This window comes from Larus michahellis, chromosome 11, assembly GCF_964199755.1.
Source record: "Larus michahellis chromosome 11, bLarMic1.1, whole genome shotgun sequence".
Lineage (NCBI taxonomy): Eukaryota > Metazoa > Chordata > Aves > Charadriiformes > Laridae > Larus > Larus michahellis.
In genome coordinates this window covers 19,639,079-19,700,281 of record NC_133906.1, presented here as the reverse complement: position 1 = coordinate 19,700,281, position 61,203 = coordinate 19,639,079, and the positions used below count along the sequence as shown (strand labels likewise).

The window sequence follows — 61,203 nt, the reverse complement described above, 5'->3', positions numbered from 1 at the left end:
AGTCTCTAGGTCGGGGGGCCAAGAGCCCAGTGCGCCCCAGGGTGCAGGAAGCCAGCAAGCCTCCCCGGTCCAGCTCCACCATAAGGCAACTTTTTTTTTTGTGGGTTTTTTTTGTTTCTTTGTTTTTTTGTTTGTTTTTTTTTTTTTATCTTCAATAATATTTCCAAGGAAGAAAGCAAAGGGAGATGTGTCTTTTTAAAGAGTTTTTTTGTTGTTGTTGTTGGTTTAGAGGGGTTTGTGGGGTTGTTTTTCTGTTGTTGTCGTTTCATTTATCCAAGGGAAAAGGAAGAGAAAACCTCCTTCAGCAAAGTCCTGTCTTTGCATGCGATGGTAATTCCTGGGGCAGCGGGTGCACTGTCCGCACAGGCTCGAGTCCAGGTGCCTGCTGGCCTCCCACCAGCCGTCCTCACAGGAAGGAGTCAGAACAAGCCTATCCTTGGCAAAGGTCCTTTGGTTGACTTCCAAATTGTCCGTGATGGAAGGGAGAGAGAGGCGGGCGAAGGGAGAGCCAGACCCTCGGGAAGGTTGAAGGTGAAGACGCTGGGGAGGAGGGACCAGGACGACGAACAGGGTGATGCTCCTGTCGCGGCGGTCAGTGTTGGAGGGGCACCACCGCACGTGGAATGGGAGACATCAGCCAGGTCATGGAGATCAGAGGCTCCGCAGCATCGTGACACACTACGGCTTCGGTCCCCCATCGGGGAACCTCGCTCCTCCGAGCTTCCTAAGCAGGCTGCCCTGCGATCCGAGGGGGGACACAGAGGGAGTCGTTGGGGCCGCACAGAGCAGACTTGTTTTGGTAAATCCAGACAAACTTCTAGCAATAATTTAAAACTTGATATATATATATAATAATAAAAAAATCTCCCCTTTCCAACCCAGCCAAAACATTTTTTTTTTTTTTTTGAAGAGACACTAAGACATGAGTGTGTGCACAGGAGGGGAGGGAAAGCAAAGGGTGGGTCTGCTGGGAGCAGGTCTGGCTCTGGTCAGGGTTGTAATAGCAAAATGGTGTTTTAGATCCAGATCGTCTTTGCTTTCCAGCCACAAGAGAAAAAATCGTGTGCGTTGAAGTTTCTCCCGAGCAGCCTATTCCTGGACACCCACCTTCCAGCTCCCTTCCTGTCCCACCCGCTCACGTCTCCCCTTCTCTGAGCCAGTCCCCCACCAACCCCACCCCGACCCCGTCAGGAAGCAGATGCCGCAGGCTCTCTACTTCCCCACTGTCTGCGATTCTGCAGCCGACGGGGCGGGGGATTGCTGGCTCAGGTTTTTGGCATCCTCTTGTGCAGGCTGGCTGGGTGAGGCGTGGGCTTGGCTGGATGGGCACTGGCTGACCGTTTTGCTGGAAGACTGGGATGGGTAGCGCTTCCTGCCATCTCCCCCTGATGTCGTAGGGTATCTCTTGTGTCCACCTTCCTCCCCCATGGGTGGCTGGAAGAGAAGCAGCCCAGTATCAGCACAGCCTCCTCCAAATGCAGATGCCCTCCCCCTGGACCAGAGAACAGCCTTCCTGCAAACCTCCAGTTGCAACTTCTCTCCCTGACCCACAAGGAACACGCATGCTCACCCCAAGCAAACAGCTGCCCTCCTCTCCAAATCTACAGCTGCCAGATTTGCTGCCAGAAAGCCAAACTGACTTCCAATCAAGCACAAGGGTGACAACTTGCTCTTAGGCACCTCCCTCCCACACAGGGGCACAGTCCAGAAGTCTGGGAGCCAAAGCTCCACACAATGCTGGCTCCACTCAAGCCATCAGGGCTCACTTTCCTCCTCCCTTCTCAGCTCATCAAGGAAGATGGGCTCATCCAATTCCCCAGAGAGCCACCCTGAAGTGCATTTGCGATATTTAAACCCTGAAGTTTTTTTCTGGCCTGGCTGCAATGATAGGGCATGACACCAGGTGTCACTGACTTCCCCTGCCTAGCACCACTTGGGGACAGACCACCGAAATCCTCCTTGGAGGGGGCCAAGGGGTGTTTGTTTGCAGGGGCCATCAGTGTGGTGCAGGCATTGTGTCTACTCACATCCACTCGGAAGTCCTCGAGGCGCTTGAACTTGCTGAGGTATTCTTGCAGTTTGCTGTTAATGTCCAGATTTTTGGCTTTGGAATATTTTAAGAAGGCCCAGAACTTTTCCAGCCCATAGAGCTGTCCTGGAGGAGGGAGAAAACCAAACCAGACATCAGCAGGACAAAAAGCCAAACCAGATGTCAGAACCATTCCCTCCAGGCTTCCCCACTGCTCGCCCCACAGTCCCTCCTGTCCCACTGGTGGGCACAACTGAGGCAAGAGGGAGAACCTTGAGGGATGCAACCTACATCAGCACTGGGCAGCCCTCTTGACAGGGGATGTCCCCGGGCTCGGCTGACCTGGCAGTGACAAGGCTCAGGCACTGCAAGATCCTAGAGGAATCAGAGCCTCGCTACAGCTTCCCACTGCCCTCCTCCAACCCCCCAGCAGTCTTCAGGCCGGTGAGCATCCACTCAACCCTCTCCTGTGAAGTGAGCAACAGGACATCCAGCTGGTCCCCATCGCATACGTTAATGTACAGCATTACATAGCTTACCCCAAGTCATGAGAAGAGCCCCAGGGACAGCCATGCAGCTGGGCTACATCGCTGCCAACCCCAGGGGAGGCCAGAGGAGGCACCTACCAGCTTCGTAATCCTTGATGGTCTCTTCTTGGAAGTCCTTAAATATGTCTGGCCGGAATTTCTTCTCCAGCCCGTAGCTGTAGTATCTGAAAAGGCACTCCAGACCGTACCTGGGAAGAGAGCAGCACATGGTGCTCAGACACTGGTGTATACAACACCCAGGCAAAGAGGCTCTTGAGTCAAGAGCCTGCCGCGTACCAGCAGCAGGAGGTGACTGAGGGTGGCCCCAGTCCCACCTTTGCACAAGGCAGAGATGCTGCCTTTGTTCTGCCATGACTGCTGCAAAAGGGCAAACCCTTCCTTCCCTCACTCCCGTTTTCCTCTCCTACCTGTATCCCTCCTTCCCGTCCTCCACAGCCAGTTGCTTGAACTCCTCGTACATTTTCTTGTTGAAGTGATCTCGGAGGAAGAAGGACCAAAACCGGAAGAGCGTGTTCATCTCCTGGGACTGACCAATGCCCAGTCGTTTCCGCTCTGTTTTGGGAAAAGGGGATGCTTACAAGGCAGATCCTCCCAGGGAGGCAGCTCTGCACAGGGCCTCATATTCAGGAGGGACCTGTGGCTACACCCAGCCCCAGTGCTGGACACCCTGAGCCACAGCTCATGCTGGCCACAGGCTGTAGGGAAACATCAGGTACTAGGCAAGGTTGTCCTGTAGCACCCTGCTTATCTCTGTGTGCATGCTCCGCCGCTATACCCTGCCCCCCAGCTCAGCAGAGCACAGACACCCTGCCCCACGCCCTGCAGTGCAGGCATCCTTACCATTAAGGCAGCGCCGACGGTACTTGTGGTAGACATGTTGCGTGAAGCCGTTCTCCTTGAGCAGCTCGTGTGAAGGATGCTGAAACTTGGGCAGGGACTGCGGGGTGCAGCCATAGCTTCCGACGGCTGGGGTCCCCTCCGAGGGGCTGGAGCTGAGCAAGAGAGACTCCCATCAATCCCCTTTGTTGGCATCGCCCAGCTGGCAGCAGACCGGGGTCACGCTCCACCCGGCGGTGCTTGTCTGTTGGTCCCACTGACTCTCTGTGACCTTCTACTCTGGGTTTTGGACCTGAGCCATGTTGTATCCTACTCGGAAGGGAACCCAACGTTCCCAACCAAGTCTCATCTCATTATTCCAAGACTTCAGACTTTCCTCAGCTCCTTCCAGGGGATACAAGTTGGATCCCTTTCTGCAGCCACCTAACCGGAGACCTTCCCTGCAAGACCAGACACTGCCTTTCCCCTTCCTTCCCACCAGACTTTCCCTTTCCCATTTCTGGCTCCTCTATGATCATGCATGCCTGCCTCCAGTACCTGATAGAGGCAGTTCGGGGCCTGTGTTCCCGAGAATCCATCACCCAGCCCACATGGCACTCCATCGGAGGGTTTGAACTGTGCCTTGTCTTCCTCTTCCGCGGAGTCTGCAAGACATGGAGCATCAGGAAATGTGTTCCTTTCCCCCCTAGTCCCCATCTGGCAAAGCCCAGCTCCTGTCCCACACTGCAGCCCGGCTCTCACCTTGGCATCTATCGTCCTGCCCTCTTTCACCACCGGGTAGAACCGGGGCGTCTGCGTCGGGTCCTTCAGCTGAGGCGTGCGAGGGGTCCGGGGGGTCCTGGCATTGCGGTAGTTGGGTGATTCTGGTACAGTTGTAGGCAGAGACCGGGCGATGGTTGAAGGCTCAGGGACTCCAAACAACTTGTTAGCCAAAGCATCTGTAGGTACTGCAGAGAGAAACCCCCCCGCCCCGGGTCAAGCTGAGATCTGAGCACAAGAGCATCATTACAGCCAAGGGACACCCATCTCGCAGATGAGAAGCCACGGAGGCAGGAATGCAAGGATACACATCCCAGCCCTCTGAGGCAAGCAGCTTCAAATCCAGCATGTCACCAGCCTGGCCAGACAGCCCAAAGCCTAGCTGCAGGTCCAAGAACTGAGCTTCCAGGGATCCCACAAGGTATCTGCTTCCCAGCAGCTAACAGGAGCGACAAATCCCCCATTCCCAGGAGAAAGATGGGGGAATGCACACGCAAGCAAGGCCCAGCAGGCAACTGCCTTCCAGGTACTCAGAGAGGGTCCAAAAGTCAAGTCCCATCCAGCGAATTACATCAAAGCCCGCCGAAGTTTCCTCACTGCTGGGACACCCCTGCTTTAGGGCCTCCTCTTCTGGAGCCCCAAAACATTCAGCTGGGAGAAGAGCATTGCTCTGGGAAAAATAAGCCCACATACCTGTGGCCCCAATTCCTTCTCCCCAGCTGCCACCCAGCCTCTGAGGACCTCTCACTAGGAGGAAGGGATGAATTCAGTCCCACACGCTCATGTCCCCTGTCTCTTACCTTGCTGAAACCTGGGGGGACCAGGAGGGACTTCTTGGTTTGGATCCACAGGGGGCTCTGGCGTCAGGGTGTCAAACTGCTCTCTGCTGATCATATTCACCTTCTTGAAGTTCTCCACCTCTTGCTGCATTGGAAGAGGAAGACAATGAAGCAACCAATTGCCCTCTTCCGTCCTCGTCCCATCAACTCATCATGACCACCTCACTGCTTGTCCAGCAGCCACAACGCTGGGCACCAACTGCAGCCACAAAGCCTTGGTGCCAGGAAGGGCAACACGCTGTGCAAAGGTAGGAAGGGGAGATGCAGCAAACAGAAGACAGGGCCATGCATGGGCCAGATCCGAGCCACTTGCTGCTCCCAAGCTTTCACGGATCTTACAAGGCAGCTCCACTAACCGTTGCTTGTGTCTTTCAGGCTTTCACCTACCTGTGTCACCACTAGTCCAGCAAGGTTCAAGGCAAGCTAGGCCAGGACCACACTGCCCCTGCCATGTTCTTGCATCCCTAGAGCCTCCTCCCTGCATCCTCCCAGCCACACCAGCAGTGGGGCACAATGCTCCCGTGCATCTGAAGGGCCCGTACCCCTGGCACATGCTGGCCCTCTGTCACCTGCTCTCCCCACACCCTCAGCTTCTGCCACCTCAAAGAGCAGCACTGCTTCAGCAATGTGCCAGGTACCAGACGTGGCAACACCGAGCCCAGCTGGTAGCTCTAACGGGACATCCCACCTCACAGCCAAAATAACTTCAGTCACTGAATGAGCCCAGGCAAGTCCCCGACCGTGAGAGTCACCATGTTGGGACTCAAATGCTTCAAAGCAGCAGATGGGTCTTCTATAAATAGTCCATACCTATGCAAATCAGCAGCAAAACGTAGAAGAATACAGGCCAAGTGCAGCCCAGCCGTCCATGAACCCATCCCCAGTAAGTGCGGTCTCCAAGGGACTGTGCCATGGAGTGCTGGGCACTACAGGCAGTGCAGAGACACCTGGTTCCCTCCATAGATTTGGCACTGCCTGCCAACACCCTGGCAGACAGCAGAGCAACGGATCTCATGTTCCAGGTCACCTTGTTACTGGCACTTTCTTTACCTGGCTGCAGCCTCACGCCATGTTACAGAGCTGTGTTTATGCCCAACACAGCAGGGCATGTCACTGGGAACCAGGAATCCCAAGCTCTACAAGAGGTCTAATCTTGGCTTAATTCTACCCCAGGAGTGGGCTGTAACCCGCTGTACCACCTTTTACAGCCCACACCAGCGAGGCAGCCAGCTTGCTGTACACAAAGCTCCCTGTGAGGAGCTCCACACCCGCAGGTACTCCCTTTCCTTGGATCAACTGCTCTCACCTTGATCTGCGAATACTCTGGCTCAAACTGCTCTGTCCACAGGTCCTGCTCGTAGTAGTACAGCCCATCATTGATCACCTTGGCCAGCTCTGAGCTCATTTTAGCCCTGGATGTGTGGTTGCCAGTCCGGTCCCCACCAGGATGCCGGCGCAGGTAAGGAGGCGTCTGTGTCACGATGAGGATCTTGTTCACATCCCGATCATCGATCTCATAATCCGAATCTTCATCTGACCAGTCAGTGAAGGTGTTCTTGCGGCCGTCCATCTGCTCCATCTCCTCATCAAAGAGGAAGTCTAGCTCCTCAGGTTCATCTTGGTCCTTCTGCTTCTGCTGCTGCGGTGTCTTTGACTCCTCTGGTTTCTACAGGTAGGGGGCAAGGGTGACACAGGGTAAAGACCACATAGCAGCACAAGCCTACTGCTTGGAGACCCAACTGTTGCCCCGTGCTTCCTTACCACAGCCAGAAGCTGCCCATCTGGGGAGAACGCCTTATTTACACCACTGAGAAGCAGCTCCAAAGGGGGTCAGATGGGGCCAGGTGACCAACAGACCTTATTTGATCTGAAACCTGCCTACCTAGGACTCAAATCACCCAGACAACTGGGAGATCCCCACCCCAACAGCTCCTACATCACCACCTACCTTGGGCCTGGCTGGGGAGGGCCGAGGTCTCTTCTTCACTTCAATCCACGTCTCTGAATCCAGGTCTGGCAGACTTGCAGACAGGCCCTTGGGCATCGTCTTCAGGTTACTGACCTCTTCCGTTTTGGTGGGGACCGGGCTGGCAGGACGTGGAGAGCCAGGAGCAGACTCTAGAGCCAACAAGAGCCATGAGGTGCTTTAGAAGGAAGCAAGGAGCCAGGGGGGTTGTGTACTTAAAGCACCTGACTGAAGATGAGTTATTTTAGCAGCATGGCACAGCTTGTGGCACTAACTAGCATCCAGTGGCCAAGGCTTACCAACACATTGCCCACAAGTGTTGGGGGGCAGGGAGGTGGGGAAATAAAAAGTCTCCAGTTAAGTGGTGGAGGAGTCATTATAGGTGGTGGAGTCACCATCCCTGAATGTGTTTAAGAGTCATTTAGATGTGGTGTTAAGGAATATGGTGTAAGGGAGAACTTTGTAGAGTGGAGTTGATGGTTGGACTCGATGATCCCAAGGGTCTTTTCCAACCTAAATGATTCTGATTCTAAGGCTGTGATACCAGAGGTGGCCACAGAGCTCTGCAGGTGACAGATTCCCAGACACACAAAGCTCTAAAGCAAGTGCTCTGTTGCTCTTGGGGAAACCTTCTGAAGACAGTCTGCAGCCAGTGGAAACAGACCTTCTCCTGCCAAAACTAACTCTTACGACAGCACCGAGAAGCGCTAACTCTTACAACAGCACCTCTTGGGACAAGCCTGGGCTCCTGCCAGCCCCCATGCAACAGGGTGACAAGAGCAGGAGGCAGCCCACGAAGGACAGCAGACCCTTCCCCAGCACTTGGTTGACAGGTCCATACCTGCTGCCCCATTTGTGCCCAGTATCTCCTCAGCCATTAAGAAAAGGTTGGGTTCACAAGCGTTCTCTGCTCTGCCCAGCAGTAGCACAGTATTTCCAGGCACAGCCAAGAGACTTCCAGCAGGACTAACCCTGCCCGAATCCCTTCAGCCCCCGCAAAGGAAAAGTCACAGAATCAGTCTCTTCCGTGTTTCCCCATGTACGGAGGTGGCAGTGCTCTAGGGGTCTGAGGACAGAGCCCATACCAGCTCCCAACAACAAGCATAAAGCAAACAGCAGAGCCTTGCCCTGGGGAAGACTCCTGACTCTCAGGGTCTCAGTCCTGCGGCAGCACCAACACCGCATCCCACACCTCCCTCCGCATTCCCCCAGTGCTCACCTGTCTCTTTCTGGAAGCTTTGCCGGGGCACAAACTCAGGACAATTGATGAACTGCGAGAAGTCTGTTTGTGTGTAGTCTGCCATAGGAGGGCCAGGCAGAGCCCATTTTTCTGGCTGCTCTTTTCTCCTAATCTTCTCATCCACGATTTCCACCACCTTGCTGTCCTTCAGAGCCTGGAACCAAATGATACCTGGTTAACTCAGGGCCCTGCATGTTGAATGGCTCAGCTCCAGCCTTTCCTCCCTAGGAGGACCAAGTCAAGTACATGGAAAGGCTCCCACTTGCATCTCACCCATAGCCCATCTGGAAAACAGGCATCAGACAGGGGTGGCAAGAAGCAAAGTTCATTTTTATTGCCCTCACCTTAATGATGAGGTTGATGTCAGTGGTCAGCGCCTGCACCCGGTGGAAGCTGGCGATCAGGGTGATGGGAAGGAAGCCGTCCGAGTCCATCTTGCGACGCAGGAAGAAGTCTCGCTCCAGGTTGTCCACGCTGAAGTAATATTCTCTGTATGGACAACAGATCAGTGAGAGGCCAACTTCCTCTGGGTACCCCCGAGAAAATATTTCCTCACACACACAGTTCTGCTACTGCGAGGCTGAGAAGAGACAGTCTGGGAAGCCCAGACCTGGGGCAAACTGGTGCTGTTAATCTGAGTGGCACAGAGTCCACACACCTCGGCTCTAACCCTACCCATGGGATTAGCTATGCAGTCTCCAGCAAGGGCACCTGTGAACATCCCACCAACAATCAACGCTCAGAGAAGAGGTGGTGCTTACATCTGCCGCTTGATGTAGTCCTTGAGCAGTTCCTGGTCCACGCTGTAGAGCTCGGCGCTGCTGATGTTGTCAAAGTAGTAAGTGATGTTGCTAGCATACTTCTGGGTGCGGGAGCCATCCGAGCCCTCAAATTTTCGGTACCCATACTGGTAGTCGAAGTGCCCTGTGGAACAACCAGTAAGGGTCAGCACAGAGTCTCTTGGATCTGCTAGACAGGCTGCGCTGCCAGATGGGTCCAGACTCCTGCACAAATAGCTGCCTCCGCACTATTCCTGGGGCCCCATGGCAGCCCACAGTGGGGTATCACTGACCCACATCCCGTGTCCTCCTGCTCTCAGCCTCTGCCACAGAAGGAATTCCACTGAAACCTCACACCAAGCCAAAGAGGCCAGGAGCCCTCTTACCCAGGAGCAACTAGGCAGCCCAGGTGACACAAGAAGGCCCTACAATGAAGCTGTGCACAGACACTGCCCTGCCAAATGCCAGTGCAGATGTTCTTCTCCATCCAAGCCAAGACTCCTGCTTGGCCCCCAACATGACATAAAGCCTACGCAGAGTATCAGCATGCTTCCACTCCTCACACAGGGGTACTGCAAGGGGCGAAAAACAGGTGGAAGAGCTTGGCCTGAGTAGCTGAAAGACATTTGCCTTTATTAAAATACTAGTATGATTTGCTTTTATTAAAAGCAGCTCAACTTATCAGCTGGGATGACCTGCCACAGTATTTCCCTGTATCCCTACAGCACTCTGCCTTCCCCAGCCCGCTTTGGATCCAGCTCTCACACACAGCCCAAGCCCTGCACACTTTGGCACATGCCCTGTTCTCTCCCTACTGTCACAAGACCACATATACAGTGATTACCTCCTCTGCCACGGCCCCGGCCCCTGCCGCGGCCCCGACCTCGGCCCCGAAAGGCCCCTCGCACAGCTCCTCCCTCGCTCTTCACGCTGGAGGTTTCATCATGGTCCTGCCAGCTGCGTTCATGCTTGTTGTCCGGGTGCCAGCCTGCAGCAGATGGGGAAAGAAAAGCAGGAGGAGTGTTACAGGATGAAAGCACCTCCCTGGAGCAAGCCCGCTGCACCCGGAGCCATTTGAACGCAGGAAGAGCGCCCACCATCCCATGCTGTGCCTGGGCATCAGCGCCTGCTCTGCCCCGCAGCCAGGGCATGGGTCCCCAGCCCGAGCCCCCACCTTTCAGCTCGCTGCGGTTGTTGGAGGGGTGTCTGTGCTGCTCATTTTGCCGGTTGTTCCGAGAGGCCGTTTTGTCCCTAGGCACCTCTGACTTCATGTCTATCTGCAAAGGGACCCACTTGTGTTTGTTGCCTGCAAAAGGACAGGGTTTGGGTGTGACACAGGTTCAGAGGGCATCTGCTTTCTCCCCCGCAGCCCCTTCTTGCCACGCAGCCCCCACACATGGAGGAGAGAAAGCAGGCAGGCCTTCCAGATCGACTCAGTCCTCAAACATCCCTCCAGGCCTCGGTGGATGCAGAAAGCCCCCAACCAGGACTCTCAGGGATAAAGGAACATGACACAACTCCCCTGTTGCGTCACGGCACTTGTCCTTCCTCTGCCCCTTTCTGCCTGCTGAGGCTCAAGACAGACCGAGCCCACATGTCAGCCATGGCTGATGCAGCCCAGTCAGGGGCTTTTCTGTGCCACCTCAGAGCACAGGGGGCAGACTACTGCCACTGAAGCCTGCAAACACCTTTTCACCGCAGCTGCCCCTGCATTGGGACCGCACCCCACAGTAAGAGCCCAGGGAAAGAGTGGAGGCTTCCACCGTGGGTCGCAGAGGGGGAGACAGACCGAGCCTGGGGTACTGTCCCTACCACGTCCTGCCTTACCTTTCTTCTTCTGGGCTGACTTCTGGTTGTCATCGTCGCCATTCTTCTCCTCCCCAGACTCATCTGATTTGGTTTTCAGGCTCTCCTTGCCATCGCTCCCATCCCCTTTCTCCTGCTCTTTCATGTCTTTCTTGACAGGCAGTTTCCGAAGGGATGGTGCTTTGTGCGGCTGCTGGAGACACACCAGTGCAGGAAAGATGTGAGAGGTGGGAGAAATGAAGAGCTGGAAGCAGACCCCAGCTATCCCAGGAACAGGAGGACCTTGCCCTAGGCTGGGAGCATCCCTGCTCTGGGCCTCCCACACATGTCCTGTTCCTGGGAAAGGGCTTATGTCTGAGCAGGGCAAGCGGCTCTACAGATGCTGGGATGTACTCTAACTGAGACAAAAGCCTCAAGCACAAGAGTTACCAAGATGGACTGCCAAGGAGGCCTGCTGCTCCTAGATGGGGGTGTCCTACAAGGGACCGGACTACCCCAATGGCAAAAGGGTAAGTGACCCTCATGCCCTGACAGACAGCCAGGAGCTGGCAAAGCAGCATCCAAAAATAGAAAAGTTTCAACAACACCCACGTCCATAGCAGGAGAGGAAGGCCATGGCCCTCGGGCACATCAGCCCCTTCTTACACGTGTTTTCAGTTTCTCCCGTGGAAGTCTTGGCTTTTGCCCAGGCCCCTTCTGAGCAGCCCTGAGGGGAGTGGGTCTGGGAGCTGCTCTACCTGCTTCACCCAGCCCAGGGGTTCAGACCGGGCTCCAGGCTCCCAGAATAGCACCGAGGGAGGGAGCCCAACACACAGGGCAGCCCTAAAAGGAAATCCCCTGCACACTATTCCTGGCTGCCTCTGTGCTGACACTCAGCACCCCAAATGGCCTGGCTCAGCCAGTCTTTTCAAAGGGACAGGGAAGTCTGCAAGAGCCTTATCCTGCTCAGAGTGATTTTGTGTTCTCACCTGCACGCTCTTGTGGGCTATTTCTCCAGGTGTTGGCCAATTTGTGGCATCACCAAAGTCACCAACCTTGTATCCAAAGAGAAAGGTCTCATTAGTGCACAAGCAGCAGATGCTGTTCCCTGCATCAGTACCCAGAAGCCCTTCCAGCCACAATGTCACAGCCACCACCCTCCGGTGTCCTGCAGATGGCTGTCCCCAGGAGGTTTGGGTGTGACATCCAACCTGCATATACACAGCCCCTCTCCCCACCCACGCAGGGCCCCGAGATTAATCCCAAATAACTACAGACAAGTTTATGTCTATCAGGGATTGTAACGAGGCTGCCACCAGCCCTGTAAGATACCAGCCTCCCAGCTCCCACCAAACATTTTGCCCCAGCAGTAGCATTTGGCACTAAGTTGCCCAGGGCAACTCACTCATCATAGGCACCATCCCTTGGACAGGGAAAGCACACAGCCTTCAGCATCCTAAATGCATCTGAAGCAACCACATCCCATTAAAGAAGCTGCCTCCACCTAGTGGCAGGTTACAGCCAGGCATAGCTTCACTTCAGTGCCCAACTGCAACCAAGTGCTGGCAACAACAAAGCAAAGGGATCACGTAGTAGTAGAATTGGTGGAAAAATTCAAGCAGGTATCTGATGGTGATGGGAGCTCCCTCATCCCCAACACCCCATAGCCACATCTGGGACCACCAGTCACTTCTCTGCTGAGTAAGTGCCCTGGCCACTACCATCATTTCTACCTCTTCCAGGTTTCAGAGAGGACCTGCCAGACAGAGAGAAAAGGACCCAAACAGCTGTCCAGGTACACAATGAATCATGTCTGGGGACTGAATTTATCTGGGCATAGAAACTCCTTGCCCTTATAGGGTTATTATTTCTAAAGTAATTTGTAGTCACGGAATCCCTCAGGAGATCACATCTCTACATCCAGGTGCCAATGCTCCTCTCCCCAGGAGGCAGGTTTCCTGGGAAAGCCACTTGCAGTGCAGGGCCATGCCTGTTTCACAAGACAGGAGCACCTTCCATCCCCAGGGCCCTCCTCTCCCTGAGATGGAACAGATAAGGAAAGTCACATCAAGTTTCAAATGTGCATTCACTGGCTGCTGGGAGCCAACACCAACAGCCTATGTCCCTCACTGTGCCCCAGCTGCATGCAACATCCTCAGAAGCAACTGTCCCTCCATCACACCTCGATCCCCTGGAACAGATTGCCCTGGTTCCTCCAAAGAAGTTGCTTTGTTTGAAATCAATTACCCTGACTCTCTGTGTGCCAGTAAAGAACAGATTGCACGGAGAAGACCGACCCGTGGACACACTGCTCTCACACCACTGCCCTCTTGCACTGCAAAGCAGGCAGCCCACAAGGGACTTGGGGTGTCCTTGGGATAGGGGGAGAAGCTTTCCACATCCAGGACTACGCTACAAGGGCTCCCCTATGAGAGGGAAGGTGAGAAGGTCTCCCTGTCATAGCTGGGCAGAAAACCAGTCCAGGCAGCATGCAAGACCACTAAAACACTGAAGAGGAGCTGGAGAATCAGGATGTTCTTCTCCGTGCTCTTGGAAGCTGCCAGGCCAGCACGTCAAACACTTCACAACCAGGCTTGCGAAGGAAACCGTCTGCTCACCAGACCCTCAAGACGCTCATGCAGCACTGACAACTGCACCAGAAGCTGAAGGCCATCGAGGCACAGCCTTACCTTGCTTCCTTTCCGCTGTCTTGGGTTGGCAGCCCTCACCACTTTTGCAGGAGTTGTATGTTCTGCAAGAAGAGGAGAACAAAACTGTTAAAACACAGCTGAGGGTTGTGGAAATGTCAGCTCTGGAGGGAAGCAAGCCAGCTCCCCCTTCAGCAAGGGAGGCCTAAGAGGAAAAGGTGAACAGAAAACAGAACCAGCTTCTACCCTGGGTCTCAGAAGGGCCCCATCAAGATCAGAAAACTCCCGATCAATCCAGGTGGCCAAGAAATGGACCTTTGACCCCATCCGGCCGCAGGAAGACACTCCCTCACTCAGCTCAGCCCTCCCCACTTGGCCTTGCCAGCCGGGGAGGAGGGGTGGCGAGGAGTTCAGCTCGCTCTGCAAAGCGCCACGCAGAACTTGATCTACTGTTATGCACAGCAAAACAAACATGCCCTTGAACAGGCAAGGCCCATCACCGTGCCAATGTAGCTGGCCCTCCCCAGGAAGCAGGAGGGATGCACAAGTCTGCAGCACACCGGCGCTGCTCACCTCGTGCTTTGATCTCCAGTGCATCCCAGCACAGGGCAGCAAGTTCACGAGAGGGAACATACAGAGAGAAAGAGCCAGATCTGGGAAGTGCATAAATCCTGCTACAGCCAGAAGTATTTAGGCACTTGAGTGCCTCTGGGGCGTTTTAATGTATCAGAGTGCAACTGTTAGGGTTCACGCCACCATGGCCCTCACCACAAGACCTGCAGCAAGTCAAGACCTCAGCCCCACCATGACTGTCTTGGCTCCTGCTCACATGGCACCTCCTTACAAGCAGAAAAAGAAATTCAACTTTTCTCCCTCACAGGTTTGGCTGCAAGGTCTCCAAACCAGGAGCAAGCTCACGCAGGGCATCCACGGAGTCCAACAGAGCAGCACACCACCGTTAAACACAAACCAGCCCCATGAGGACCATGTACAAGTGTCTCCTCCATGACAGTGGTGCTCTACATGGAGAGTAGAGACCACTGATCCCTGCCTCGAGGGGCAGTCCATGCCAGGTGCCATGCACCCAGCAGGAGTGAGCGTTTCTGCTGACTCTGCTGGCTTTGTTTAAAAGAAAAGCACCCCAGACTGGGGAAGGGGGCAAGGGTGGGAGGGAGGTGAAGAGAAGAGCCCCAAGGAATAGCAGAGGCTATGTAGGGACGCCCCGGGAAACACCCTGAACAGCCTACCCAGCTCTGCTCAAAGCTCTCTTTGATCTTCTGCGTAAGGTAGGACAACTTTGCCTAGATGATCAAAACCGGTCCCCTTCAGAGCCTCAAAACCTGTGATTCATCCTGCCAGCCCAGCCTTGCTCAGAGCTGGAGGCTTTGAAGTGTCAATAAGGCAGAGTCAGACATGGCAGGACCGAGCCACGTGCGCTCCCCTTCCCCGGTTCCCTTCCCTAAGGCTCCTGCATGGGGATTTCACCCCCAGGAGAGCCCAAGCTCTCAGCTCGGTCCCCAAATCCTCCCCTTTCCCGCCAGGCCCATCCCAGCCCACCTCCACTGCCTCCACCCATGAGCAGCGGCAGTCCCATGTGTCCCTCATTTATTCCACGTGCACCTCATTGAGAATCCCAATTCCGGGGCACAAAGCCTGCCACAAGGCTTTTAAACTTTTCTGCTAGCGTAGGAAGAGCAAGCACTTTCAAAACAGCCCCTAAAATCCTCCACTCAACACCCACATATGTCACCAACTAAATATAGCTTCAAAAGGCACCAAGTGCTACAGCACAAACCCGCAGCCAGCCCGGTTTTCCACAGGCATGGAACACCCCTGCCTGCTCCAGCAGCACTGACGTGCCTGGCACCACGGGGAAAAAAAAACCCGAACTTGCTTTGCAGCCTGATTAGGCACCAATATCAGTCTGGGGGAGCAGGGCTCCCTCTTGCACTGCCAGCATCTTACCCGGCCGCCCGCTCACACCGCACTGCAGCCCCAGGGTTCATGGCAATGGCATCCAGCCCTTTTCTCCAGCTGCTTCAGCTCAGGAGCCTCACGGCCATAGATCTTGTTCTGCTTTTCTGGGGACCAGTTAAAGAGAGGCCCCCTCACAACCTCTAGTGAAAGAGGACGCAGGGGCGCAGGCTGCAGGGGTGGGTGCCACAGACTCCATCATCTTTGCGGGGGAGGGAGGAGATTGATTGAAACAAGTTGTGCTGGTTTCCTTATCTGCAAGATAGGAACAGGGATCCCTTATCTAGCTGAGGTGCTGAGAAGACTAATTAGCATTTGCAGAGCCTTGCGGAAGACAAAACACAAAGCAAAGCTGCAGCCTGGCAGTGAGACTGCTCCAGGCAGCGCAGCCAGGCCAGCGCAGCCGCAGGGGCAGCAGGCGGCTCTCGCCAGCGTGGATGGAGCTGAGATCTGCAAGTCATGGTGGAGACTGCTCAGACCAAGGCAGGAGACCGAAGGGGTGTGACTGTGCTAGAGGACAGACAGACACACACACACCACCTGCAGAGCCAAGAGCCATGGCAATCAGAAGCCGTGCATGCCAGGCAATCAGCCGCTCCAGGGCACACCAGCCTCACTAAGGGCCCCAGCTCCAGCCCATCAGCGATTCTGTAGTCAAGCTCCCGGACATCAAACCCAAAACTGCTTTTGTTCCCTTGCAAGCACCCTAGCAAACTCTAGTTTAAAAAAAAACAAGCCCAACCCGCCCAAAACACAGTTAGGCTAATCCAGGTGGGTCAGGCTGCAGAAGAAAACCTTCCTACAAGGACAGCAATGCATCTTCTGGTGGACAGCTGAAAAGATCCCCTTGTCAAACCCCACTGCCCTTCATCACTGCACCAACTTGGGAAATAGGGAGCAAGTGAGTGCTGCTTATGCCCACAGGAGCTCAGGGCAAGCAGCGCTAGTGAGGGATACTAGATACTGCCCTGGCTGATGGCTGAGCCCTTAAAAGCTGCTGACAGATGTCTCAGACCTCCTGGCATTTCAGACATCCTTTTTGCATTTATTTGGTGGCAGCAAGTAATTTTCAGTTGCACTAGCACCACCTGAACCTCCCCCCAAAAGACAGGGCCCCTCCACATGAGGGGACAGACAAAACAGCTGCAGCGGGAGCTGGGGCTTTAGCAGTTGAGACTGGCAAGGGGACAGCGGGCAGGGGAGGAAGGAGAGGCTTTGCCTGCAGCCACACAGAAGATGCTGGCACAGCCAGGAACAGAAAAGAAGGTCTCGAGTTTTGATCTTCTGCCTGCAGCCAGAACCAGATCATCTGCCCTTGGGGTTGCCCAGCCAAGGGGAGGTTATTTCTTAACAAAGGAGGGAACAAGGCACAGGTAGGAGCACTGCAGTCCTGATGCCACTATTGCAAACCCATCCTGTGGCCACGGCACAGCCAAAGCATTCGCTGGCTTTTGCCACTTGCTTCCTGACGCAGCCAGTGAGTGCCAAGAAGGACAAGGCTGTGCAGACACCTTGTGCTTTCCTTCCAGCCCGCGGCTGGCTGTCACACAGCAGCCCTTGAGGTGGGAAGCTCAGAAGGGCATCGAGGTGAGCAAACACCTCATACCTGGAAGGAGAAGAGCCACTGCACAAGGACCTGGCAGCCACAGCAAGAGCAGCTCCACAGCTACGTGTGCCACCCCGAGAGGGACAAGTGCTGTAGGACCGCTGTGCTCAGCCTAGGGGACACATTTACTACCGTATCTGGGCAAATCAAACCCAACACCTGATGGCCTGGTTCCCTGCGCTTTTTTACATCCAGTGCAGCCTGTAATGGATTTTTAGATAAGGCAAAAGAAGAGGTGAAATAAATGTGGAGAGTTGGGTAAAGACTTGGTGTTATACAGAAATACCCGCACCTCTAGCAAGAATGCAGCAGTGCCTGCTGCTGGTACACCACTCGTGCCATGTGGACAAGGGCTCAGAGCACCCCAGCATCAGCTGAGACAGCCTCAGAGGGCAGCCCAGGCTCCCAGCAGGAATGCAGAGTCCTCGGCTCCAGCATGTGCTCTGTCCCTGACACAGCACACCCCTCCTTCCCTGCCAGCCGAGTCAACAGAAAGGAGCCGGTCTGCCCCCGAGCCGCTCCAGCCCACAGCCTGGCACCCATGAGGAACTGCTGATGAACGAGGTTTTGAAGCCAAGAGCCCGGACTTTGTGCTGGAGAGGCTGGGGCAGGGGCATATGCTCCATGTCGCAGGTCCTGCTGGGGCTGGAAGAGCCAAACTGGTATCCCCAGTTTCCCTGGAGCCCTGGCAGGAGCCCAAGGGCACCACGCAGGACAGCCAGCCATTCACGCACGCAGTGGTCCAACGGGATCCACTTCACCACTAGACAGTCTCCAAACGATCCTCCCTCCTCCCAAGACTCCATGGGATGACACTGGTGCACATGAGGGCCACAGCCCACACCTAGTGCTAGGGGACAGCTGTGCCAGCAATGCTTCTTCAAAATCTTCAGGTGAGGAAGAGCAAGTGCAGCTTGGGCAAGGGTGAGCTGAGCCCTGAGCAGGTTGGAGGTCTGGGCAGGTTGCAAGTGAGAGAGGGAATAGTGACCCAGCCAAAATGACATGGCAAGGAAAAGGTACTGCATTAACCTCCTGAGAAACCAAAGGACACCCAGGTATGACAACTTCTGAGAAGAGTAAAGATAGAAAGCATTAGACAGCTTACACCTAAGAGGACTAGTACTTGCTCACACTATTTGTACATACATGCTCGTTGTCCAGACACCAAAAATATCAGTCCAGAGATCAGCTGTTTCCCCTAGAGGTAGCTAGTTCCTTCAGAGTCTTTATAGGAGGGCAAGAGAGTCTCCTGGGGTACGACACACAAGACAGATGTGGTGGGACTGCACTGACCTGCAGGGCAATTCCCGTAAGAGGACCCCACTGTGGCTGCAAGAATCTGCTTGCTGGTCCCAAAGGAGACCTAGGCAGTCAACCTAGTGGTTGTGTCCTCACCTTGCCAATGTGGGAAACTCAGGGCAAGCTCTCTCCCAGGGTGGCTTGATAACACACAGCAGCCGGGGCACGACACTGATTTGGAAGCTCTCCCATGGCACCCATCACTGCCCACGTACTCAAACTCCACAACTTGGAGTTTGAGCCTGACTGAGCCATCGGAGGACACAGCTGGTAAGCTTTGTGCCCACCAACACCACACCTCCAGAGATGTTTGCAGGATCAGTCCCGCAGGCCAGATGCGACCCAAGCCAACAACAGCCTTCTCCCTCCCACCATCAGCCTGCCAGCTGCAGACTGTGCTGAAGGTTTTTCTTGTTGAGAGTCCCCCCAAAGTTACAGGCAGAGAAAGCCCTGAGGAACAGGAAAATGCTTTCTGCCCACCACCCATGGGCTGCACCCATTTCTTCATCAGCAAGACGACAGTGGTGGGCAACACATCCTTACTGTAACGGAGCTGGGAAGCACAGGCAGATGGGAATGCTCAGCATAGAGGACCTTGGTCCCCCCAGAGAGCGATTTGGTAGCACCCCTGTGGTGCAGAGAGCTGCAGATATCCCCAGTGACCAAGCAGCAGCTTCCACCTCTGCCTGCCTCCCAAGGAGCTGCTCCCAGCACCGGCCTCAGCCCTGTGTCAGAGCTAATGCCTGACTGAGATGGGAAACCCCTGCCTCCGCAGCTCCATGCACAAGTGAAAAAGCCTGGGATTTAAAGCACTGACTGCATGGCATGCTCACGTTTCGCTGAAGACATGACAAGGTACACAAAACCAGCAAGGGTCAGGGCAAACTGGGGATGCAGACTGCACCTCTTCTAGGTATGCAATGTTTACAGCTCTATCCTCCCACCAAACTAGGGTTGCAGCAAGAGGTGCATGCGTGGATGGGGAATCAAGGAAGCACTGGGATGGAGTTCTCCAACAGCTTTAAATGAGACACTATCACAAGGACATCTTCCTGCACAGAAGAGCCTCTGTCTCCACAACAGGGGCTCCCACCTGCTCCTGGGGACTGTGGAGAACCACAGTTGGCCCCACCACTTACAGCGCACGGTCCTGTGGCTCCCAGCTGGCAGCACAGCACATGGCCTTGTCTACAAAGGGAAGAGGAATATTTGCAACACCTCTGCAATATCAGAGGTTTCTTACAGGTGCAAGAAAAACTGCTGTTGAATGGGCAAGGCCAGGACCAAGCAGAAGACGAGATCCTTAAGCTGCATGGCTGAGCGGGATTCCGGCTTGTAAAGCATGTGGGAAGCCTGTTCAGCAGGAGCAAGAGACAAGCTGCAGGCACCATGGCTCAAAGCCTTCCAAGCAATTTTCTGCAGCTCCTCAGCAGACAGCTCCACCTTACAAACCCTACTGTAACAGCAAAGGAAGCAGGGAGCTGCCTACACTTCTCTGCAATGTAAGTTCTGCAACTGCTGCAAAGATCACTCGCTAAAAATAACTTCAAAAAGGGCATCTGACAGCTCCGCAGAGAGCATGAGAACACTCCCACCTGGGTGTCCTAGGCGGGCTCCATGAGCTTGGGAGTTTGCCCCAGGAAAGCACAGGGAGAGAGGCCAGGGATACAGGCGGATTCAATATAGTGTGTGGGGCAGTGCCGTCACAGGCTGGCAGTGCGGGCACCCGAGTTACATTCCCAGCTCTGCAAGCCCTCACATCCCTCAGCTGATACTCCTAAGACAGCCCCAGAGCAGGGGGAGGTAAAGCAGCTCAGAACAGTTGCAGAGTCTGTCTCTCTGCTGACAGCACCCTGCGGGCAGCACGACCCGCACAGAGACCTTCAGAGCAAGGAGGGGTACCAAATGTAACAGCCCTGGTCGCAGCGAGCTGACAAACAGTATTGCTTTTTAAATGCATGTAACTGTTACAAGCTCTGCACACACATGTTATCTTCAGGGTCGGACTTTTATTTCCAGGGCAGGTAGGGTCTGGACTCCCCAAAGATGCATAACCCTCCTCCCCGTAGCCTCCCAGTCCAAGACAAAAACCTTTCAACTTATGGCCAAGCTGCACTCTGGAAGGAGCAGGTTAAGAAACGCCGACAGGCATTTCTAATGTTAACAGCAAGAGTGAAAGCACCACGGATTCTTCCTGGCACAGACGGCTACTATTAAGGGTAGCAAATGAACTCTCTCAAGGGCGAGTGACATCTTTCCACCGCCTTTTCAAGCAACACTCTTCCCCAAAGAGGACTTCTAGGAAACTTTTGACACACGATCCACACTCATGCACCGTACTGATCACTGAGGTGCCAGGCTCAAGCAGAACAAGACAGCACAGGAACCCCCCTGGTTTTCTAAGGAAAACCGAGCCCTAAACTAAGGGGTCTCTGCTGGGAAAGCTGGTGGTCCCCAGACCACAGGAACCATTGCACTGGGATGCAGTGACCAGAAACTGCCAAAACCAGGGAGCTGGGCTGGCTCAGGCTCCCACAGCTGCTGAGCCACCCTGCTCTCCTTCCCTGGGCAGGGAGAAAGGCACCCATCACCCCACCACCCCTGCGGGAGAGGCTCCTCCAGCACCAGTGCCTGACCCAGCTTGTCTGGTGCAGACAGGTCTCGGGCCAGCAGAGCATTTAACCAGCAATTCCTCTGCCATGACAGAAAAGCCTCCGAGGACACCTGCAAACACTCTCCACCCGGTTAAACGGTTCAGAGAGAGGGGCTGGAAAATCCAGCTGCAACCCCAGACCAACACCATGTCAGCCTGTCACAGGCGGGCTAGGGCCCCTGAGAAAAGACACAAGTTGATCCAGCTGGTGCTCAGGACACAGAGGCGCAGCAAGGACACCTCCGCACTGGGAGAGGAGGGCACCCGAGGCAAGGCTGTGGGGGGTCAGGGGCATGTCGGCAGGCCAAATCATGGAGGAGCTGGAGGGTCAGGGTCTCCTCCAAGCCAGCTGGGAGACCAGCTGATAGTTCAGGACTGGTGTGGGGGGAGAGGGAGAGCTGACATGAGCAGGAACTACAGGAGAGCAAGGACAGACACACAAGGCATGGCAGGACTCCTTATAGAACACAGCATAAAAAATAAAGCCAACCCACTCACCTTTGGGGGCAACTGATTTGCAAATTAAAGAGGGGTGTCCACCCTCCAGGAGGGACCGGGAGCAGTTTCCTCCGCTCCTGCCGCACCGCTCTGCCTGTTCTGCCAGGCTCTAATGAAAAGCTAGTTAACAGTTAATTATTACCCATTCAGACACACGATCCCCTACTCTGACCGACTGCCGGCCGGGAGGGATAAGACAGTCACGTGATGCAAAAATCCCGGCCTTATGAAAGCACGGGCAACTATATTTAGTTGGAAAAATGACCTGGCGAGCCCGCCCCTCCCTGGGCCCCCCCTCGGAGGAGCCGACCTGCCACCTCCGGAGATCCTACCTCCGTGGTACCTGGGAAGTCCCTCATCCAGACAGGAGGAGTTACACCGAGACGGGGACATCCTGTACAGGAGCAAGCCCGGTGTGGATGCCCATGCACGGGCTGTCCCGGGGTGTGGGGGCCAGACCAGTGCACAGCTAAGGCTGGGGGGACCTTCCCTCCCCATCCTCAGTGCTGCGCAGCAGGTCACCTTGTTAGCAGCAAGAGCTGATAAGCACCAAGAGCAACAAACAGGGCCCAGCCCAAGGTCCTGGACCTTATCTTAAAAATGGGGAGGCACACTGGGAATGTGACCAGTGTGACCAGTGTGGGGGTGGCATTCAGCAGCGACGCTCCAGCTGCTGGCCTCTGCGCGCCCAGGGCTGGCAATGGTCAGAGCTGGTGACAGGAGGTGCCTTGCCTGGATCAGCCCACCCCTCTGTCTCCCCAGGGCAGCTGGGCAAAGGAGACAGACACAGCCATGCTGAGAACGGAGAGGGAGCAAAGGCAGCCGTACAGCCATCACACACATGTGCCACCACCATGGACAGAAGGTCCCTGAAAAAAGGTGTGTGGCAACAAAAGCCAAGAGCATCACCCGCTCCCCCTCCCACCGCAGTGGAAGAGCTTCAAAGGGGAGGAAAAAAAAAAAAAACAACCTGAGGACCAGACATCATTAATCTCCTGTCATCAGCAGAGGGGTGCTCTCCGCCTGCATCCCGCTGCAGCCGATGAGACAGCACAACCAGCAGTGAGCGAGAAGAGGTCAACGCATTGCTGCCGAGCCCAGGGCATCACACTGATGCGATCCCTTTAATGGCTGTCAGCCTCTTCTGCAGCTGCATCTGGGGACTTGGAAGCTGACAAAACCCTTCCTGGGAAGCATCTGGTACATCTCACTGTAAATATTTAACAACAAAGAGACAGGAACGGAGAGCCAAGCGCCTGCCGCGAGACCCTCCAGCTCCACGCATTCGCACTGTCTAGGAGAGGAGCGCATGGCTTCCACCACCCACGCCAGCAGAGCGGGGCGAGGGGTCATACAAGGCAAAGGTGCAAACTCTGCAAAACATGCCTCTGGAAAACCTATCATCTCAAAGAAGAGAGCCAGAGACTGGGTATCTAGAAAGGAGACCGTGATGTAATTTAAATAACATCATTCTTAGTTCTTCCCTGCTTTGATGCCTGCACCCAACTTGGCTACTTCTGCAGAGGGATCTCTGCAGGACCAGTGCAGTAGCCACTTGCAAAGCAACCACTAGACCTTGCCCTCAAAGCCTGCACCAGGTGAGCTGCAAACCTGCCTCCCCATGTGTAACAAGAGGAGATACAGCAGCAGCTCTGCTCGCGAGGCCAAGGAAGACAAAGCCACTACCCATCTCTTGGGGCGGGGGAAAACAATAGCGATTTAGTGGTAGGACCAGGTGCAGCAAACATTCCCAGGAATTTAGGGAGGCCAGACCTAGGTCACGACTAAGCAGGGTATCTCCAGAAATGAGCTGAAGAAATCCTACAGTCCTGTAACCACCTGGGTTAAACGAAGCACAGGTATGGGGGCTTCCCCCCATTGGCAAATCCAGAGCATTAAAATCGTGACGACAAGGCAGCCAAATATCCTTCAATCTTTGACAGCAGGCAGAAAGGCTCCTTTTTTGCTACTTAAGGATTACTGTACCTCAGCTGGGTTGATTTCAGAGCACCCTCTCCAAGCACAAGACACAACATCCTCACTTATGCCCCCCCTCCCTTAAGCCAGATGCAGTGAAATTCAAGATTTTTCTTAATAACTTAGAAACAATAAAGGCTGCCAACTTCCTTCCTGGGTGCACAATCACGTGGATCCTGCTGCATAAACCACTCTCTCTAATCCAGGTAATTCCAGTGCTACAGGTGGCTGCCTCCCCTGCCTCAATACACAGTATAAAAGATTAAAAACACCCTCAAAGTGAGCCTTCCCAAAGGACTCAGGAACACCCAGCTACAAAAGAGTGCAACATTACACTTTCTCTCCTCATTTCAAGATCCATCTCCCCTCCTTTTCTTTATAAAGGATTAAAAATTGCTTCCTTGCCGTGGGAGCATCACCCACATCTCTTTATGGAAAATTTCACAACATTTAATTCAAAATGGCATTTACAACTCAAGGAAGATCTCTCAGCCACTGCTGACAATTTTCCAAAATGATCAGCTCAGGGTGCAGCAGAAGATTAAAAAAAAAAAAAAAATAATCATCAGGAGCAGCAAGACCAAGGCAGAGCATCACTTGCTGCTTTGTTCAACACCAGCACAACCACAACTGCACCCCACAGTCAACTCTGGTCTCTGCACTTCAAGCAGTGTTACAGATGCACGGAGAAAAGCAATTAAATCGCCCAGAGGCAGCCCCTTAAGAGGTGAGACTAAAAAGGCTGGGATCCTCCACCTCTGAGAGGAGGAGGGCTGGCTGTGGTGTAGGATACCGGGAGGGCACAGGAACAGCACACGAAGCTCGCAGGAAAACTGTTTAAAGCAAACAGAAGTATTTCCTTAAATAGCAGGCAAACTTCACCACCCCATGCGGCAGTAAGTCCTGGGAGGTGGACAGCATTGGCAGCCTTGCAGAGGGGTTAGGTGTTCATGGCCAATACATCCACAGAGGTCGAGGTGGAGACATGCCCTCACAGGCCTCCTCTAACAGCAGAAGCGGGGAATGGAAAGTCTGTCCCTCTGCTCTGCCACCACACCACCAAGCCCAGCCCCACGTCTCTCAAGGATGTTGAAGTCTCTCAGCTTTCCACCTGAACTCCAGATCACGAGGTTTGAAGTGGCTTCTTCTGAAAAGCACCCTACAGCTGCCGAATCCTAGTCACTGGATGTGAGAGAGGAGAGGACCGAGGAACTGCCGCGCCAGACAGAAGGAAAGCCAGTCAGTCACCTCTGGGAGAGCAGCTCTATTTCCAAACGCTGTTAGGTAACTGGGACGCAAACACTGTTGCCCTTCCACCTCCATAGCGCTTGCACGTGACACCAGGCTGAGGGCAGAACGCCTCCAGCATCCACACACTAACAAGCAGGAACATGTTTTGGGGCACGCTACAGCTACTGTGCCTACAAAATGGCTGATTTTTGGCTCAGGCTCCCCACCTATGCAAGTCCCAACTCTGTTACAGCAACTCAGCATCCTCTGTCACTATCCTAACCTTGGGCGGAAGAACAATGGACTTCTCATCAGGAAGGGAAAACAGCCATACAGACCCACCCGGCCTTACGAGATCAACCTTAAAGAACAGGCACTGACACAGCATCCTGGAGATTTGCAGTAACAGACTTGAGCGAATTAACTCTTTGAACAACCTCAGCAATGAAAGGGAGGCGATGGAGTCAAACCCAGCAGCCGTGGGAGTGCACAGCAACTCTGATGCTAGGAGCCTGCTGCCCCAACAGCAGGGCTACTGTGCCTTCGCCTCCTGCGTTCACACTTCACTGTGTTTTGAGATATTAGGGCTTCCAGATAAGCTTAGTGTATGGGAAGAAAAAGCATGGCACCAGCTTTAAGACTTTTCTGGAGAAGGCATGAGGAAGGACTGTGCAGCGTCCAGCGCAGCTATCAAGAGGAATCCTGTTTAAGCTTTCACTTATCTCCTTACAAACATAAAATAGTAGAAAAAAAAAAAAGCCCAAGCTCTGGAGGTAATGTTTTCTGCAACACTAGCGACATGTAACACGCACTTACTGAAATGCTATCTGCTGCAGACACACACTCCTGCCCCACCCTGGAGGCAGCTGCGAAGGTCCCCAACCAGCTGGAGAGCAGAGGATGGAGTTGTGCCAACCAAAGGACATCTCCAAGTCTGCACCACAGGCAGACAAAACCCAACACCCAATGAAGGCAGATCATCAGCAGGGTGCAGAAAAGCCTCTTATGAACTCAACACATGGGAATACACCTTTGCTCCTTCAGTCTTAATATTTCACTCTCACACATGTTCTGAAAACAAGAAAACCATGAAAGGCTTACAAATGGTTTGGGTTATTACTTGGGTTACTTCAACAACTATACAGGCAACTTCTGCAGTGCCGCACTGGATCTAGTTATATCCCATGGCCTCATTAGCTGGCTAGAGCTCTGGAAACACACACACATGACTTCCAGCCCTCTGCTCAGTCCATGAAGTCAAATTACACTGTCTCAAATGCTACACCAGAGCATTCAAAACCAGCAAGTCATTTTTACTGACAACAGCTTTAAGACAATGGAGCAGACTTCCAAATCCTGATCACACAATGCCTCCACGATCTGCGGCAATTTATCCTCACACTATCACATGAACTGGGGAAACACAATCCCACGCCAAGCCGAAGATGCCAGCAGGAGGTGGACATAGTGATGAGTTGGAGGTCACACACGGCCAAGCCAGGCACTGAGCACCATTCCCAGTGCCTTTACTACAGAACATCTCCAGAAGGCGCTACAGCTCCGAGATAACATGATCTTACTGACTGGTCTTGGTATCACTGGGTGAAACACAAACCTTGCCTTCAGTCTCGGTACTTCAACAACAACAACCTGGATGAAGAGCTCCTGACAGTCTGAGAAAGGCAAGAACTGAGATAATCGATATCTGCTTTTAAAAACTACATCCACTTCCTTACTTGGGACCTACATCCAGAGTAGCCTTTCCTCCCTCCCTAGGACCCCAATCCATTTCTGCAGGGTCCCTCCTGGCGAGGCTGTCACACATTACTGGGGCCAGGAAGTTTTCATCGGTCTTGCACTGATGGCAACGCCATGTGTGTCTCAGTTGTCATTAACAGCAATACTCAGCAGCAACACACAGACTAAACAAGCCAAGGGGGAAGTCTGCATATTTTCAAAGTATTGCAAATTCAAATATACATCTTCAGGGCCATGGACACATCAAGCTGTACACAACTAATGTACAGACTAACAGCAGCAGTTCTGAGTTACATTGGCATCTTGACACGTCAATGTTTTCAGTTGCGTGTGATCATCACATCCTGCAAGTTCCCAAACTCCTTCACCCTGGACACCCAAATCTGCCATGCTATAACGAATAGGAGGAAAGTAGCCCTCCAGCAGCTGTAATCATCTCTAAGTGAAAGCATAAAACATGTCACTGTCATGCAGGAATGGCCAAATATCAGAGAGGCTTTTTGGTTTTGTTTTTTTTTTTTTTTTTTTTTTTTAAGAGTTTTTTTGGTTTGGGTTTTTGGGTGTTCTGGAGTTTTGTTTGTTTGGGTTTGTTTTTTTTTTAATTAATATCTGTCTGTTGCATATTCCTGTACCAGTCTTCTAGATCTGGCTAGTGCTGACTCTTCAGAAAGAAGTGCAGAAAAGGCATGGGAGAGGGAGGTTTGAAGAATTCCATTTTTAATTAATACATACCAGACTGGCCGTCAGTTGGAAATATATCTGTAGAAGAAAAAAAAAAAGAAAAATTAGTATTGGTTGCAGCTGGAGTGCGAATCATATTTAAAAGGTCCCTCCTCTCTTGATTTGTTTGCTTTAGCTAAACAGAGGAAGTATTTTCTTAGTATCCCAAGTTAAACATCAATCCAGCTTGAAACCCACCTCAATTCAACCACTTGTTGCGAGAAAGATTTTGAAGGCGTCTGTGTTTACCTGAATGTATTGCTCTCATAAATAACCTTCTACATTGGCTTCTATCAGACAGCGGTGAGGGATAAAAAGCTCACGAGATGTACAACACTTCACATGATGAGCTAGCTGATGGCACCCCCATGCTCCCTTGGCCAGTGTTATCAAATAGAAAACCACACAGAGAACATCTAACATGGTGACCAGCTGGGGAGCACAGGTGGCAGCCAAAGTAAAAAGCAAAATGAGCATTTTCCTGATGGTTCTTGGTTTTCATAGCTACAAGGGACATCAACAGCTGTGCCTGGCTCCAACACAGCAACTATTCCAGAGGATGGGCAGGCAGATGCACGCACCCATCACCCAAATGGGTGCCTGGTGTCATGGAGCATCATGCACGACCCTGGGGGAACACCTTTGCCTTCCCCTTCTCATCTCAGGTGGCTCTCCTGGCCAACACAGCCCACTGCACAGAGCTCCTGGAGGGTTTCAGATCCCAAAACAGATTACCAACCTTCCCACCCCACAAGCTCTTTCCAGTCAGAGGTACAGGCCCGTCTCCTCCTGATGGACCCTATTTATTGCTGGAGAAAGACATCCACTGAAGTAGCTGGGAAGGATCAGATGAAAAATTCATTCTTTTGAGGAGCACGCAGGACAGCATGTGTGGAGAAATCCTGTTGATAAAGGCTCCCGGAGAAACTATGAAAACAGCACTTTTGAGAGTACAGTATACTGTTTTCTTCAAGGAACTTGGAAGAGGGGGAAGGGAGGCTGCCAGCAAGCCAAGGTCCTCCTAGGACAGGGGCAGGCCCCTGGCTCCTGCTTATCAGCTGCCCAAAACACACATTCAGCTGAAAAGTCACAAATGTTGCAGCAAGGACTACCCCTTGGACAGGGCAATGCTCTCTGGCCTGGGCTCAACTAATGCAGCAACAGCAAAAACACACCTCTGCCAAAAAGCACCCATTTCTCTACCTTTGAGAGTGCCCTGTGTTCAAGGCATCCGCAGGCAGGGATGCTTTCATCCCACGTATGAGCAGCAGAAGCAAGTAGGGAAAAAGAAAAAAATAAAAATAATTTGTCTGTGGCCACACTGAAGGTATTATCTCAGGGAAAAACCAACTTATCCAAAAAATCCTCCAAGCACCACTCTGGATCCTTTGCAGACTGCATGTTCTACTGCAACCCTCCACCATCACATCACCCAGGTGCATCTAAACATCCTGTATTTTTGTGATGGTTGCTGACAAGGTCAGGTTCCTACAACAGTGAGCATTTGATCTAACAGGTCACAAACAACAGGCGATTTCTGTATTTCCCTACCTGGGTAACTCCCAGACAGCTTCTCCACAGAGGAACAAGATAGAAGCACTGGTTAACAAATATCCCACCTGTTTGGACCAGCTAGCTGTAATGGCTGTTACCAAAATCCAAGATTTTATTAGTGATAAATAATAGCCAGGTGCAGTCCTCCAGCTTGCATTCCTGCTAGACCATCCAACCATTCAACTTTGTGAAATGCATGCCACAGCCTGGCCAGCCACCGGCACAACCAGCCATCCACAAGAGGTCCAGGCTACCCACTTCTAGAAATCACAACTCAGTAACAGATTTGCCACCGCATTTACCAGAAAAGCAGTGGAAACTCCTCTGTGGCTTAGGTCAGTAGAAAGCAAGGACCACGGATGATGGCCAGGGGCAGACATTGCTCACATTCACCTTGATGGTTTTCCAGTGCAACCCCTGTCGACGAAGGACACTTGCCTCCAGTCCTCACCCCTCTCGTCTGGGAGAGACTGAGCCTGTCCAACTCACCACACCTACGATTAATGCAGATTTGACTCCAAGCTCTCAAAAACAGAGACACAGAGCACCGGGATTACAGGCCAAGAACGAGCACAGAGCAATCAGCCTGCAGGACTTGCTCATATGAAAAATAGGGTTGCTGGGAGGACACATATGAGGCAGGGCTGGTCAGGGACTGCCAGGCACGATGACCCTTTGGGACATCTTCTTCCCTTGCAAGCACAAGTGACTAGATTAGAAATTAGCCTGCCAATTAAGGGCAGCACCTGCAGTGCCCAAGAGAAGGCTAAATCAGGCAGCGATTTCTTTTCCCAAGAAAGTCATGGTGGGGAAGGAGGCAGAAATATGCGTGGCTGGCAGGACAAAGATAAAGCCCTAGGGCTGCACTCCAATGAGCCCATCTAGTGTACTGCAGGACTGAGGCTGCCTGGCCAGGTCAGCTCCCTTCCCAATGCTCCCAAGGGTGAAAATCAAATGCGACGGAGACCAGGCTGTGATTTTGCCCAAGCAAAGCCCCAACACAGAAAGCCGAAGTCAGCAAACCGGCCCCACCAACACACACACCCCTTTCCACCTGCATCCCGATGCCAGGTATCCCGACACAGGCCAGATGCTGCGGAGGACAATGCTCCACAGCATCTCTCCACCATCTGACCAGCCACCTGCCCAGCAGCGGGCTCTCCCTATGGGGGAGCCCCGCAGCTCTGCCCCTGCCTCCACCACACCCCCCAGACAAATCCAGACCACCCCACTGGGCCAATACAAAATAGCCACGAGGCAGCCAAATGGCAAGGAGCAAGAAGTAACAGTATCGCGACGCAAGCAAGGAAGACCCATGAAGTTTGGGCCTCGTGGTCTCGCGTTTCCTTCCCCTTCTTACATGCAGACACTTTTGTTTCACAGCATGAACCCAAAAGCAGAATGAACTGGTGCCTAAACAGAGGGATTATAATCACCACAGGCACCAGCGATCCCTTCTTCATTGCAGCCCCAGTCTCTGCCAAGCTGAGTATTTCCCAAGTTCTTTACCATCCTACTCAGCCCTGTACATTATCCATACAGCCTACAACATCTCAGCGGAAACCATGTTTCATGAGTCGCCCTGTTATCAGCAAACTGGGGTGGAGGAAGGAGTGAGGAGGAGGTCACGGGTGCGTGCTGCAGACAGCAGGATGTCGGGATGGGTGCGGAGCATCCCCTTCAGGACTGTCACACGAGGGTGCAGACGCCATACAGAGGCGATTGCTCTGAACACCAATATCCAGAGTTGCTGCACAAAAAGCCCAGGAGACATAACCAAATCCAGGGCAGTCATCCTTATTTTAGGTGGTGCTGGATACAGAATCCCAATTTTTGCCTGATGGTATTTTTAAATGCAGGAGACTGTATGCTAAAATGGGGCATTTAAAGAGAAAAGCTGATGCATCCACACATATACCCCCTCCCCAGGGGCTACCTGGCCACTGCTGCTATTCAGGTATCTGGGACAGGTCCAGAAAGGCTACCCCATTTACAAGCCCACATTTCCCCTCCATTGCTCCTCCACTCACAGCAGAAGCACGCTGCCAGCAAGGCCCTCTACCAGCCACGCTTCAGTGCCGAATCCAAACGCCCTCGCAGGAAGCCTGCCTTCTCCCTGCTCAGGAGCTACAGCTGGGAAGGGACCCCCGCCACCCGCTGCCCATCCCCAGCCCCCCGGCCACCAGCACCCGCCTTTCTACCACCGATGCTGCTTCTTCCCGGCCCAGGCAGCAGCAACTGAAGAGCAGCTCATTAGTCCTGACGCAAGAGAAATGCTGACTCGTTATTACAGCAACCCGCAGCTGTAACTGCCAAGAGGGGCAGCACGGCCACAGGCTGAGCACCAGCGAGAAACAGCTCCCTGCACCACCCCCAGTCACCCTTCTGCTCTCCAAATGGGGGGGAAATGACCTCAGTGCGCTTTATGTCACCTGCCAGTCACCAAAGCACACTGACTGGTACCACTGCACCGGTGTGCTGAGCAAGAGCTGCTCCGCTGCATGCACGGGTACAAGTGTACGTGATGGCACGATCCTCAGCTGCTCCCAGCGGGACATGGGGTTCATCCACACTGCCACTGCCACAGGAAGACACCAGCTGATTTGTTCTGGCATTCGACCCATGAAGTTGAAACTAAATCATCCTCCACATTTTGCAGACAAAAGACTTGGACATCAGCATAAAAAAAATGACCTCTCCAAGGTCACGCAGGGACTCAGCAGCAGAGACATGACCAGAACTTGGTCGTGATGGCTCGAAAGCTGCAGGGCTGCGCTGGCTGTCCAGGAGAGGGACAGGGAAGGGAAATGCTGGCGGACAGCAGGATTGCTGGGGATCTCTCCTCCTAACCTGACCTGCCGCCCGGTGGGGACAATTCAGTTCTGCTCCTCCGGCTACGATGGCAATCCTCCCAGTGCAAACAGCACAGACAGGGAAAGGGTCCAAATTACATAGTCCAGCATCTGCTGCAAGGAGACCAGTGCTGCTTGAATCTCTTCTCAGTCCCCAGGCAACACTTCAGCTCAAATCTCTATCACCTGGCTCCCCCTCAGAGGGCAAGGCAGTGTCTGCACAGGTTCCCAAGACAGTTACAGGCCTCTTCAAAGCAACGCTCAGCAGGGAAGGGGGCGAGGTCTGCTAGGAAAAAGTAGCAAAGCAAGAAACCCCAAACCCAAAGATTAGCATGGCCAATTAAGCCCCTCCTGAGATCTTGCTTGCTTCCTGCTCCCCTCCTTCGTTACCTGCCAAGCAGGCTCGGGGAGGGTCCGGCTCTCAGCCACCCAGATCTTCCCAACCCTCCTCAACTGCCAGGTCCAGGCAAAGACTTCCCATGCCTCTTAAAAATGCTCAGCTACTGTAATAAAAAGTACCTTTACCCGCTCAAAGAGGTGGTGAAGCTCAAGACAGATGGATCAACCCTAACCTGACGTTGGTTAGGTCCTAAGACACCAATAAAGTCCGTGCAAGAAAAAGACAAAAAGCTACAGAAGCATTTATCGGCTCCCAAATCCATTTCTCTGCAAGGGTATCCAGAACACTAGACCCCAGTAAGTGGTTTTCTGCTCTCCATCCAGAGGAGAGGCTTGGATCCTTCTCAGACACCCCCATCAGCTACACTGGCTGCAGGCAGTGTGAACTTTGACATCAATTTCCCACAAACCATGTGAAAATAAATGCTTGAAAGAGGTTTTCAGTGTATAAATGACCACGGTTTTAGTAAAGCTCAGCTGGAGTGCCCCTGTTAAGTTCACGGAGTTGAAAGGGATGAAGAGTTCCAGCATCACTGAGCTGGAAGAGTAACACCCCTGGAAAAAAAATCACCTACTCCAAAATCAGAGCATTGTCTGTCCAAGATAGCTCCCTAGCTTTAACTTCACGCCACACACTAAACTTAAATAGTACCTTAATGCCGACGTTCAGTCTCTTCTAGACAGAAGGGGAGCAGAGCTGACCAGGCAGGGCTGCAACTCCGGCTGAACGCACGGTCACCAGTGGGACCGGCACTGTGTCCGGCAAAAGCACCTTTCAGAGATCCGCTTGGAAGGGGCTCCAGGTCTCTTCTCTGAGCACCAGAGATGCCAACAGGGTTCTGGGGAATGCATCTGGTCAGCCTGACCAGAAAAACAAGAGCTCTCGAAACAGACAGTCCTGCGAATCCAACACTCACATATGCGCAGGCACACAAGGAATAACTGTAAGGTCACGGCTGTTTTTTCTCCCATCCACTTATCAGTGCTTGCACTGGAGAAAACAAACACTGGGTGTTCTCTCCCGTTAACCCCTTCCCCCCATCTCTGAAATGGAGAAGCAGCAAAGCACTGCTTCTCTAAGCATCAGTCCTAACACTCCTAATCACACACCCAACAAAAAGCTGCAGAGATAGCACAAGGCACATTAAAGGTGCTTGATTGCTGTTCCCGTGAAGCAGCTGGTGCGACCCAGCTCTCTGCCTCACATCCTTTAATCACCAGTAAGTCTGAACTGACACTGCTGGAAGCCTCCAGCCTTCCAGGAGACCAACCCTACATGAGCCTGGGCCCAGTGATCACAGTCACCTTCCCCAAATTGTTCTTTAAGCTACTGGATATTGAACAGGCAGCAAAATTTCAGGCATGATCAAGCAAAATTAACATGCCTCAGAGACTCTTGTTGAAATATAGGCATCATTTTGGTGAGGCTCAGAAGCCAAGTGGACCCCACACTACGGAGACTGATACAGGACAGGGTTTCCCTCGGACAGGGTTATCGCATGCTGCTCTGCAACGCACTTTTCTGCGTGTACATCAAGGGCAGGCAGCCTCAGACACCACAGCAAAGCTTTGCCTAAGGACAGCTCAATAAGGAGCAAGACAGATCCTTCTCCCTACAGAGGAAATCTACCAAAAATTAACCAGAAATCCAGCCTCTCCATGAAACAGGATCCCCCCCTATCGCCTCAAGAGCGCCAGTATCATGGTCATGCCCCATAACATCAGGCAGGGATGCCACAAATCCCTGTGAAAACCACAGGAACTGAAAATTGCAAGGCTCTCTCCACCTTACGGCTGCAGGCAGAGGGCAGAGCAGGGGGTCTGTAGGATACACAAGGCAGCACAGTGAAGACAACATAATTAAATCTCTTAACTGAATTAGAAATCATCAGACTCACAGTCTGAGATGCTCCCCCCCTCCGGTCCAGGCTATCTGGTTGGTTTTAATCAAACGCACAGCTTCTTCAATCACCCTCCAAACTCCATTCTTGCTTGGTTCCACTTCTGTGCTGTTAATTAGATGAACTCAGATTTCAGCTCCAGCTGAAGTTAAGAGTGCTGTCTGCCTGTAATCTGCCATGTCTCCTCCAAATCATCTTCACAGTTGTACTTACAGGTTTAATTTTACATTTTAAAAGGGCGGGTCACTTACAGCAAATTCCTCCCTGCACAGCATGCAATATCACATCTGTAATTCTCAGATTAAAAAAAAATAAGGGGGGGGGGGGAAGCCAGAAGAGTTCACCTGAGATTGGGAAGCCAAAAAGAAATCAGTCCCCCTTTCATTCAGCTCAGTGCAAGACCCTCCGCAGTGACAGAGGATTTCTGAGCACTCAGAAGATGCATTAGATCATATTAGGTATTCCCCCAAGCTCCCAAGGTTTAGCTGAGAGTTGGGAAATGAAATTTAATATGATTACAGCCAGCAAAGTCTCATGCTTTGTCATCTGAGCACATGGTGGAGACACCTCTGTGATTCGCTTTTCTGTCTTGCTGGGTGGGATCTCGTGCACAAATATCCTATCACTACTATTTCAGTCAGAGTAAAAACCCCTAACAACATTCTTGGGATGCATTTCTTCACATTTTAGCATCTGCTGGTACAGTCACATAGTTTCTCAGCACCCTGCATACTGGTGCCATTCTTTACACTTAATTCTTTCCTCTGCTTTTCCTTTTACTTGCCCGCTTGCACTGCCTTGCCAACATGAGCCCATCTGGAGGTACACAGGTAGAGTGAAGTGCTCACTCCTTTAAGTATCTTTTTTTGTGCTAGATGAGGCCAAGAGTGTTGTTATTTTTTATTATGGTCTTTATTTTCAGTAGGTTTGTTCTGTGAGGCCGGGAAACTCGACATAAACAGACATTGCTCCTGAGCTACACTGACTTTGAGACTATTTAGAAAGGCTACAGTAAAGGTATAAAACTATTATAGTGAGAATCCTAAGTGTCTTGCAGGAATAAACTCAGTACTTCTTTTGCAACATTTAATACAAAAAAAGAAGATCTGACCTTGGAGAATCTGAAGAAATTAATTTCATGTAGTTTGAAGTGAATGCTGGCTTATCAAACATTTGAATGTTGCTTATTAACCATAAACTCTCACTTCATCACTAGCTTCATCATCTTGTAAGTGCACAAACCAGATAGTCCGGTAACTAACATTTGGTAAATTAACAATCACTCATTTGCACCACTGGCCAGAAGCTTTCAAAAGCACAGTTATAAAGGAAAAAAAAAAAGTAGAGTAAATTTATTGTGAAGGCTGAATATATATTACAAATAATCTGCTCAGAGACAGTGCTAAGTATTTAGCAACGTACCCACCTTCCGGCAGCACCTCCGAGTTACCAGGCGGGTAAGACACCAATCTCCTCACACACCTTTTCTTTTACTTTCCCCTCAACAAAACTCTACTGCCCTTTCCTCATTTTTGTGGCTTTTCCAATTTCATACTTGTTTCCCCACATATTCAGTCAGGAAAAACTCACCTCTTTTGCCAGTGTTTCAGACTTCTTAAAACCTAACTTATCTAGCCCTGAAAACTCTCAGTTCTTTCCACACACGCATCTGGCGGGCGAGTTGAAGAAGTCAAATGACTACCAGGAAAGGAGAAGCAGAGATAAGCAGCCCCCTGTGCCCTCCCTCTCGCCGGCGGATCCCTTCCAGCGCAGCCATGCCCTGCAGACTGCAGAGTCACTGCAGGAGCGCGGCACATGCCGCCGCTCAGCTGGAAAAACGTGCTCGGTGGTGTGCTGGTGTGCTCGGGACCGGCTCCGCTTCCTCCCACCGCCCCCCCAGCCAGCGGGGCTGCACCCCCGGACCTGGGTTGGGAAGAGCAGAGGGGCACTGGACTCCCACGGCACCTCTGGCTGTACCGGCGCCCAGCGGGGAGGACACGCAGCCCATTTCCGACCCCCCGCCCAGCTTTCCAGTCATGGTTTAACTCTGCCTCGTGTGTCAAGGACACGTGAGGTTCACAAGCCCCATCCGAGCTCCCATCTCTCCCCATTGTCCCCCTGGCTATCACTGTCACCAAGGGATCTCTGCAGAGCCTGCCAGAGACCAAACAAGTAACGCTGTGGAGCACCAGAGATGCTTCTCCTCCACCACCTTCCTTGTGGGGCAGGGATGCCTCTCCTGGGCCCCACCAGAGATGCTTTTCCTCCACCACCTTCCTCATCGGGCAGGGATGCCTCTCCTGGGCCCCCACCAGACGCCAGGGCCACTTTGGGGAACAAGTCAGGAGTGGAGAGAGGCACCTGTGGGCATGTGGCCAGGTCACAGGCCAGCTCTGCCTGCTAAAGCAGTAGGTCACAGACCTGTTTGCCGCCACTTCAAGGGATGCCCAGCAGGAAGCGAACGTGGTTCCCCAGGAGCACAGGTTGCAGCAAGCTGTGCCCGCCAGCACGTTGTGCGTGCCATGCACGCTCCGGAGGGAACTGGTGTGCCATTTTCTAGACCAAGTCTGTGTCACCTCTGAGTGCCACCAGAAGCAGACTGAGCAGCACTAATAGAGCTCAGTCACACCAACAGTCACCTCCACTGACCACTTCTAAAGCAAACAGAAGCTTCCACCTGACCCATCATGCCAGAGCATCCAACCCAGCCAGGGCCACCATGGCCACCTCCCACACACTGTCAGCCCCAAGCTATCCGCAGCAGAGATCTCTACCAACCCTTCCGACTTGTGACCATGTAAACGAACAGAATGAGTCAAAACAAGAAAGCAAAAATAAAATCACAACCACCGCAGAGCTGCAACACACAAAGTGTAGAGGCAAGCTGCAGCTCCTAAGTCAGCTTTGCTCCAGAAGGACACTGAAGGTAAACCACTGATGATGCAGGTATTAGATCAGCCAGTTCACAGCCATTCCTCCCTTCTCCTTGCATGTCACAGCAGAATATCCCCCAGCACACGTAGCTTTAATGCTGCAGGAAGAGCTCTTGATCCAAGCAAAATCCATAGCGAGTGTCACACCGAAGCTGGGCCAGAAGACTTCCCAAGGACGGCTCCTGCAGCTCAGCTGGCACCAGCAGACCAGTGCAACACTGAAAACACCAGAGCCACAACACATCACACACCGATTCGCTCAGAAAAGGCAATCAATCCACCCAGGCCTGCCCACAGAAGCCCCCCGAACTGCAGCACAAACACACGCTCTGATAAAGGGAAGTTCAGTTAGGAGGATCTTCTGGGAACCTGCAATTACAGGATGAGCCTTTGTTTAGAAACATGTTGACACTTGACTTGACCACCGTTTCCACAACCCTTCCCAAAAAAAACTAAACTTGTATCTTGCGCAGTATTAGAATTGCCATCAGCAAACCTATTTGCACCAAATGCCTTGTGCCGGTTTTTACTCCACGGCCACGGGACCTTCACGTGCGCACCCACCTCCCTTTTCAGCCAAGCAATTCAGACCGACCCTCACCCAGGATTTTCCCCACAAAGTCTGGTAATTGATTTATTCAAGGCCAAATTCAGTTCCTATTTGTTCTGGTCACCAATTATCATTGCCTAAATACACAAGTAGCTGCTTTAAGTTCTTACAGCACTGCGTTAACTTCTTCGAAGCCTCTCTTTTACCTCTCCTTTGACCAGCTCAAGTCATGCAGCTGTATCATTTGCTCCTAGATGTTCAGATTCGCCAGTTATTTCAATGCAAGGAGAAGAGTCTCTCAGACTCCACTCAGAGATCACTAACAAGGACCTGGACCTGCAGAATGAGTTTGGAACTGAAGCCCGGTCTGAAGCAAAGAAAGGGACAAATGCAGAGCTGGCCATGCCAGAGACCACGCATCCACACAGAGCACCCAGAGCTTTACCCAACCCCAGATGATGACTTCTTGCCCATGCAAAGCTCTACCTAGACGGCATTACCATCATAAAAGCACCCAGCAGGTACCACCAAGGTTGCACCACCGCTTTCCCTGAGCTCCCTGCGCACACAGCAAGCCAGGGATTTGACAGAGCCAGTAGCGTGGAGGCTTCAGCCCTCGGAAGGAAATCAGTAAAGGTTCCAATGCCAAAACGACCAGAGGATAAATAACATTTTAAAGATCATAATGTAAATGCATATTGTGGTTGGGAACGAACAAAGCTCACCACTCCCAACCGGACTTACGCTAAGAGCAGATGAAAAAGCCTTTCTAGCTTTCCTATCGGCTATTTGCCAGATCTACAGTGAGGCCACCATATCTCCGTTTACTTGGTTACTGAGATGGGAGCTGAGCTCCTCTGAGAGGTGCACCACCATAAAGGACACCACAATCCTCTGGTAGTATTCAAGTGTATTTAAGTTTTCATTAAGATGACTGGGTTTTTTAAACCCTTGCTGTTTGCAGCTGTACTAACTGTAAGGATTAAAATATTCAACCTGGTCTAGACAGCATGGCTTTCTACTAAAATGCCCGCTCCTTATTTAGCCAAACAAGCACTACCACTGAGGTGGTGTCGGAGATTCATTACAAAGTAGTTTCAAGCATGCAAAGAGCAACTTAACTCTATCCAAGTCAGCATTTGGCATTCCCCTGAGGATAATTTCACGCTATTTGAGCACACAGTGAAAGGATAAGGTGTCATAATTTGGAAGGGAAAGCACAGCATTGCAGCCCCAGTGCCCCCATTCCCAGCCCTGCTTTTTTGCACTCGATTTGTCTTCACACCTGACCCAAGTCCTTCTGCTGCCCAACCTTGCGATCCCAGATGCAATCCTGATGGAAACCCTCATGGCCCCACAGGCAATAAACAGCTTAAAAGAAGAGTTGTGAGGGTAAGGAGGTGGTCGGTGAGAAACCTTCAGCGATGCCTCGGACCTGGCAACCTGGAACCGGAGGTCGCAGCAGAAGTGAGCATTGAAGCCCAGCAAACAGGGCCAGTGAGTCAGCTCTCAGGAGCTGCACCGCATTCCCCAGCCTTCCCGAAACAAACAGCGCAGAACAGGGCAAAGGTCCAGCACAAAGCTGAAGGGCAAAGGTATGCGGGGGAGGGAAAACACCAAACTTTACGGTTTTGCCTTTTTTTTTTTTTTGGAGCAGCAAGTTCCAGTTACCCTCATCCTCCCCAACAAGATGGGAAGAGTTACCCAAACGCAAGTTGTGGGATCAGAACAAAACAGTATTTCAGAGAGGAAACCTGGAGTGGTCGAGGGGGGAAGGATTCCTGCTGCGATAGCAGCTCTGTTGCAACAAACGGCCAGGAGAGCTCCACAATTACATGCCACGACAGAGCGAGAATTGCCCAACAACACTTTGGAAATAGGTGTGTGCAGCGCTGCCGAGCTGGATACCCAAGCAGGCAGATGCGCGCACCTACTCTGAACGCAAAGAAGTGCCAAAGGTAAAATAAGCTTCCCATGCATCTTATCTCCTGTACTGGAGGCTGGTTTCAAGGAAAGCCCTATGGGGAGTTAGTCAGCGAGGGGTGAGAAGCTAATGAATCTTCCCCTGCCTTCTCCTCAGTACCGGTAGCCAACCCAGGCTCTGCTCTGGCATAAAGCACCACGCTCTCTCTCTGAACAATAGTCAGCTAACCTCTGCTGCTTGCTGCTAGCAACTAAGGTGTGCCTTCTGGAAAGTACTGCTTATCCGCCCAAGTCCGTTTGCCAAGTGGCAAGCAAGACACTCTACTCAAGAAATTAAAACACCTCCTGCATCTCCACTAGGAAATACGCCACTTTTTCCCAGCTGAGTGCTTGCAACAAGAACGAAAACTGGCATAAAAGTTAGCACAGGCAAAGCTTGGCAATTGCAGTGCCAGCCATTAAGACCTGCGTGCTCCCACTTCCAAGATGTAAATGGCTTTAAAAATTAAGAAGTGCCAAGTGCCTTGATGCAACATTTCTTGAAATAAATCCAGCAGGTTTTCAAAACGGGGTGCTGTTAACACCTGTCTGCACCAATGCTTGCATCAGCACCAGCCCTGGTGCAGGGCACAGTGGAGGAGTACAACATGTTCCAGAAGGTCGAGCTGTCTTAACTGCGAGCCACACTTCTCTATAGAAGAATTTGAAAAAATACTTTGAATTTGGTTTATAGCCAAAAGCGCAAAGCTGGTTTTGCCAGAATATGTTTCCTTCGTTACTGCAGACACACACACTACCATCATGCCTTCGCCAGTCAGGCTGCTGGCTGCATTTATTTACATGATAAGAAGAGAACATACAATAACAAGGGGACTGTCACTCAGACCTCGTTTCTAGATCATTAGAGAGTAAAAATGAGGGATCATTACCAGCTCTGCCGGAGTCCCTCACCAGTAGCAAGCAGTGTCAAGCACAAACCTTGCCACATAGGACAGGACCGTGTGTCATCTCAGGACTCAAAGGGTCCCCTCAGCTCTTGTACCCCAGCTCTGAAACGCACACGCATAGAAAGGTAACACAGATCTTGCCAAGGCACCAGGGAAGATTTTCTGGTGTGCCACTCCAGCTGAGCGTCAGCCGCCGTTTACAGCATCAGCAGTATCGCTGTTGTCTAACTCGATCTAATGGTTGCTCCACTTACTGCCACGGCGTTGTGCTTTTGGGAGGAGGGGTTAAGAAGCAAGGAGAGGCTTTGCTTCAATAGTCCTCCTTCCTGAAAAAGGAGAAACATTTACTCTCAAACACCCTATTATGGACCTCACTGCCAACCTGGAGCGTAAAAATGCTGCAGCAGGTACGCAAGAAACCAACTTCTGAAGACAAATCCTAATCCATCAAACAAGGACACTGTTCTTCAGTTCCCTACATCAGCCCCCCGATGCATTCAACTTTCCCAGCTGCAGTGAGTCAAACAGTTCAAAACAACCAGACGTGGATTTGTTAAGCTCTTCCCTATCCATATTCTGACAAAGACAGCAGAAACTCAAAGATGTTGAAGGCTGCTCTGTTTTCTCTGGGCCAGAGCTCAATGCCTTTACATTTATAAGAAACAATTCCAACACAAACCATTACAGAATGGGTGAACACCTAAGGAGTAGGTCTTGTCCATTAAATCTGCTCCACGGGTCTATAATTAATATAATCATTATAAAAAATTAGGGCTTTCAAAGCCTGTAAAACAAGTCACAGAGGGATCCCTTTATCTTTACAGGGCTGTCCTCACTAGGCTCCTTGGTCTCCTCACTACCTCTGGCAGGATGAGGGCTGGAAACATTTAGTATCTCCAGCACACAAGCACTGCCCTGGGAACACTGCGGGATCCTGAGACGTGGTTTTCTAAGCTCTGCTGAAAACCCAAAAACATCCAGTGGTGCCTCTCCAGAGTTTAAAAGCTCTCAATCCACTTCAAGTGTCCAAAGGAGTCATTTTCCTTAGGCAATCCCCCCCAGAGGTCACTGCAACATGGCAACTCACCTCACCAGCACCATCCTTCACAAAAAACTCACGCTCCAGACCTTTTTTTGTAAGCATTCACCAAATGCAATCCTCCACCCAAAGCAGCGAAGAGACGACAGGAGCCTGCAAACTCTACAAGAAGGTACTTGGGCAAAGGACCGCCAAGCAAGGTCAGCTGCCAGCCTGCCTCTCGTGGGAGTTCGCCAGCCGTGTTTATTTTACACGTTTTCTTTTCTGCTAACGAACAGGCAGCAAAAGAAACAATGCCCCAAGAGAGGAGAGCCAAGCGGCAGCGTCTGGGGCGCTGCAGGAACTGGTCACTGCTGCCAAGCATCCCAAAACGGCTCTGCTAACCAATTCCATTATTTAAACACCTTTGGGAATACTGGGACAATCGTGCCGGGCCTGCGAAAAGTCCGGCTGTTGCAGCATTACTCCCTTACCCTACCATAGGACGCACATGCTACCGACACACTCCCTCAAAAAAATCATCTCAGGAGTTGCAAGGGCCCCCTCCTTGTATGGGGCAGAACGCCTCGTCTCTGCTTACGTGGACAAGTCACCCACCTTTGCAACGGGCCTGGTAACGAATCTGGACACGCCTTAGACATGAGCCTGAAACAGGAACGTTCCATCTTGTGGTTTTGTATCTTTTGGTTTATTTCTAGGGACTGTTACCCGAAAAGGCAGTGCGATGGAGTGCTGCTTTCACACAAAGGAGCGATGTGACCAGTTTTATGTCATACCACAAGAGGCAAATGCAGACAGCAATGCTGCCCTGGATTTTGTTAAGCTTTGCTTCTGTTGGTGCATACAATAACAAACCACCAAACAATTGGAACATAGACTTTTACCTGGCACAATTAACTTCACCCCTATGCTCCCCATTAAGGTGACAGCTTTCCAGGTGGAAACTGCAGAGCTGTCCATCTTCCAAAGATCAATACCTCTGATGAATCATCACGCTAGGCTGTAACACTTCTTGCAAAACACTAGCACATACGGTAACAGGGAATCTAATGTCACATATGGCAGCATGATTTTGGAGTTAACAGAGGGGAGGCTGGAAAAATAATTAAGTCTTTCCCAAACAAGACGCCTAGTGCAAACTTCTATGTTTTCCTCTTTGCACCGATTCACTGGAAGCCGGTGGGAGCGGCAACCTGCAGGTAGAAGCAGGACCCATCCCAACTCCCGAGGAAATGGTGCTCTGCGATTTCAGCCTTTGCTGACGGCAGCAGCGGGTCACCGACGCGATGTGGACAAGCGTCGCCCCATCCCCTCTCCTTCCCCACGCGAATCCCCTTTTTGGGACACACACACACGCACGCCGACCACACCACCCCCGCAAAGCCCCGCACGCCTCGCCGCTGACAGCCCCCACCCGCCGCCGCAGCCCCCGGCCCCGCCGCCATGAGTCGGCAGAGAAAGGCGGCGAGGCCTTGCGCGCCGGGGGAGCCGCCGCCGCCGCCGCACACGTGGGCAGCGCCAGGCCGCGGGCCGGGGAACGGCCCCATCGCGGCTGTGTGTGTCGGGAGGGGGTGGACGTTGGTGGTGGCGGCAGGGGAGGGAGCAGCGGTGGCCGGGCCTCGCTCCCCTCCCAGGGGGAAGCCGCAGGCTGGCGGCGCCCGGGGAAGCGACCACGTTGCCTGCGCTGCGGCGGAATGCTGGGAGCGGAGGGGGAAGGCGGGGGGGGGGTGGGGGGGGTGGCCGCGCCGCGTTGCCCGCCCGCCGCGCTGCCTCGGCCGCCTCACGGCCGGCCCCGCCGCCGGGCCCTCAGCGTCCCCCACCTCCCCCCGCCCCGCCGCCGCCGCCTCATGGCCGCTGCCCGGGCCGCGCTCCCCTCCCCCGCACACGCGCTCCCCGCCTCATGGCCCCGGACGGCGTCGCCGCTTCCTACTTCCACCGATCCCCCCCCCATCCCCTCACACACCCACCCGCCACTCGCCCCGTTCCCCCGCCGCCGCGCTCCCCTCAGGCCGGCCGCGGCCCCGCTCGCCGGCAGGCCGCGGGCGCGGCGCCGTCCCCACGCCGTGCCGCATGGCGCGGCCGGCCGGGGCGCGGTCGGCGGCGCAACCACCCCCCCCCCCCCCCAACCACCACCACCAGCCCGCCGCCAACCTCTATCCCCACACCGGGCACCCACCGGGAGGCGACTGCCCGTTCACCGCCGGCGCGGCGGCGTTCTTCGTCCAGGGGTTCACCTTGGGCGGCGGGGCCTCGATGAACTCCCGGCGCCCCGCTCCGCCCGCCTCGCCGCCGTCCTCCACCTCGCCGCCCGCCCTCAGCAGGCTCTCCTTCTCCTGGTTGTTGCTCTCCTCCTTCTGCTGCTTGGCGCTGGGCGGCCGCGGCGCCGCCGGCCCGCCGTCGGGGCCCATGGGCGCTTCGCCCTTCTCCCGCCCGCCGTCCTGCGGCGGCTTCAGCACCAGGGCGCGCTCCTCGGCGGCCAGCAGCGGAGGGGCGCCGGGCAGCAGCGCCTCCACTTGCGTCGCCATCTGCGCGCCCCCGCCCCGCCGGGGGAACTCCCCGAGCCCCGCCGCCGCAATATGGAGACGCGCGGGGACCACGCGACTGCCGCGGGGGCGCGCGCGCCGCGCCGGGCCCCGTCCGCAGCCCCGTGCGCGCCGCCGGCGAGGGGAGGGGCGGGGCGGGGCGGGGCCGGGGGCGCGCCCCCGCGGGGCCGGCCGGCGGCGCGCACGTGCCTGATGCAACGCCCGGCTCGGGGCTGGAGGTGGGGGGCCGTCTTAAAGGGGCCGCGGCCCCGTTCCGCCGCGCTGGGGGAGGCCCCGCTCCGGTTCCAGGGGTCCAGTGCCGGCTCGGGGGCACCGGGGCTCCCCGATGCGGAACGCACCGGGGAGCCCCGGTGTCCCCGAGACGGCGAGTGCGGAGGTGTGAACCGGGGAGCTTCAACCGGGATGCGGGTGGTTTCGTCTCCAACAGGAAGGTGCGTGTCCACAGGGAATAACCCTGTCCCAGGGACACTCCCCGACTTTGTCCTGAGGCCGGCAAACCCCACCAACCTTCGTCTGAGGAGGTTCAGATTTACGTATTTGATCGGTCCCCAGCTGATGGGGGTATCGCTCGCTTGTCGTTGTCACTAGCGATTTTTGTCCCCTAATTCTTTCGGCCAGCAAGGCAGAGGGTCCAAACCCTGTGTGCAAGTGCACACAAATTACACACATTTACATGCAGCCTGCACTGCCGATGCCATTTGCCACGACCCATCTAATTCACACTGTCCCTTAGTCGGCGCCTTTTTTATTGATCACAAGCCTCTCCCGGCCTTTTCTGTATCAGCGAGCACGCCGCCCCACTTGTCCCCAGAAAGGTCCGTCTGTAAGCCCCGGCGTGTCCTGCAGCCCCGGTGAGATATCCGTGCAAATCCCGATGGAGACCCGGCAGAGTGACACAGCACTGAAGGCGTAGCTCCCAGCTGATGGTGTGTGGAGAAGGATGAAAAGCTGATTTCACAGCAGAGCTGTTAGAAGGGAAGAGGAGGGTGCGAGACAAACACGAGCTCGGCATTCCGTTTGGAAGGGCAACAGCATCAAGGGTCTGGCAGCTGAGTCTCAGGCTGTCAGGGATGCTCCACTGAGACCGTCCTGCTCCCTGCATCCCTTGGTACCCAGCCTCTTGGCTCAGGGCGCACCCCCACGTGTCGCAGCCTCGGGGATTGCCGGCGTGTGCCACATCCCAAATACATTTAAGAATCTGGCTGGTAAAATTCCAAAAGGAAGTTTATATAAAACTGCAGAAGATCCAGCTGCTGGCCTGGCTGAACGTCCCAAGGGGATGCTCTGACACCTGACGTGCAATAACACCGTACTCCAATCCCCTGATTGCTGGGGGTTCACTGTGCTCCTCACACCACTCAGGGGCCACACAACTCCCATGGGTTTGAGCCACCTTCCCTGGTGGGACACCAAGGTTTGGGCACCTTTACTCTCTCTAGAAGCGGGTCCTTGTGTGGGGAGCGCAGCTCATCGCTGGCTGAGGAAGGTGGGTGCAGCCAGGGACATGCAGCCCAGCGGGGTCCCTGTCCCGTCCCCCAGCTGGGGCGCAGCGTTCCTGCCGCTGGGTCCCCTCGGGACGCTGCTCTGCCTGCCACGTGAGCGGGAAGGAGCCCGCGGTGGCTGAGAGCCAAACTGGCTCCAGAGCTGACAGGCAGGAGGGAGCTGGGGGAGTCTCACCCTCCGCACTCGCTCGGTGGCCAGCCAGGCCAAACCTCGGCAGAGTTTTAAATGTTAGAAAATAAATGCATGGGTCAGGGGGAGAGAAAGGGAAGTGTCCGTGCAACCTTTCTGCATCAGCCACGGGGACAAATCTCCTTGGCTGCTCAGCTCTCAAACACCCGTCCTTCGCGTGAAGGGAAGCTGAGTGTGAACCATCTCCAGATGGTGCAAACACACTGGCCGTGTCTAGCAACCTCCACGTGCCCCACTCCTCCCTCGGTGTCCTCACCTCTGCTGGACCCATCTTCTCCTGCTCTGCCCAGCATCTGCGGCACTGGGATATTCTGCTCCTTGGCTCCAGGCACTTGCTGAGAAGTAGCCAAGAAGTCACTGCATTTCTGCGGCACAATTCACCAGGAAGCAATCTAGCTCTGCTTTCCCCAAATTCAATGAAAGCACCTAACCGTCATCCTCAAGCCTGCTTCTCCGCCTCATCCTTCACCCCAGACGTGTCCCCGTGCCTGCCCTGGCCACACCGAGCAGCTCTGGGTGCTGCCTCCCAGCCCCGTGCCGGCCCGGCAGGCTCCGAGGAAGCAATCTCCAGGAAAACTCCTCCACTGGCACCAGCAGCCACCCAGCAGTGACTTGGGCAGGAGCTCCCCACCTCCCTTGCTCTGTGTACAACAGTTTATTTATTTAATATGTGGCTCGTGTATTTATCACAGGTGCCTGGCTACTTTGACTCTGGCCTGGAGGTTTAAAGATGCTTTGATGGTGGCCGTTAACCTCTTTGAGCACCTCTGGGTCTCTCCTGGCCCTGAATATTCCCAATTTCATTCCTGCCGGGCTGGTGACCTCACCTGGGGTCCTGACCCTCCCTTTGTGGGCCTGGAGCGAGGGGTGTGCGTGGGGGCAAGCACAACGCAGCCGAGGTGACTGATACACCCCCTAGCACCACCGTCCTGTTTGGGTGGTAGCTCAGCCCCTTTCTTGGGTTCCACTTGCCTAATTTTGTCTCTGTTCATGCGAGCACCATGTTGTGGCCCGAGGGGAGCACTCTGAGCCCAATTCATTTCAGCCCAATTCAGCCCAATTAATTTCCTCCCCCCGCAGTCCGCACAAAGCCCCGGGCAGGACACTACCAAGCCAGCTGGGTGGCTGATGGTCTACACAGAGTTACTGACACATTTCACCTTTTAGCTAATGCACTTTAAACAAACACCTTTATGATAACAGTTTCTGAACTGCCTGGCATTTAAGGAGGTATCAATACCCCTGGGGTATGTGTGGCCCAACCTGGAGTATTTTTCTCCTGAGTGAGCTGTGCTGTAAATAACTAACATTAAAAAAAGGGGAGGAAAAAAAAAAAGGTAACATCTTTTCCCCCCTTATTCTCTCCAGCAGCAACATGAAAACCAGAGCTGAGCCCGGACAGACAATTCAGGTCTTAAAACGACCGCAGCTACATCAGCAAGTAGCAGAGGGACTGGGGACAGGCGCTGGGGACAGGGGATCACTGTCACCTGTGTTTCTGGTTTTACGTTTGCTCTAGCCTGGTCCCAAGGACTGAATGCCCATCAGTGGCTGCAGCACACTCTTGGTGACATCTCTGTTCCCTGCATCTGCGGGTTGTGCTGCCCTCGTGGTCAGCTCGGACCAGCGGTGCGCTTCCAAAGGGAATCTTCTCCTCCTTCCCCAGCACCTCCGGACCAGCTCGCGCACTGCCAGCCAGTGCCGGTCACACTGTTCCCAGGTGAGGTGAGTTGATGCAAGCCCAAGCTTTACACGTAGGTGGCAGAATATTAAGGCTCAGGCACCTTTAACGCTTTGCAAGAGAAAGGGGATTTTGCCAAGAAAAGCCCAAACTTCCTATCCTGAGTCATATGCTTTGACTTATCTTTGTAGTCGTTACTGCTCCGTGAATCCTGCCAGGCAGGAACGCTGACAGGGATGACGCGCTCAAGGTTGGGCAAATTTTCCTGCCGCAGCCCTGCAGTGCCACCCTCCAGTGAGCCCAATGGGGTGTCATCGTCCCGCTCCCGAGGGACTTGCAAGGGCAGCGCAACTGACCAAACTGCAGGGCTACCTCTGGCATTCACAGGGCAGATACTTTTCAAAGGGCACCTAGAAGAGAAACGTCAGAAGGTGGCACGCTGGCGCAGAGCCATTCCTGGGTCTCCAGGTCACTGGCTACAGCCCTAAGATCGAACTGGGCATTTTTAATTTCAGAAAACCTGACAGTTTCCCTGCCAGCGAGCCCCTGTCACCCTGCCATGGCAGGTGCCTCCCAAGCCCAGTGCCACATAGGTGCCTCCCGCCTATTGGTGGCACGTCGTGGCCATCACAGAGGACTCGAGTATTTTAAAAGTAACACCCCAAAGCTTTTGCTCTGCTTCTCCAAATACCATCATTTCAACCCACTTTAGCTCAGAACCAAAAGAAAGCGCCCATTCCTGCAGGTTTCTGCTGGAGAGACTTCCTGCAACATCTCCTTCCTTAACCCAGCGTTTCACCTCTCCTTGCTCCAGATTTTTGACCCCCGAGCTCGTGCCCCTGCTCTGGGGAGAGGGGCCATGCACAGAAGCACGACACACAGCCAGAGCAGCTTCTGCTGCCGGGGCAAGAGGATGCGAACACTCCGAGGGCTCATGGACAGTCCCATGGGCTTTTTCTATCTGCAGCCGTGTGATCGGGAGAGGTGGAAGGTATTCCCTGGCTGTGAGATAAATGCGCTTGGACCCTTCTAGCAAAACATATGAACAATCAGCATGAAGAGTGAATGCATTCACGCTAATAAGTAATTTTCGACCTGTGTAATAAAACAGCAGACGCTAACGAGTTCCATTACATCCCCATTAAAAAGTGCTTTCCCTTAGCAGGACTCCATGGCCCAGGGGCTCGGGCTCGGCGGTTTGGTGTTGAGCCCAGCCGAAGGCACCGTGCTGCCCAGGGCGCCCACCCCACGCCTGGGCTAGAAACCGGCTCCCACCAGCTCTGCCGAACAGCTGACCCCTCGCCGCTTCCACCCATCTCCTGCCCGCTGGGAAGTGGTTGCGGCAAACGTGTTTGTGTCGAGAGTGCGCCGCATGGATTTTCCTGGCATTAGGAAGTTAGACTTAAACGAGATTCAATACCCCACAATTAAAAATCCGAAGCCTGCTATGCAGTTTCTTTTGCATGTTTTTAATACATGGATTGGTGGGAGGGTGTCTAATGATGCTAACTGTTTTTATCATCACAAGTTTTTCATTCAAAAGCCACAGTTTTTGTAGGGCTTTCCCAAAGCCAACAAATAACCTTTACTGCTCAAGAAAAATTCTGAAAAGACCCCCATTTCCTAGTTATTGATGACATTGGCTGTAGAAAGCAATACCTCCTCTAGACCAGAGTTCCCCACCTTCTGTATTTTGCTGTAGATATATTAGCCCGAGGTTGCTTAACATGCCCCCTAAGTCATTTCAGTTTCCAGGTGCTCGTGAAAACATGGCCCAAGTTGACCATCGAGGCTAATATTTTCTTCGTTAGATATTTACCCTCTGTGCCACCCCTCTGCCATCAGAAATTTCAGCAAAATTATTTCAGACACTTCTACAAAGAGGAATGAGGTATAGAGGCTCCAGCATCCTTCTTCAAAATGCCCTAAGCTCTCCGTGCTTCAGATGTCCTGCATCCCTCCCAGGTCCCGACCGCCTGCAGCAGCCCAGCCGGGAATGTGCCATTCCCACGGAGAAACGAAGCGTGCTGGCGACGTGCTGTGAGTCCTGGGAGTCCGTGTTTCTCTGCCACCAGCACCTTGTGCCAGAGTTGGCTGGGGACATACATCTTTCTGCCTCGTGCCTAATGTGCAGGGAGGCACCAATGAGCAGCTGCTCCACACAGCTCGATTAATTCAAGCGGTGGCAGCTTGTGCAGGTGCCCTAAAAGCTCCCAAAGACTCATGGTGAGAATCAATAAGATTTACGGGTGGAATTGCTGGGGTATTTTCCTCTGAGCACCTAGGGATAATTAACAGCCCAAAGGCTCGGAGTCAGCCACCGATGTTATGAAATACTAAATCAGAGGCAGCTCCCAGCAGCTTCATTCACTCCCTTTGCAGGTTGTATGTTCATGATAAAACCATCAGCCGTGCACAGCCGCAAATTCTCTCTTTTCCCGTGGGACTCCTGATCCTTTCAGTGGCTGGCAGTTATTTAAATATTGTTTTACCCCTCTGCAGTAAAATCAAAGCCCTGGGCTTTGCCATTCAAATCCTAGCCTGACCTACAGCACAATTACATCGCTGCTGGGTGTTTCTCTGGTGGGCAGCATGTTGGGATCTGTGCGCTGCATTGATACGTATGGATCTGATGGGTGCTCTTCCCCTCCTCAAATAGCCAGGGAACTGAGAAGCAGCAAGAAGAAAAGTTAAAAGTTTCTTGTTATTTTGGGTGCAAGAGTTCAGACTTCTGTCCCCAACTTTTGAGGGCACTGGGCATCCTACCAGGGTGCTTTCCTTCCCACTTCTGCAGCCACATTGAATCTGGCACCAGGCACAAGCACCCAGCGGCGCGGGCTCTGACGGGCGTCATGGGGGTACCAGAGGAGGAGGAATTGGGCAGGAACCCCATCAAGAGCCATGGTGGTGGGGCTGAGCTGCTTGGATGGCTCTCACACATAGTTCTTGGGTCTCCTCCCATCACCCGCAGCAGAGGGTCTCCGCACACCCGCTCCCTGCCCAGCTCAGCCTGGCTGCGGGCCCCGAGCACCAGCCATCACACCACGGGTGGCAAAGGACGCCGGGAGGGGGTCCTCTGTCTCTCTGTGACCAAGAGCTGCTTCGTACACATAAACAAAGGGGCTGAAGCGAGGGCAGCTCCATGCCTGGCTCTGCCTGACCCCCAGATGGGACTAAATAACCCCCCTTTAACTGCGGGGCTGTGCTGCCTGTGGCTGTCCCACTCCCCATCCCTGCTCCCGTTGCAGGGAGGTTTCCACGTTGAGCTGGTTTTCCTGGCTTTCCTCCCCATGCTGTCACCTGGGGAGAGCTCCATCCTGCGCAGATGCTCCTCCACCAGCCAGCCCCGCTCTCCCAGTGCACCCAGCACCCAGGGTGTGTGGGGGGTCCATGTCTCCGGCTGCTCTGAGCACCCCCTCCTCTCCACTTGTGCCCTGCAGCAAGCTGGGCTCTCCAGCTGTAACTCCTACCCAGGCTCGCCAGCTTTCTGTTTGCTTTCCCAAATATTTTGCTGGTGCAAAGGAAACATCAGCCTGCTGAATCGTCAGCTGAGCCACCTCTGCCTCTGAGCTGAAGGCCCACAAAGTGGGAGAGATGGTAAACTGGAAGCAGAGCAATGCCAAAACATAGAGCAGCCCACGCTGGTCCTGGTGCCACCAAGACAAGCTGGGGCCAGTCCCCTTAACCAGAGCGCTGGCACTGCCACCCAGCCCGCCGCAGCCTCTCGATAACACCCCGTCAGCAGCTGATCAGCGAGTCAGAGGTAAAAGGGTTTCACTAAAGTGCAGTGCCAGCACCCAGCCGTGGCCACCGTTGTACAAGCACGGTCCGTGGGACACAGGCAGGGGGATTAAGAGATCTGTGTCAGCAGCAGGCCTGTGTATACAAACACGACAGCTAAAAGGGCTCATGTTCATGCTTTGTCCCCAGGGAGGTCATCGGTGATGGGAATGAGTTGTGGAGGGGCGGACGTGCAGTGTCCGTGTCAGCCCTCCCTTCGGCCAGAGCAGCCAGCGGGGTGACAGGGCTGGGGACAGCGGAGATTGGCCTGGGCAAGGGGAACCTCCCACCTGCTCTCCTCCCAGTGGAGACCCGGACTGGGGGATGTCAGGTAATGCCGTAGTGCCTGGAAGGTTGTAGGGAGCTCCCTGGCTTCATAGTGGCCCTCAGGAGTGCTGGAGAACCTCACCTGGTCCTGGGGATGGGAGCAATGGAAAGGAATTGCTCCATCAGTGGTTTTCAAAGTCATCCTCAAGCTGTTGCTGTAGGAAAGGCTGATTGAGATCAGCAGCTGCAAAGGCAGCAACCAGAGTATCTCTAATTAACCCCAGAATACAGCATGTCTGCTTTCCCAGCTCCAGGGGGCAAGCAAGACTGCAGGATGCTCATGGACACACTCCTGTATGGCATCCAGGAGGATCATGTATCCACTGCCCACGGAGAGCCAGTGGACCAGGAATCCAGGCTGCAAGAGACCGTATTTTATGAGTTTATTCTTGCCCTTGCCTCTTCTGCCCCTGTACTTCCCACCGCGCTCCTGAGGTTCTTGACAGCCAAGAGAGCAACGAGGGAAAAAGAGACCCACCCCAGGGACTCGATACATCCTCTGCCTCCAACGCCGTCAGTGGAAATTAATATGGGATGGGAATTTTAATTGCAAGGCTGGGGATGCAGTGGCTATGTTCTGCATTGATGCATTCATTTTTACAATTACATCAAGCAGTATTAATTATATCAAGCAAATGAAGAAGTCCTGATGATGTTAGTTGTTGGAGGTCGTTGCAGCAGTGACGACTACTGACCAGCTCCAGCCACGCTGGGTGAAAGGCATCTCAGGCCAGAAGTGCAGAATTTGCAGTTGTGTTTTGTTATATTTTGGCTGCCTGATTTCGGGGTGATAGGAGGGCTTTCCCTCGTCTGGTGAGGGACGGTGCAGCCCTGTAAGGGAGCCTGACCTCCTGCCAGGCGGGTTGTTAGACTTTGAATTTAAATCATGAGCAAAACAAATGCAACGGGAAGCTGTGTGCAGTCGGAGCCAGGATTTCTCGCCTGCGTTTCGGTCTGTTCGATTTTCATGCTTCTCAGCTAACCCTGCTTGCTCCTAAACACACTTTCATCCCACAGCAAGCAGGGCCAGGACCAGAAACCACAGGAGCCAGACAGGGAGCTCATCCCTTTCAGAGAGAGACACCTTTCAGATCCTCTCCATCCCCAGAAAAAAAGAAAAAAAACAGGGGGAAAAGCCCATATTGCCCCTCTCCACCCCTGCAAATTGCTTCTAAGCTCCTGCTCCCACAGCAAAATCTTGTCTGTGTTTCAGTAGAGCCAGCCCAAGGTTGGCACAGGACCACCCTGAGGCAACGCTGAGGGCTTTCCAGCTCTCCAGAAACCCTTGGCAGCAATTTATGTCCGAAACCAAGATCGCCCCACAAAGTCTGCCGGGCAGGAGAGACCTCTTTACGCTTGATACAGGGTGCTTTTTTTTCAGCTTGCTTCCAGTCTACAGCCTTATCTTATTATTTTATAATTCCTCTCCTAAACATGCCAAACCAAAGCTCGTGCCAAACCAAAACATCTCCGCAGTTTATCTGAGCAGGGAGGAACACGTGATGGTGGCCCGGAGCCTGGAGCGGGACGGCAGCCGGAGCCTGCAGAGCAGCCAGGGGTGGTTAACACTGGTGGGGCACGAGAGCTCCCCAGAACAGCATCAGAGAAGGACAAAAGCCACATTAGAGGCTTCTTTTTCTCTTGCCTGGTGGGATGGGGCCAGCAAAGAGGGGAAAACCCAGGGCAGTGTCAGTCCCTGCCCACACATCCCTCCCCTCCTGCACCTGCCAAATCACCAGCTCCTCTGTTCCTCTTCCCAACGCGTCCCAAGATGATTTTGCCTGACACGCAACCTGCGGCAGCCTGAGCCATCCCGCTCCGTGCGGTCCTGCAATTCCTGTGCCTGGTCGTTTCTGCAGTTGCATTACCTTAGCTGTTAATTTAATAATTTACTTTAGTGAGCCTCATGAAGGCACCCCTTGCCTTTCTGCACGTGGTGACAGCATGTCACCATTGCCAATAACATTGGCGGAGGCCGGAGCATTGAGCCGCTGGTGCTCATGCTAACCGCGGGCACGCGACACGTCTTCTGCTTGATCTTCAAACACAGATAGATACCTCCTCCCAGGGCTCTCCAGCCTGTCTCCCCATGCTCCCCTGGGGACCAAACACTTCCGTGTGGTCCCCATTCCAAGCAGGGGATCCAGTGACTGATTCAGGGGCCTCATCAGCTCTTTGGGGACTTTCACAGAGCAGTGGAAGGTGCTCCTGTGGGGCTTCCCCCCAAGCGCTGCTGGTTTGGATGCTTTGCCTAGTGAAGCTATTCTCCGTGCAACCCCTCTAACGACCTCCTTGGTTGTGTGATAATCCAAACACCAGGAAAACCCCCAGGGAAACTGCAGTGAGGTCAGATGCTCACATTTAAACTTTTTCTAACACACTGCATAACCCTTTTCATCCCATCTTGAAGGTCTGCCGGCTACTGGAGGGCAATCCTGCCCCTTCATCCCACTCCCAGGGAGAGGACATGGCTTGGAGCTGGTTCCTGGGTTGGATCTGTCCCAGGAGCAGCTGCTGGTTTTCAAGGGATCACATCACCAGCAAGAGAGCAATCAGGATCTGTCCTTCCCTGGAAAAACCAGTTCCCCGGGTAGCAGCAAATGGCACTTTCCCTTGGGGAGAGGCCAGGGACCCTGTCCTGTTCGCGTTGCTTTTCAGATAGGCAGGCTGCGAGTCGTGTGGTTCACGTGAAGAGGGGAGATAGCACAGCCGGGCTCCGAGAGCACGGCCCTCATGAGCGGCCAAAGGGACTGAGTGAGCCAGCAGGGCTTTGCCCACGATAAAAGCTTCAGCACCCACGTGTGTAATCAGGAGAGGGCAGCCCCGGCTCTTAACTGCATCTCTGGCGAGCCAGGCTGGGTGGGGTGACACAGGCACCCAGGACCCCAGCACCAGAGATAACTCAGCGCCCCGGGAGGCAGAGCTGGCAAGAGAGAGAGGGGGCTGCCTCTGACAGGGAGAATTTCCCACCATGGCAGGTGCTGGTGCAGCCCGAGAAGTTGTGCAGCTGTGGTGGGCTTCCCTGCACGGCTGGTCCTTCGGGAGCTGGCAATGCCAGTGCTGGTGCTCCCTCCCTCGCCCCCGTAGGAAAAATCCCCCCCCCATCCCTTCCAGGGATGCTTTCAGGGAGAGGAGAGCCAGGGAGTAAAAGAGAGAGAGTTGGAGGTGTCTCAGCACTGGGGGCTGCAGATTCTGCGCCACCAGCATCCCTGGCTGGCCCCAACCACCTCCTCTCCTGCTCAGAGGCACTTGCAGGCTGACAGACCCGCCAATTGCTTGCAGCAGCCTTCGTGGGCCCCTGTGGCCAGGCTTGGGCTTCCTGAAATCATACAACACCGAAGCAGGACCTGAACCCAGCTTTGCAGCCCAAACCATGCCCCCAGGGACAGCTCAATCCTGTCCCCATGCCCACCCTCCTGGCAGGAGCTGCTCCACCAGCAGCTCTCACTAATTTTTAATTTTTTTTTAACCAAGTGGGGTGTTGGAGGAGCCCGTCATACTGGAGAAGATGCTCCCAGCACCCTGCCCGAGGTTACGTTTTTTCCCCCCACTGTTTCTTTGAGGGTGGCACGGCCCCACACCTCCGTCTGGCTGGTGGTGCAGCGTTGGGTGTTTGCCAGCCCCGACCTGTGACTCAACAAAATCACCCGCCCCCGTAAACAGGCACCCCAGAGCATCCCGAGAAGGGGGGTGTCCTTGGCCCCCTCCCGGCATCGCCCTGGCTCCGGGTGCCAAGGGAGAGCTTTGGCTGCCTTGGCCAGCCGTGTACCCCTGTGGGCTCTGGCTGCGCTCCCAGCCATTGGGCAGGTGCCATGGAAAACCCACTGAAAACCTGTTTACAGCTCTCACAGCCTTGCAATTTGCTTTTTTTTTTTTTTATTTTCCAAGAGAGTGTTGGGGGGGTTTTCCTCCCCTCCCTGGCCCCCAGGGCTCTCTCTTGGGAAGGATCAGAAACCACCACTCGATGCAGTGGGAATTGCTTATCCTTCCTGGGAGGGATGAGACCCCAGGATGGGGCAGGGAGAGAGACGTTTGAACTGTCACCGTGCCCTACGGATCCTTGGCGAGTCATGGTGGTGTCTTTGGGATGGCTGGGGATGGGGAGCAGCCCAGAGCCAGCTTGAATTTGCCAGTGTGCTTCCCCTTCCCTGCTGGGAGCGGAGCCAGGGCACGGCAGAGCTGGGGGAAAAGTCTCTCTCCCCACAGGGAAAATCAGTTTGGAAGGAAATGCTGCCGCTGGCTTCTTCCAGGCTGGGCCCAGGAGAGCCCCGGGGAGCGGAGGCAGCCCCAACCCGGCTTTGCTGCCATCTGCCGCCCGGCCAGCCCGGGCCAGCAGGGACTAAACACCACCCAGCACCGAGGGATACCTAGAACACTGATTTTTCTCAGCTGGAGGATCTCCCTTTCACCTAAAAACATTAAGACCAGCCCTTTCCCTCCTTCAAAAGGGAGGCGTTTGACCTGTGGGGACAAAGGGTTTGCTTGAAAAGCAGCTAGCCCGGGGTGGGGAAAGATCTGCGGGCAGGCAGCTGCCTGCAATAAGTCTCCTCCTGCCTGGCTTTGGCCCAGAAATCAATCTCAGGAACACGTCGGGATGTTTGCAAGGTGTCCTCAGCGCAGTACGGGTTGATACGCCCTGGCTCTGGCTGTGACCGCCAGCTAGTCCCCGAGATAGCATCTCAGCTCCCAGAGCTGGCATCCCACAGCAGCGGTGCCAGGCGAAACAGCCACTCTTTGAAGGTTGAACTCGATGACCTGAAAGGTCCCTCCCAAAACCCCGACAATTCTATGATTCTCCTGCCTTTTGTGTACACACAGATGCAAATATCTATAGATGCAATAAATTTATATAAAATCCCATTTTCAATGGGTTCCCAAAAGTGGCAATTTTTTGTTTCTGTGTCCTCTGCTCTCAGGACCAGTGAGAGCTGATTCCTTCCCCCATTTCCCCACTTCTCCGCTCCGCAGACACCCCAGCTGCCACCAATCCAAGCTACACCCCGCACGGGAGGGCTAGCAGAAACCTGGTGGTGAAAAAGCCCAGAGGTTTGGGTTGGTTTTTTAGCTTTTTGCAAATTTGGAGAGAATTTAAATGGAATCATTCCTAAACCCTGCTGCTCCCTGCGGTGCCCTGTGTTCCTCAGGGTTGGGAGAGCCAAACCCCACCAAAGCTGCGAGAGCCTGACTGGGAGGACACACCGAGGGCTGGCAGGGCTGTGGGGCAGCATGGTTGAGTCATTCCATGGCACCCCTCATGCAGGGGTCCGTCTCTGAGCTCTGGTGCCCGTTTGGGTCCCGCTGTGCCAGGAGGTGAGTCCCAGGGGTACCAAACATCCTCCTTTCCCACCAACAGCCGCCAGACCTGGAGGTTTCTGTTGTGGGAGCCGTTGGCTTCCAGTCGTTTACGCCGAGTGTCCAGGGGGTGGCACATGTGGACTGTGGCCAGTGGCTCTGCCTGGGGCTTGGTCCAATCCAGCCCTCCTGGCTGGGCCCCGTGGCCGGTCCGGGGTCACCTCCTGCCCAGGGGTGCTGCTGGCCAGGTGATGGTCACCCGTGGTCAGGGGCTTCCTGCAGCACAGACAACACGTGCATCCCACAATGCTCCTTTGAGTTTTTCCTGCTGCAGATGAGCAGCGAGACAAGACAGAGCTGCAGACAGGCCGGGTTTAACCGCTTCACCTTCAGCTCCTGTCACTTATGGGTCTGGCTGCTTTGCAGGCACCACTGATGGGGCAGCAGAGCCCTCCCCGGTGGTCCTGCCTGCCCGCTGCCAGCCAAGCAGGAATGTCTGTGCAGGATGTGCTCGCAGCCAGCCTGCCTGCGCTGCCTGTGCTGCCTGCACCCTGGGAGCCCCACACAATACTCTAGCTCCAGTGCTGGTCCTTTCTGTGACCAGCGAGGATGAGCTGCCAGAATAATGTACCAAGGGAGGTGAGGGATTCACCAGCTCTCCAGAGGTTTGGCCATCACCGAGCAGCTGTCTGAAAACATGCCCAGCTGGCAGCTGCCAGAGCAGCAGCCCAAATCCCCAGTGCTGGGTTGGTTACTTCCCCCGCGGCTGCCGTGCAGGTGTTTCCCTCTAAACTGGAGGCGGATGTGGATTACAAGAGCTCAGCCTGGAGCGTCCATGCCCAGCTGCCTCCCACGGGACAGCTCGTGGATAGCGCAGGGATGGCCATCTCCTGCCCTAAGGAAATTACAGCTGTAAAACCAGCTTCTTTCCCTATAAAAACTCCCTTGAGCTTTTCTCCAAATATCAAACTGCTCTGCTTGTTCAGGGACCACTCACCTGCCAGATGATGTTTTAGCTGCTCTTGGCTGTTGTGTTTAACGAGGCACCGAGGCATGAGCAGTGTGCACTTTTGTTGACACAGCCATTCAGCTCCCAGGGCCACCACCACTCTCCTCTGAAGTTGTGGTGGGAATAAAACTTCTTGGGGGATCTGTGTGGCATGGTGCCATGTGCGGATGGTGGCATGGCCCAGGTGGCATTACATCATGCTGCCGTTGGCCTGCACTGTGAACCAGCACTCGGCTCTGCAGGGAAAGGGCTGGGGTGCAGGATGCGCGGGTTGGTCCGACAGGGAGGTGGGAACTGTACAGGTGGCAACTTCATAAACACGCTGGATTGTGCTGCAGGCTGCTGCCTCTCATGTAACTGGGAAAAGCTTCAAAAGGACCATCAGCAATAAGCATTAGCCCATGGGATGGAAACGATATTTGGGGAAGCCACATACAGGGCCATGAAGTGAGGCAGAGGGGGCTGAAGGGCAGGTCCCAGGGTGGCCTCACAAGCCACCTCAGTTGCAGGGTAAGGGGATGTGGCGGCCTCCCTCCCAATCCCCTTCCAGGCTCCCCTTCAGGAGTCAAGGGCTGTGTGACAGGGCTGTCCCCAAAGCCCATCCCCTCTGAGCTCAGTAGGACCCTGGTCCCACCACCATCCCTGACACCACCTGCAGGAAGTTGGGTCGCCCCGCCTTGGGCTTCACCACCACGGCTTCTGCTCCAGTTTGCTCCTAAAGGTTGCTGCACCCCCAGGGAGGCACTGTGGTCCCAGGGGAGATCTGACCCCTGCACAGCACTGCGCTGCCCTGCCCTGCATCCCAGCACTGCCCTGCATCCCAGCGCTGCACTGCATCCCAGCATGGCCTTGCATCCCAGCGCTGCACTGCATCCCAGCATGGCCTTGCATCCCAGTGCTGCACTGCATCCCAGCATGGCCTTGCATCCCAGCGCTGCACTGCATCCCAGCATGGCCTTTCATCCCAGCGCTGCACTGCATCCCAGCATGGCCTTGCATCCCAGCCCTGCCCTGCATTCCAGTGCTGCATTCCCCACACTGCATCCCAGCGCTGCCCTGCATCCCAGCACTGCCTTCCCCGCACTGCATCCCAGCGCTGCCCTGCATCCCAGCGCTGCCTTCCCCACACTGCATCCCAGCGCTGCCTTCCCCGCACTGCATCCCAGCCCTGCCCTGCATTCCAGCACTGCATTCCCCGCACTGCATCCCAGCGCTGCCCTGCATCCCAGCGCTGCATTCCCCGCACTGCATCCCAGCCCTGCCCTGCATCCCAGCACTGCATTCCCCGCACTGCATCCCGCTGCGCCGCAGCCGGCAGCGCAGAGAGCAGCTCTCCCAGCCCACCGCTGCTGCTGTATCAGGTTGTCAACAGGTGGAGCCAACGACCCGCCTGGTCCCCGGGGCACCCTGCACCTGATCCCCGCAGTGGCGGCGCCAAGGAGGGCTCGGCGGGCAGCCGAGAGGCTGGAGCTGCCGGCGGCCGGGCGGGATGGGATGCTGGGCAGTGGGAGCATCCCTGTCCGACACCCCGTCCCCAACCTGTCCCACAGCCGTGCGTGAAACGTCCCACCAAGTTCCCTTTGCGCAAAAAGCAATGCTAAATGTACACCCAGCCCTGACGGCGTCTGGGGTGGGAGAACTCAGGAGAGCAGCCCAGAGGAGGGTGATGGGCGTCAGCGGGAGTCGAGAGGCACGGAATGTCCCGTGCCAGCCCGGCCGGGGGCTGCAGGAGCCAGATCTCAGGTCTCCTTCATCTCAAAGGCTCGGGCTCCTCCGTGATTAACTGCTGCGCTGCGCTGCAGATTAGCCGTGGGACCGCTGCGTTTGATGTACGGGACAGGAGGCCGGCGAGGGATTTTCCTCCCCTTCTGGGGTTAATCCTACCCTGCCTATGGCAGCCCTTTGATTGCAAAGCCCTGCAGATAAACCTCCTCAGTCACCAGCAGACAGCAGGCACCGACCAAAAGAATACGGGCAGGAGCATGGGCTTGGGGAGATACAGGGTTTGGGAGTTTTCCTGCAACAGCCGGTGGCTACAGAGCGTCTGTGTTCCTTGCGGCCTCAAAGCCACCCTCCAAAACAGGGAGGAAAGTGCTTTTCTTTTTACTAATCTTGATTATTTCTTCTTATTTAACCTAACTTTGCCTGAAAAGAGCCATCAAAACGCCAAACGAGCACCATTCCCCAGCCTCTCTGTTTGGATGAAACATTTCCAAAGTCGTAGCGCTTCAGCAAATCACTAACACACCCGTGAACATGCGGTTTGGGATACGGCAATAGCCACACCACTCTGCTGCTAGCCCCAGCCAGCTTTTATCACACGCATACAACAGCCATAAAAGCCAGCCTGGAACAAGCGGGGTTGTTTTTGCAGGAGTGGTCGAGTTTGGGATTTTAATAAGCCCCAGCCCCCTTGTAATTTTTCTCTTTAAAATGCCAAAAGGCACCAGCCCAAAACAAGGCTTAGAGAATTCCTGTAAAATAGCTCGTAAGTGTCTAAAAGCCTCTGAGCTTCCCTCTCGTGGGCTTAGAAATGCCACCTCTGGAGCGGTGCTGCAGGGTACGGGAGGGCTTGAGGAGGTCTCACTGGTCCCTGTCCCACCGCAGGGCAGAAGCTGCCGAGGGGACACCGAACGGGCCAGGCTGCGCTGTGAGGGAGGGTTGGATGGTTTGGGTCAAGCCTGCCCAGCCAATTTGGAGACAGACGGGGCTGCTGGAATGAGGGTGGCTGGGGATGCAGGACAGGGGTGTCCTCAGCGCGTGGCACCACTGCCTGTCCCACGCCTGGTCACCAAGCTCCGGGAACTGAAGTCCTTCCAAGCCCCGCACCTACACCTGACTGCTCCCCACTCAACCTCGTCCAGCTCGGTTTTAAAATACCCCTCACGTAACCTGGGCCAGACTTGACTGTCCTCCTATGGTGCCTGAATCATTTGTCTTAATATCTAACCTTTGAGCTTTCTCGTTGCAAATTAAGTTGATTACATCTTGGCCCTCCTCCAGCAGACCCTGAGACCGATTGATCACTGTTGTCTCGGAGGTCTTGGGAGGCTCTTATCATGTCCCCCTCTGTCTCCAGCTTTCTAGAGAAAACAAACCCCAGCTCTTTGGCCAGGTCGGGCTGTCCCTTTTGTCATCCCTGTCGCTGCGCTGACTCCTCCGACCGTCTCCGTCTCTGTCCTGCTCTGAGCAATCCGCCCTCAGCCCTGCAGGGCTCGCTTTGATCAGTGTTCAAAGAAGGAACCCCAATGCCCTGAAGACCACCCTAGGTCGCTTGCTTTGTCTCCGCACTTGGGTGCACGCCTGAGTTGAAGCCAGGCAGACGACTCGCCGGCTTTGAGTGAGGTTTGGCCATTTGGGGTCCCCCTTTGGCACGCGCCGGCTCCGGTGTGCCTCTCACTGATGCTGCAGGCAGCAAAGCACTCTGCCATCTGTTTCACTCAGAAATGCAGCTCTGGTTTCCAGCAAGCGAGGTTCATCCATTGCTGGACGTGGGGCATGGGCTCCTCCACCCTTCAAGCCTTGAAGTCGAGGCAGGACACCACGCTGCATCGCGGGTGGGGCTGGAGGGACCAAGCTGCCCACGGTTCCAGGCTGGGGGGTCCTTGGACCCTCACCCTCCCTGCGAGGGGCCAC

At 54.1% G+C, this 61,203-nt stretch overlaps 1 protein-coding gene across 6 annotated transcripts; it reads right to left on the bottom strand.

Annotated features, from left to right (window-relative positions):
* Positions 1-824: 824 nt before the first annotated feature.
* LARP1 (La ribonucleoprotein 1, translational regulator) lies at positions 825-43,863 on the bottom strand. 6 transcript variants are annotated; one of them, XM_074604453.1, is made up of 21 exons: positions 33,849-33,959; positions 32,603-32,811; positions 27,158-27,184; positions 13,473-13,534; positions 11,772-11,837; positions 10,825-10,996; positions 10,172-10,303; positions 9,842-9,985; positions 8,980-9,142; positions 8,563-8,707; positions 8,198-8,372; positions 6,961-7,130; positions 6,319-6,678; positions 4,974-5,097; positions 4,156-4,361; positions 3,952-4,058; positions 3,418-3,569; positions 2,985-3,129; positions 2,656-2,765; positions 2,028-2,155; positions 825-1,434 (listed from the first exon to the last, which is right to left on the bottom strand). In XM_074604453.1, the coding sequence occupies exons 6-21, from the start codon at positions 10,946-10,948 to the stop codon at positions 1,213-1,215; spliced, it is 2,607 nt and encodes an 868-aa protein (XP_074460554.1). In that variant the 5' UTR covers positions 10,949-10,996; positions 11,772-11,837; positions 13,473-13,534; positions 27,158-27,184; positions 32,603-32,811; positions 33,849-33,959; the 3' UTR covers positions 825-1,212. The 6 variants fall into 6 exon arrangements, with proteins under 6 accessions (XP_074460554.1, XP_074460551.1, XP_074460552.1 ...); XM_074604450.1 differs by lacking the exons at positions 32,603-32,811; positions 33,849-33,959 and adding an exon at positions 43,420-43,863; XM_074604451.1 differs by lacking the exons at positions 32,603-32,811; positions 33,849-33,959 and adding an exon at positions 43,420-43,863 and having other exon boundaries at positions 10,825-10,993.
* Positions 43,864-61,203: the final 17,340 nt, after the last annotated feature.

Coding starts and splice junctions, on each gene's coding strand:
- LARP1 (XM_074604450.1), bottom strand. CDS start 43,768: ATGGCGACGCAAGTGGAGGCGCTGCTGCCCGGCGCCCCTCCGCTGCTG. Junction 8,373..8,562: donor ACATCAACCTCATCATTAAG/GTGAGGGCAATA, acceptor ATTTGGTTCCAG/GCTCTGAAGGACAGCAAGGT. Junction 4,362..4,973: donor TCCCCCCAGGTTTCAGCAAG/GTAAGAGACAGG, acceptor TTCTCTCTGCAG/TACCTACAGATGCTTTGGCT.